This window comes from Chlorocebus sabaeus, chromosome 21, assembly GCF_047675955.1.
Source record: "Chlorocebus sabaeus isolate Y175 chromosome 21, mChlSab1.0.hap1, whole genome shotgun sequence".
NCBI lineage: Eukaryota > Metazoa > Chordata > Mammalia > Primates > Cercopithecidae > Chlorocebus > Chlorocebus sabaeus.
Genome location: NC_132924.1, coordinates 42,365,127 through 42,437,215, shown reverse-complemented (window position 1 = coordinate 42,437,215; position 72,089 = coordinate 42,365,127). Strand labels below are relative to the sequence as shown.

The following is a 72,089-nucleotide window of genomic DNA, read 5'->3' as shown; positions in this document are numbered from 1 at the left end:
GCCACAGCTCATATCTGATTGCTTATGTGCTAGCAATTTCAGTATAGCATGACATATTTTCTGTGTGTTGAACTGCTTAATTTCCTCACAGTGTATTTTGAGGTGGCTAGACTTCAAATTGTTCTACAAGTGCTTTATAAATTGTACTTTGAATATTTGTCAAAAAGGTCTTTGAATGTTATTTTCCCACTGACATTTAAAAATCTATCTTGGCTCGCTCCTATAATCCCAGAACTTTGGGAGGCCGAGGCGGGTGGATCACAAGGTCGGGAGATCAAGACCATCCTGGCTAACACGGTGAAAACCCGTCTCTACTAAAAAAAAAATACAAAAGATTAGCTGGGCGTGGTGGTGGGCACCTGTAGTCCCAGCTACTCAGGAGGTTGAGGCAGGAGAATGGCGTGAACCTGGAAAGCAGAGCATGCAGTGAGCCAAGATCGAGCCACTGCACTCCAGCCTGGGTGACAGAGCAAGACTCTGTCTCAAAAAAAAAAAAAAAAAAAAAAAACTATCTTAACCAAGGGATAACTATCCATATTCATCTTTCCAATAACAAATTTGTTGGCTACTGTTACATTACATTTATCTTCATTCTTCTCTTAGATTCTAAAGTCACTGCATGGGAATTGAATCCACTAACTCAATCTAATTAGCAAGATTCCCACTTTTGTCTTATTTCCTTCATGGTTACTATGGGACACAGAAAGGCACATTGTAGATTATAAGTTATACAGGACATGCTTGAGGTAATCTATTCCATGCCTCTTCAAAAACTTGCTACCCAAAATAGGTTTTTACTATGGAGAGCATTATGTTAGACGATATTGTACCTGGAAAAATCTTGACACTTGTGAGACAGAAACAGTAATAATATGTCATAAAATAAACATTATCATGTTACTTTAAAATTTAATGATACACATTAGTGACCTTGATTGACTAGAAATTAATTCAAAATTATATAAATAGAGGAAAAAACCCACTACTGTTATCAAATTTCAGCTTAGGTCCAAGAATGACCTGTCCAATATAATAAAGTTCTCACTGTCTTCAGAACATCAGAGAACTTACTATCCATGGTCCGGTCTTTGAAGTCACCATGACACCATCGCCTCTGATAAAAGAGTTTATTTATAACTTGCTCAGTTTATGTCCTTTCCCACTGAATCAGCAGGCTCTCTAAGGTTTGGGGATATAATTTCAAGGACTGTTAAACCTCTGTCAAAGTTTCCTTGGCCCCCTGAGGGGCCCTGTTTTTCAACATTCTCTTTGCTAAGACAAGACTTCTCAAGAAAGTGCTCAGAAAACTGACAGCTTCAAGTACCAGAGGTTTTGTAATTTGAAGTGGCATTTAATCTGAAAAATAACATTAGCAAATCAGCATATAATTGGCTTTCTATTTCCTTTTTCCCACCCCTTGTTTCTCTCTCTCTCTCTTTGGTCAGGACAAGACAGAAGTCAAATTTTCAAAAGTTTACTTGATACAGCAATTTCTTCATCTCTTCAGAAGGATGTGCCTATCCACACAGTTAAGTAGATGGAATATCATTCTGTCAGAAAAGTAGAAACATGTACCTTTTAATAGGAATTATTTCTATTTCTAGTGTTCTTTTTACATTCTCTCCTTTGTTATTCATATATACACTGACATTTAAAGAAGTCTTTGCAAACAACTGAACTTTGTGAAAAATTTAACAAAATATGTTAACAAAGAAAATATCACACAACAACTTTATTTCTGTATTTAATTGTTCTTGGGTCCCCTTATCACAGTTCAAGTTTTCTTGCTTTTTGGCTCTTGTACTCCACGTTATACTATCTTCACATTTAAGACTTGTCAAGCTAAAACGTGAGAAATGCCCAAGGGGCTTCTGTGAGATCTAGACCCTCTTAGTATCTTCCTAAATTATTCTTCTTCAGAATTCAGCTTTCAACAGTTCATTTGTTAATATCCTTTCTCTCTTTTTTTAAGCAAAGCAAGGTTTTATAAATATAAATCTAAATGTCTTTTAATGAGTTATTCTTTAATTTAAATTTGTATCACAATGATTTGACTGACATTCACTACTCTGTATGAAATATACATAAACTGTATCATTTTCATCATATGCATCTCCACATGACTGTGCCATTCTACTGCTCCTCTAACTGCTGAGATCAAGGAGGGCTATGAGGATGCTGGCTTTGCTTGAGGTCACTGTTCCTGATGACAGAATAGGAGTTGGAAATCTGGACTCCGGTTTTATTCTACTAGTTTTGAGAGTCTTACTGCTGCTTCTTTAACAACCAATTGTTTTTTATTTTATCTTCAACAGAAGAGGTCACATTTTGTTGGTTCACATTGTTTTGATCAGGTTCTCAAGGATCTACTGAATGTCTACCTCCATAGACAACTAAGGTTAGGTTCTGCTGCTTGTTTTAAGTTTTGCTATTAGTTGCACAGGCTTTAGAGTTTATTCTGTATTCCCAGTTCCCTTTTTTTTTTTTTTTTTTTTGAGATGGAGTCTCACTCTGTCATCCAGGCTGGAGTGCAGTGGCGTGACCTCAACTCACTGCAACCTCTGCCTCCCAGGTTGAAGCGATTCTCCTGCTTCAGCCTCCCGAGTAGCTGAGACTACAGGTGCATGCCACCACACCCAGCTAATTTTGTATTTTTAGTAGAGACAGGGTTTCGCCATTTTGGTCAGGCTGGTCTTGAACTCCTGACCTCAGGTGATCCACCTTCCTCAGCCTCCCAAAGTGCTGGGATTACAGGCATGAGCCAGTGTGCCCAGTCCAGTTCCTCTTTAATAACTTGTCACCTTGAGCAAATTCCTCAATCTTTCGAAGTCACATTTTCTTTTTCATCTGTTCGCTGGGTTCACAACACCTTCATCATAGGATTGTTACTAATTTTAATGAGACAGTTCATATAAAGTGGTCAGTAGTCAATAAGTGATGACTATTATCGTTAATAATAAGTAGGAGATATAAACTTTATTCTTAATTACATTGAAATCCAATTGGGGAAGTAACAACAGTATATTGAACTTATTTAAGAAATAGTAATAGTTACCAATTATTAAATATTAAATGTGTAAATATAGTAAATATTTAAGTAGTAATATTTAATAATGTATGCTAGATATTGGGATAGCATTACACAAACATCTCATTTAATTCTAACAATAAACCTATAAGAAGACATTATTTATCCTAATTTCTTTGGACAATGAAACTGAAGCTGGAAGAGGGTAAATTCCTTGTTCAAGATGTCTTACTAATGAGACAGCCAGGTGGAAGGGGGTCCTTGGAGAAACTCCAACCAGCCTGTCCACTGAGGTGGAGCCTCAGGTTTGCAGCAGGGAGAAGGCTGGCCCCTCCTCTTCCTGCGTGGAACCTGGGACTCAAGCTATGGTGGGTAAGAGCTCTAGCAGGGACTCTGGCCTAGTGAGACTCCCTGTTTCTCCTTTTCTTTCTTTTCACCCAATCAAATCCTGTCTTACTCACCATTCAAATTGTCTGCGAGCCAAAATTTTCATGGACATGAGACAAAGAACCCTATGTTTAACTGAACTAAGGAAAAGTCCTGCAACGTTTTTGGCGCACAACATGGGGCTGGAGAAGCGGTGAGTGAAATGGGGACTTAAAACTTCTCACTGTTGCTTCTAAGCCTTTTCATCCTCGGACTTCCCAGGGTACAGGAAACTGTGACCCCAACCCCCGTAGCTCCTAGGCTTTTTCATGGCCTTTTCCTCCTTTTTGGGGACCCACCTGTGAGCAGCAGCTCCCGCCGTTCCCCACTCGCTGCTCGGGCTGGGACGCATAACCCAAGGGTCCTGCACAGCCGGCTGGCTGGTTCCCAGGTATTGGAGGCTGCCGCAGCCTTTCCCTTCCGTGGCCAAGGGGTTTAACTCTATTGGACAGTAAACTTAAGCTTAAACTCATCTCCCTGGAGGAACCATTTGCGTAAGAATAAGAGGTTCTTCCCCATGCACTTTTAAACTGTTTTTCTTTCCCCTTCTGAACCCTGTCAGCAAGTTAACTTTTAAAGTTTTTTTTTTTTTTTCTTTCTAGAAGATTTCGTTTTGTTTTGTTTTGTTTTGAGACGGAGTCTCGCTCTGTCTCCAGGCTGGAGTGCAGTGGCGCCATTTCAGCTCACTGCAACATCTACCTCCTGGGTTCAAGCGATTCTCCTGCCTCAGCCTCCTGAGTAGCTGGGACTACAGGCGCGTGCCACCAGCCCTGGCTAATTTTTTTGTATTTTTACAAAAACCCAGTAGACACTGGGTTTCACTGCGTTAGCCAGGATGGTCTCCGTTTCCGGACCTCGTGATCTGCCCGCCTCAGCCTCCCAAAGTGCTGGGATTACAGGCGTGAGCCAACACGCACTGCCTAGAAGGTGTTTTACTAGGGCAGGACCACCTCACCCCCCACCCAACTAGCACTGTTTATATTTTCTGCAAAGTTTTGGTTGTGAAATCAAGCCTCCATCTTGTTTTACACCCTCAGGGTATGGCTTGTAACTCCAGTGGTAAGGCTTTGTTTAGCAATCCTGCTGGAGGGGATGAGCCCTCCCAGGTTCAATGTCTGCATGTTTTCCTAGCCCTGTCTCTTAAAGGGCCCCACCCAGTAATTGGGTTTTCTTCTGCCTGTACGTGTGTGTACTGTGTGTGATGTCTCTAAAAACAGCGCTAAATAATTTGGCCAGAAGAAAAGCTCTGGGATCAAGTATTTTGTTAAGGGAAGTTAAAAGCTATGCTACCTTTCATTTCACATGACTGTGACTTTAATCTTTGAGAAATAAAAACAGCCCTGAAGACTTGGTAAAATGCAGGTCAGATGCTAGGTTGCCTAATTGTTTTGAGGCTACAAACTGCTCTTCAGGTTTTGAGAACTATTTGACTTTCTGGCTTCACTATTGGTAAAGTCCGGGGGCATATGAATTAACCACACCCTTAACTAAGAAGGCAAACCTTGGCTCCACTTAGCACACAATTAAAGCAATTTGCCAAGTTTTACCTACCTTAAAGTTAAAACTTGCGAAAATTACCATTATAACTCCTAGTTATAATTGAAACTACTGAAAATAGATTTACATGCAAGGGGTATAAGAACAGTAAAATGTGTTTTATAGTAAAAGGTTATGAGGAGGCATGGAAATGTAAACGTTGGCCTAGGGTTAAAGGATTGTTTTGAGTTAGACAGGAAAAGCTGAAGGTTCAAAGAAGTGGTAGAAAAATTGTGGAAATTAGTCTTGCAAAAGAGGTTGTGTGTGTGTACATATTGACTAAATTTGAAGGGGATTTAAAAGATTTTTGCTTCTTTAAAATTTCTGAGTAATTGTTTTGGCAAAATAAGTAATGTATGGTGATCTGGAATTCTGTTTCATAATATCAAGTGTTTTGAACCTCGAACATATTTGGCAGCTTTCCCAAAATCAAACTTCGGTTTCAAAATGGTCTTCCCTGGAACCTGGCTTTTTTGCATACTTCAGAGAGCCCGTGAAGTGTCCAGAAAAGAGAAGTAAACAGGATTGACATGTTTAGATACATGGGATTGCTAAAATGATGTTCAATCTTCTTTAGGTATTTTTTTGTGAATAATGCTAATGTATGTTCCAAAATTATATGGAATTTATAAAATTCTAATGGCTAAGTATATGCCATCAATAATAATTAGGGTTGTTAAGTTATTGTAAACCACAGAGATAACCAAACTTCTTTGTCAATTGTGTTTCTAACTGTAACTACCCTGGACAGTATGCTGTTCACAGACAGTTGTTATCTTGTTTTAATCCTTTTCAAAGATGTTTTATAACGAGCTATAGAACTTTTAACAGGTGCTCTCAAATACAGGCTTCTGATAACTTTAGCGACTGTAACATTGGAATAAAGGAAAATATATAGGACACAAAGAGCTGAAAAGCTCATGAGTATCAAGCAAAACAAGAATTAACTAAATGGACTGAACTCAGAAAGCTGAAGCAGTATTTCTGAGTTTTGCTTGGAATATTGCTGATCCGTGTTTTGTTTTTCAGAGTCAAGGAAACTGATTTTTGAACTGAGTACTGCCTTAATAATTAAGTAAAGTATATACTAATGTGATCAAAATTTGGAGCATGTTTGTTTCTCTCTGCCTGGTTCCTCTAAAATATCTGTGAGTAGTTTTTTTTTTTTTTTTTTTTGAGATGGAATCTTGTTCTGTCGCCCAGGCTGGAGTACAGTGGCGCTATCTGGGCTCACTGTAGCCTCTGCCTTCTGGGTTCCAGTGATTCACCTACCTCAGCCTCCTGGGTAGGTGGGATTACAGGCACATGCCACCATGCCCAGCTAATTTTTGTATTTTTAGTAGAGACAGGATTTTGCCATGTTGGCTAGGTTGGTCTCGAACTCCTGACCTCAGGTGATCTGGCCTCCTCAGCCTCCCAAAGTGCTGGGATTATAGGCATGAGCCACCACCCCTAGCCTCTGTGATTATTCTTATGGCAATATAGTTGTTTGCATCAGTGCAGTAAGAATCCATTTTTGTTTTGCAACAGGACACATTGGAGAAAGTGGTTATTTTACCAAGGCTTTGACTGGAAGGGTATGCTTCCCTTAAAGGAGTCAAGCTCGACTCACAGAGGCGATAAAAGCTCATAGGACTGAGTTGTTTAAATAGACTTTAGTCTATTTCACTAAAGTTAATGGGGAAACTGGCCTCATACCCTTGTCTACACAGTCCTGAACACAGTTCCTGACTATGGTCTGTAAAGAATGTCACTTTCTAACAGGTGTAGGAGCTCCAGTTTATCTTGGGGCCTTAGGAGGAGAGGATCACCCAACTCACTGGTATTCAAGGATGCAAACCCTTGGCTGGGCTGGGCTTTCAAAGGTCTTATCAGTGATTCCTTGTGGAACACATTTCCATCAAAGCCAATCCAAAAGGCTTATGTAGAAATAATTATTCTTGCTGTGCTTTATGCAAATAATCAGGTCAAATATAAAGTCTATTAAATAACTCAATCCTAGGATCATTTGGTTCTTAACAAAAATGAGGACTGGAGAGAGATAAATCGTGTTTAAAAACGTATCATATAGTAGTCATTAAATTCTAAACCCACTAGTTTTTAAGTTTTTTTCCTGCATTTTAGACTAACCCTGCTTGTTCCTATGAACCTACCAAGAATCTCTGGCTGCAACTCAGAAAGAACAAAAGGGATGGATAATGTAGAAATCTGGATCAATATTTTAGGATCAATATTTTAGTTCTGAACAGTTATCCTGCAAAGCCTGCCATGTGATGGAATAAATAGGGAATAAATAGGATGCCCATCGTGCGAAGGTTTCCTTTCTGGGAAAGTAAGACCAAAGGAGCTAACCAAAGCCAAGCACCACACACCCAAATCCTAGCAGGCATAATTGTAGCTACCGGTTAGCTGGTGTGTCATAAGACATCCTTTCCTCTCCCTTTTGGAGGAGGACTCAGTTCTATGATTTCACCTTAGCATTTGGCTAATGAGGAGTTTATGCCACCCCCGCCCAGAGACACATTTTTGTCTCAGAGTCAATTCCAAGCTTCGGGTCAAAGCCCTAGAAAGAAAACTGGATCTTAGGAATCCACAGGAAGATGGCAACAGAGGTTAAAAGGCACAGCACAGGTGAGCATGGTTGAAAGAATTTCGAAAAAAATAATTGACCGCTATTGGTTTAGAAAACCCTCCTCCTTAGAGGAGTTTTTGCAAAGTAACTTTCGGAGAAGTAGTTATTCCAGAATGTGGGGAAAGATTCTTCCATTTTGGTGCACACTTTGTTAACACTTAGACATTTTATCCTAAATGTATTAACTTAGAGATTCCATTTACAAAAGAAATCACATATTTTTGGATCTGATAATCAAGGAGAAATCAACTTGATCATGCTAATAATGACAAAAAATCTGGCAATTACAACTTTTTGTTTATTATGTACAATATTATCACATATGTGAAAGTCTTAGGAATTAGTTCAACTAGAAAAAAATCATATGAGGCAAATGAAGAATATAGTCATTTAATATTAATTATGAATATTAAATGTAATATTAAACAGGAAATATTGGTGAAAAGTTTTGATTCTCCTGTGCCAATCCTTCTTTCTCCCATTAAGCGTATGTATCCCCTGGTGCATGGTACTGTGCCTCTCTATTAACTCCCATACTTATATCCCTGAGGAAGTCATCTGTCCATACGGTTTACATTTTGTCAATATCCACAAAATCATTTGTTGAGATTTTTATTATGATTGTGTTGAATCTGTAGATTAAGCTGGGAAGAACTGACATCTTGACAATATTGAGTCTTCCTGTCTATGAACATGAAGTATCTCTTTATTTCTTCTTTGATGTCTTTTATCACTGTTTTATAGTTTTTCTCATAGATGTTGAACATACTTTGTTATATTTATACCTGAATATTTCATTTTTTAGCTGCTAATGTAAATGGTAATGTATATTTAATTTTAAAGTTCGCTTTTTCATTGCTGGTATATAGGAGTGTGATTGACTTTGGTATATTAACTTTGTATCCTGCAACCTTCTATCATCGTTTATTAACTCCAGGAGGGTTTTTTTTTCTTTTCGTCAGTTATCTCAGGTTTCCTAAATAATCATGTCATCTGCAAAAACAGTGTTATTTCCTCCTCGATATGTAATACTTTTTCTGAGTGGTTTATCTACAATTTGCAATATACATTTAAAACTAATCAAAGATAACTTTCAAATAACACTATATTGCTTCACAGGTAGTGGAAGTATCTTATAACAAAACATTCCTAATTCTTCCCTGTCATCCTGTGTATCGTTGCTGTCATTCCTCTCACAATACGTAAGATAAAAGTATTTATATCTATATGCATACGTAATCTAATATACTGTGGCAATTATTTTGAATCAAGTGTTACCTGTTAATTAATAAGAAAAATATAAATTTTAATTTTACCCTTACATATTACTTCTCTTATGTTCTTCCTTTCTGTAAATCCACATTTCTGATCTACGTCAGTCTCCCTTTCTCTGAAGACATTTCTTTTAACATTTCTTTCTGGGCAAGTTACTGGCAACAAATTCAGTCAATTTTTGTTTGCCTGAGAAAGTCTATTTCTCCTTTACTTTTTAATGATAATTTTTCAAAGTACAGAATACATAAGGTTATTTTCTTTCAACATTTCAAATAATTCAGTCTACTTTCTTATTATTGGCACAGTTTCTGAGAAGTTGTAATTCTTATCTTTCCTACTTGATAAATAAGTTGTTTTTTTGTCTTTGATGGTCTGTAGTTTCAGAATGATATGCCTAGGTGCCGTTTTCTTGTCTTTCTTTCCCTTCCTTCCTTCCTTCCTTCACTTAGCCTGCTTGGTGTTCTCTGAGATTTCTGGATTTGTAGTTTGCTGTTTGACCTTAATTTGGGGGACATTCTCACTCATTATTGTTTCACATATATATTCTGTTCATTTCTCTGTTTCTACTTCTGCTTGTATTTTCATTACACATATGTTACACCTTTTGTAATTGTCCCACAGTTCTTAGATATTCTTTTCTTTTTTTTCAGACATTTTCCTTTTGGCTGTTCAGTTTTGGAGTTTTCTTTTTTTCAGAGCTCCTCAAGCCTAGAGATCTTTTCCCACTGTGTGCAGTCTGTAAATAAGCCCATCAAAGGCTGGGCGTGGTGGCTTACACCTGTAATCCCAGCACTTTGGGAGGCTGAGGCTGGTGGAACACGAGGTCAGGAAATCGAGACAATCCTGGCCAGCACAATGACACTCTGCCTGTAATCCCACCTACTCAGGAGGCGGAGGCAGGAGAATCGCTTGTACTGGGAGGCGTGGGTTGCAGTGAGCCAAGATCATGCCACTGCACTCCAGCCTGGGCAACAGAGTGAGACTCTGCCTCAAAATAAATAAACAAACAAATAAGCAAGTCAGCCAGCCAATCAAAGGTATTCTCTATTTCTCTTATAGTATTTTTAATCTCTATAAAGGTATTATGGAGATTATTATGCTTTTTTATTCTTTCTTAGAATGTCCATCTCTTTGCTTACATTATTCATCAGTTCTTGCTTATTGTCTACTTACTTTTTCTATTAAAGCCCTTAGCATATTAATCATAGTTGTTTTAGGTCAGGCACATTGGCTCACATCTGTAAGCTCAGTATTTTGGGAAGCTGAGGTGGATGGATCACTCAAGCCAGGGAGTTCAAAACTAGTCTAGGAAACAAAGTGAGACCCTGCCTCTACTAAAATTTTAAAAATTAGCTGGGTTCGGTGATGTGTACCTGTGGCCCCAGCTACATGGGGAGCTAAGGCAAGGGGATCCCTTGAGTTCAGGAGGTAAAAGCTGCAGTGACCCATAGTCATGCCTCTACACTCCAGTCTAGATGACAGAGTGAGCCCCTGTATCAAAAAAATACATAGATATAGTTGTTTTAAATTCCCAGTCTGATAATTCCAACTTCTCCTACTGTATCTGACTCTGATTCTGATGCTTGTTCAGTCTCTTCAAACTGTGATTGGCTTTTTAGTATGCTTTGTAATATTTGTTGAATGGTGAACAGGATGCAGTGAGTAAAAGGAACTGCAATACACAAGCCTTTAGTACTGTGGTGGTAATGTGTTGGGGCAGGGCAAGTGTTCTATAGTCCTATGATTATGTCATAGTCTTTTGATAAACCTGTGATGCTGGAATATAAACTTCACTGGGGCATCTCAGTCCCCTGGTGGGACAGGATGGCTACAGGGGATTGGAATTGGGTATTTTCCTCACTTACCTAAGGTAGATTAGGCTCTAGTAAAATAGTTTCTCCTAAGAGATGATCTTTTTTTTGAAGAACAGAGTGGTCTGGTGTATTTCAAAATGGTTTCTTTTCCTATATCCCTGCTAGAAGCACAGAGATATTTTCTCCAGTTTTCACTGGAGGACTTGGTAGAGCTCCTGGAGGTAAATCTCACAAAAGCATGAGGTTCTCCATGTCTAGGTTTCCCTGGAATTTTTAACTCAAGAGTTGTTCCCTCTGAGCCTCCAGCAGTTCGTCACAGCGCAGATTTTTCTATCCTGGAACTGATTTCCATGGAGGTTCCTGTTGATGGGTTTCTGTTCTACTTAGTTGTGAGTATCTTTATCTGTCTTTCTGTGTCTTCAATTTTGGGGTCAGTCATTTGCCCTGTGGTCTCACTTCTCTCGTGGGTCTAAGAAGAGTTGTTGATCTTTCAGTTTGTTCACCTTTTTACTTATAGTGGAGCAGTCACTTTGAAGCTCCTTACATGCCAGACTGGCCACGATTCATTTTAAGACTCTTCTCAATTGCTCCCTCACCAGTAGAAATGGAATTTGCTTTCAAATCAGACAGAATTGATATCAGGTCCTACTACTTATTGCTAGCATAAGTAACTTAATTGGCTTTTTGAGGATTCAGCAATCTCATTTTAAAATGAAGGATAACAATACTCACCTGAGAAGTATTTCTGGGACGTAACAGACTTTCAGTAAGTATTATCATTTAGTGTTAATTCAACTAACAGTTTGGCCCAGTGTGAATACATTTTCTTGCTTATCACATGTCCTTCGCTCTATGCTGAAAAAAAATTCAAATCACTGTATTACTTTTTTCTCACACTGGTATAGGAATGCCTAAAATATTTATTTTGTAGAAATAATACTCTATAACCATCATAGTCTTGCTTAATTTTTACAGTGGAAAATAAAACACCCTGCTCTCAATATATGCTTACAGGAATTACGTATTTAGGTAATGATGGCTTTGTAAGTCAATTTATTTTATAATCAGGAACAGAATGAAAAGTTTTGAAGTCTAACTTCAAACCTCATTCCTTTATAGTTTGATAAAAATGATATCATATCTTCAGAATGTTAAATGGAACAATTCTATTGAGGCCTTGGTTGGTTTCTGATTGTACCCAGGGTCTGTCAGTTTTGAAGCTGATATTTTTTGTCATCTAATTGACATGTCTCAGATGGTATTTAAGGAATGCCTGAAAGCAATACATAGATAAATCTGCCAGATTCTCAGTTCTGAAAGACCTTTTGTAATAAGGCAAGCCATATTATTTTTTTACAGTACGTAATTTGCCTGTTACGTTTCAAAATTAGAGAGCTTAAATTTTATGACTCTCTTGATACTCTTATTATGTCAGCTGAAACAAAAATCCTTTCAAACAACAGTAGTAATAAAAAGATGCTGTCCAATTATTATCATTTCTGCCAATGGTCAAATGACAATTACTAGAAAGGAAAATAATTTAACCAAGTAAAATGATACAGACAAGAACCAGTGGGGATTTAATTCTAGCTGTAAACTATCCAAAACCTTTTATTATTTTTTTCCTTTGCGAATGCTATTGCTTGCACTCATTCCTATATAGCAATTCCATGTTTTCTCAAAAAAAAAAAAAAAACTTCAAAAAGGAGTTTATTTGTTCATGAATTATGTCATTAATATGGACCAGTCACTTTGTAAGGCACCACACTTATGTAAGTGAATAAATCAAACATGGTAACCTTCAAGATGTGCCAGGTTAGAGTCAATAAAGACAGAGAAAAAACTCAGTGTAAAGAACTTAAATTTTGATTTTGCAGAAAAACAACATGCGTGATATTTTAGCATCTTCTTTTAAGATTAAAAATAATATTGCATATTAAAACATATCCAGATAATAAGTAGTACGTTTTATATTTCCCTGCCTTGGCCTCCCATTTTCTCATTCTCTCTCAGCTCATCTTCTATCCCTACTTCTAGATCTCATTTGCCTGTTCATTTATCCACAGATAACATATTTTTACTAAATTTTAAGGAGGTGACAGTACTTCTTATAATAAGTGCAGATCTTAATAGAAAAGAATACTAATAGCTACCAGATTATAACCTCTGTTAAGAGGCTATACCTTCTGTATATAAAACTTGTCTGCCTTTAATAATTAGGATTCATGATCCTTTTGAGTTAGGACTCCAAATTTCTAATTGCTGGAATGTGCATGTTTAACATTCTCTGGTATTTCTTTTTCCTTTCTTTCTTTCCTTTTTTTTTTTTTTTTTTTTTTTTGAGACGGAGTTTCGCTCTTGTTGCCCAGGCTGGAGTGCAATGTTGTGAGGTGCGATCACTGCAACCTCGGCTCAATGCAACCTCTGCCTCCCGCGTTCAAGCGATTCTCCTGCCTCAGCCGAGTAGTTGGGGTTACAGGCATGCGCTACCACGCCCAGTTAATTTTTGTATTTTTAGTAGAGACAGGGTTTCTCCATGTTGGTCAGGCTGGTCTCAAACTCCCGACCTCAGGTGATCCGTCGGCATTGGCCTCCCAAAGTTCTGGGATTACAGGCATGAGCCACCACAACCGGCCCCATAGTCTGGTATTTCAATGGCTTTGTTGCTTTATGCTACTTTGTAAAGTGTCAACTGGGCTATGCTGAAGTGTACTTTCCCAGAACACCACTTTCTGTATATGCCTGGTTAACACAGGTCACACGAGTTGTACTTGCCACTTTTACTCTGGCTGACAGGTTGCCAATCTCCAGACTGCCAAGTGAGGCCTTCCTTGACCATCCAGTCTTCAGCCAACAACTTGAGTAGATCTCTAGCAAACAACAGAGGCAGGTTGGACAACCCACAGTATTATGATTGAAGTAAGTGTTTTTGATGTAAGTCACTAAGTTTGAAGTAGCTTTTTATGCAGATGTATATAATTAAGGGGAGAGGAAAAGCCATAAATTGGGATAATACTAGTTGCAATTATTCTAGCAAAAATAGATGAAATCCTTTAGGTCCAGTGTATAAAAATTTTATTTTGCAGGCCAAAATGTAGAGTACTAGATGAAATTTCAAGTGTGATGAAAGTAATTAGTTGAAGGAAATATGGTGGAAAATAGTGTTTTTATAATGTTTCTAAGTTGGCTTAAATATGATATACTTCTAACTGAAATTTTATTTCAGAGGTGAAGAGTCATACAATCACTATTTTAAAAATGTTAAGGCCAGGTATGGTGGCTCATTCCTGTAATCCCACCACTTTGGGAGGCCGAGGAGGGCAAATCACTTGAAGTCAGGAGTTCAACACCAGCCTGGCCAACATGGTGAAACCCCGTCTCTACTAAAAATACAAAAATTAGCCAGGTGTGGTGGCATGTGCCTATAGTCCCAGCTACTCTGGAGGCTGAGGCAGGAGAATCTCTTGAATCCAGGAGGCTGAGGTAGCAGTAAGCCGAGATCGAGCCACTGCACTCCAGCCTAGGTGTCAGAGTAAGACTTCATCTCAAAATAAATAAATAAATAAATAAATAAATAAATAAATAATAAAAAATAAAAACGTTAAAAGATGTTATACATGGAGGATTGGTTCCTCATCCCCCAATGTATACCAAAATCCACACATACTCAGGCTCTCCAGTCAGCCCTGCATAGCACATGAATAGGAAAGGTCAGTCCTCCATGTAGGCAGGCTATATCCCTCAAATGTTATATGTTCATATGTAACATTTGGTTGAAAAAAAATCTGTGTATAAGTGGACACATGTAGTACAAACCCCTGTTGTTCAGGGGTCAACTGTAATTCAGTTTTAAAGGTCTTTAGATATTTATTCATCATAATAAATACTTATTAACTTATTTGTTTTATATAACATGGAATTGGATAGAATCTATTCAATTAGAATATCTTGTGAAACATTTTATACCACTTAAATGGCATAGCCCATAGTTCTTTTGTGTTGAACATTTACCTGATTTGTATTTCTTTTGATTTTTTTGTATTTTTAGTTTAAAATTCTTGTCCCATATAGACCTGTGCTTTTCATAGCATGTAACACTGACCATCTGTATCAGAAACAACTAGACTGTTTGAAATGCAGATGTTTGGATCTACCTTAGAGCTTCTGAAACAGAGGCTAGGGATGTGTTTGGAAATTTTCTTCCTTAGGAAGTGTTCATATAAATTCTAGAGTTTAAGAATTTTTACTATAGACCTAGCACAGTAGTAGGTACTAAAAATGTGTTTTTAAAATGAATGATAAACAGGAATATGTATATTTAGCTGAAACTCCCATTTTAATATAACATTTATCTAAAGAATTTATGTAGCAGTAGTTCATGCCAGCATTCCCAAATAAATGAATATCTTAAAGTTTGTTACATTGAATGAATATTTTTTCAAGTAAATAGTTGAACACAGTGAAACAATTATGTTTGTATTTGTATAGCTAATTTAAAAAAATACTGGATAATTTTCCTCTAACTGGTATAACACTGCATAGATAAAGTGTGGTTTAATATGTAGTTACCATTGCAATACCACAAGTTACTCACCAAGCTGAGTCTATGATAACTAGGAAACTGCCTCTGTCAAGTAAGAATTAAAATGAGGAAAGCAGAAGGTCCTGGCCAAATGAAAAGGATTTTGGAGATTAATATTGAAGTTCTTAAACTTGTATCTGTGTGGCAGATGTGTGTACAGACTCCGTATAAAACTGAAATTCATAAAAACTTAAACCTAAGTACTTAGCAATTTTGCATAAGTCCATCTCTATTTTTAAAACAAAATGATGAAACAAGTTTTAAGGCAGACGTCATCATTATGTTAATACCTTGGAGTAACTGGAAACAGCAATAAATAAACTCTGCATAGATGTTAGTTTAAAATTGCAGTGGTAGAAATGATCTAAAGAACATCTGAGGAGCATGATTAAAATGGAGTCTTGTGTGGTCTGGAAGAAATAAAATGCTCAACAGAGCTTAGCCATTCCTCAAGGGTGAGTCCTTGACTTTATAAATATTTCATTAATTCAGCCCCAACATAGTAGCAAACTATGGTGTGAACTGAACTCTAAGACTCAAGAATAGAAGAATGTTACGTGTAGCTTAGAGAAACAGCAATATCCCTTCCTACTGTTTCTGTACTGAGGTTTGCATATTCACAGTTGCTTCTGTTAACCACTCAAGAGAGTAAAATTACCAAGGCTTTCCTTTTATATGTATTTGATCAAAATTCAAAAATTCAAAATGAAAAAAAATCCCTTACACCTTTTCAGATTAACTAAAACAGTATTTTCTAGCAACAAAGACCAGTGACAATCATAATTTCAGTAACAGGTACACAATTGGAAGGAGAGGAGGCTGAAGTTACCTTTCTGTTGCTTTAAATATCTATAGCTGTACCAAAGAGAAATTCCCATATGACATCCAAACTAAGCAGATGTCTTTTTTTCTGTTGAGAATATGTTTCTTAGTCATGAAGCTTCCATTGAGTGTGTGTCATCCAGAGTAGAAACATGTTTTCCAGTCTGGTTTGTAGATTTCTCAGAACCCCTTTTGATCCTTTTAATTTTATTAACTGAAGTGGAAACCTCTTGACATCAGAATTTTTGCAAAGTTTATTCCATATTATAGCTCTTGAAAACCTTTAACTGCTTAGCAGTTGATCCAGATTGTCACCTAATGAGTAAGAAAATCTTCCAAAGTTCCTAGCATTTGAACCCATTAGTTGCCATAAACTCAGAAATGATTATATTATTCTTGCAAAAACAAATTAAAACCTTAGGTTTATTCTACTATTTTTCCATTATAAATAGGGGCTTTCCAGCATCACTAAAGCAGTACACGTGCCAAAAATGTTAAATCCGTCATTTCTCTGTACCAGTGTACAGAAAATACAAGGTATAGAGGAACAAATGAAACAACAGAATAAGCAACCAATTAAAAAAGAAAAAAAATAACAAAACAGAAAACGAGACCATCTACAAGTCCCAGTCTTTTCAATAAGCTGATGTATTGAATAAAAGACAAGTTGAGGAAGGGAAACATTAGCAAATTAAAAAAGATTTTAGAGTGAAAACAACCCGATGAAATATATCATCCTTGAATGAATCCTGGTTTGAATAAGCTAGCTCTAAGACATCACTCTGGAGCCATTGCAGAAACTGAAATATGTACTGGGTATTAGACAATAAAGATGTTCCCCTTTATCCTTGGTTTTGCTTTCTGAAGTTTCAGTTACTAGCCATCAACTATTGTCCAAAAACGTTAAATGAAAAATTACAGAAATAATTCATGTTTTAAGTTGCATGCTATTGTGAGTAGCTTGATGAAATCTTGTGGTGTCTCACTTTGTCCTACTCTGGACATGAATCACCCCTTCCTCCAGAAAATCCATGCAGTCTATGCCACATGTCCCTGAGTCACTTACAAGTCCTCTCAGTTATTGATCGACTGTCGCGGTATCTCAGTGCTTGTGTTCATTAATGCTTATGTTACTTCATAATGGCTCCAAAGTATAAGAGTAGTGATGCTGGCAATTTGGATATGCCAAAGAGAAGCCATGAAATGCTTCATTTAAGTGAAAATGTGAAAGTTTTGCACTTCTTAAGAAGAGAAAATAACATCATATGCTGAGGATGCTAGGTTCTAAGGTAAGAACTAACTTTCTACCTGTGAAATTGTGCTAAAGGAGAAAGAAATTCATGCTAGTTTTGCTGTTGTACCTCAGACTCCAAAAGGCGAAGCCACAGTGCTTATCAGTGCTTAGTTAAGATGGAAAAGGTATTACATTTGTGGGTAGAAGACATGAATAGAAATGATGTTTGACTGATGGCAGTGTGTTGAGCCAGAAAGCATTGATCCTATACAAAGGAAGACTTTAGCAAGGGGATCTCGTGAAACAAGTGACACGGAGCCATTTATTTCACATAAGGGGTGGTTACTAAGATTCAGGAGCACAGAAGGTCAAAAGTAGCCTAATACTACATCACTACATCACTTACCTCACTTCATATCATCAGATAGGCATTCTCTCATCTCACATCATCACGAGAAGCAGTGGGAGTACAGTACAATAAGATATTGTGAGAGAAAGGGCACATTCACATGACTTTTATTACAATATATTCGAATTCTGTTTTATTAGTTATTGTTAATCCTTACTGTGTCTAATTTGTAAAATAAACATCATAAGTATGTATATACTTATAGGAAGGCACATAGTATATGTGGGGTTTGCTACCTTCTTTGGTTTCAGACATCCACTGGGTGTCTTAGAATGTATCTCCTGTGGGTAAGGGAGGACTACTATATTTACAAATTATTATTTTTGTCACATTTGATAAAGATGTTGTGATAATTAAGTTTATGTCTCAACTCTACTGGGCTAAGGGATAGCTGATAAAATGTTCTGGGTGTTTCTGTGAGGGTGCTTCCAGAAGGTATTAGCATTTGAATGTGTAGACTAAGTGAGGAAGATCACCCTTACCAATGGAGGTGGCCATCACTCAATCCCTTGAGGGCCTGAATAGAACAAAAAGGTGGAGAAAGGTCAAAGTTGCTCTATCTGCTTGAGCTGTGCCATCGGTCTTCTCCTCTCCTTGTATATTAGTTCTCTTGGTTTTCAGGCCCCTTTGAACTCCATTTCTCAGGCCTTTGGACTCTGCCTGGGTGCATTAGTCTGTTCTCATGTTGCTATAAAGAATTACCTGAGACTGAGTAATTTATAAAGAAAAGAGGCCTAATTGGCTCTTGGTTCCACAGGCTATATGGGAACCATGGCTGGGAGGCCTCAGGAAACTTATAATCATGGTGGAAGGTGAAGAGGAAGGAGACGTGCCTTCCAAGGCCACAGCAGGAGGAAGACAGTGAAGGTGGTGGTGCTACACACTTTTAAACAACCAGTTCTTATAAGAACTCACTCACTGTCACGACAACAGCAAAGTGGAATTCTGCCCCCATGATCCAATCACCTCCCACCAGGCCCCTCCTCCAACACTGGGGATTACAATTCAACATGAGATTTGGGTGGGACACCAAACTATATCACTGGGACATACACTATTGGCTCACCTGGTTCTCAGGCCTTGGGGATTGAATGGAATTTCACCACTGACTTTCCTGGGCCTCCAGCTTGTAGATATCAGATTGTGGAACTTCTCAGCCTCATAATCATGTGAGCCAATTTCTCATAATCAGTCTTTTTCTATGTATGTATATATATCCCACTGTCCTGGTTTCTCTGGAGAATTCCAATCTATACAAGTGTCACAGTCATATAGAAACATAGCTTACTTTCTAAATATATGTACCTTAATATTTAAAGATAAAATGTCATGATAAATGTAATTAAAACATGTAAGCAAAAAATATGAATTAGATTGATGAAGCAAATGTGGCATAGTATTTATTATTACATCTCAGTTTTAATTATATGGTTTCATTGTACTATTTCTTACCTAATTTATTGAAAATATTCATAGTAAACTTTAAAAGGACCTACATAGCCTTTCATAGTGCATTAATTATTTAGAATTTTTTGAATGAGAATGGGCTTTATATATAATCTAGAAAGTATGAGTTTTAGTAGCAGAGGATGTTTACCTTAATATTTAGAGATCTGCATTCAGGTAAAATCATGGATAAAAGTCTAGTCCAGTTGTTTTCACTCTCAAACCAGGATTTAGTCAAGGACTTCTCAATCCTATTTAAAATAAGAACAATAATCCTTGTCACCCTCCCATGTCAAAGGGGTGTTATAATGATGAATGAGCTCCAGGAATAGATTTAGCCTGCTGATATATTTGTAACCCATATGGCTGCATCACCCTTTGACTTTTCTAAGAGGAATGGAAAATCGCTACATTTGGTATGCCACAAATTAAATTTCTGTCAAGTTTGGCTTTAAAAACCACTCTTCTAGCAACTCAGGTTTTCATGAGCTGGCAAAGAATCTTCATAGGATCCCAAGGAGGTAACTAATGTTGTAACACTAGTAGTGAATGATTTTGTGTAAAACTGAAAAACATGGTTGCCATTTGAAAAATAACTACTTTTTGTTTTTAAAATTAGCTTCATTAAAGTATAATTGACATAAAATCCTACATATGTTTAATGTATGAAATTTGATAAGTTTGAGCACATGCATACACCCGTGAAACCATCACCACAATCAAGCTAATAAACAGTTCCATCACCTCCAAAAGTATGCTTATCCCCCATTTCAGAAAAACTTTTTTTTTTTTTGAGACGGAGTTTCACTCTTGTTGCCCGGGTTGGAGTACAATGGCGTGATCTCGTCTCACCGCAACCTCTGCCTCCCGGGTTCAAGCGATTCTCCTGCCTTGGCCTCCCGAGTAGCTGGGATTAGAAGCCTCTGTGACCACGCCCGGCTAATTTTGTATTTTTAGTAGAGACAAGGATTCTCCATGTTGGTCAGGCTGGTCTCGAACTCCTGACCTCAGGTAATCCACCCACTTTGGCCTTCCAGGGTGCTGGGATTAGAGGCATGAGCCACTGCTCCCAGCCACGATTTTTTTTTTTAATTGAAAAGCTTTAAGAATTATTTGGCAGTGCTGTGCACCCTGTGTAAGTACTGAAACAACCAGAGATATTTAGAGGGTCAATATTTTTAGTGCTGATTACATCAGAGCAGTAATAAGTTAATAAATAAATTTGTACAGAAAAGTATTACTTCACTGTAAAATTCCTGAACTCCTATATCAAAAGGTATTTATTAAGTACTTTTTATGTGTATAAATGTAGTAAAGATTAATCCAGTACATTTGCATTAGAAACATATTACACTGTAATCTACTAGAGGATTTTTTTTAAGTTGTTGAATCCAGTTTAGCAAACATTTATCATAAATCTTTATCCCCCATGTCAGGTGGCATTTTCATAATAGCCTGTTTAGGAAAATTCAGCTATTTTTTTTTTTTTTTTTTGGAATTAATGTCTGTGGCTAATCTTAGAGAAAATTTTTGGCTTTCTTTTCATTCAGAGAGAAAAATAGCCTGGGTATTTATTTATACTTGATTCCATGAGCTGAGATTATATGGAGTGTACCATAGGTACAGGGTTTAAAAATTAAAGGTAGAGATGATATCCTAAGTAGAAATGAACTTGGAACTGAAGAGTATCCTAGACATCCAAACAAAATGGTAGAGTAAGATAAATTAAATTTTATTCTACTCAAAAATGAGAAGTTTTCAGCAGAGGTCACATTGAGACCAATGATTAAGAAACAAAAGCAGAAGAGACAAGGGCTTTGTAAACTCCTCAGTCAGGGAGGGTGCTGTTTTGGGACTAAGGCTGTTCAGACATCACTAGAGCTAAGCGCTGTGTGTTAGCTGAGCTGAAATACAGTGTAATGGATAAATTTCTTCTACTTAGAATGTCCTGAGAGCAACCCACTTGTAAAAGAGGTCGTCACATAAGGAGTGTCCACCCAGGGAAACAATAGGTACCAATCAGGAGGCCTTTGGATTCTGTGAAGAAAATATTTGGTAATTAATCATGCCTTGCAACACGGTGAGAAGTTTTATTGAACAGTGGATCTCTGAATTGATAAAATCTCAATGCTTACAGTCTTATTTTAGAAACTGAAGAAGTTTAAAAGGCCAAATTGAATAGTATCTGGGTACATAACGAAATGAAGGCAGAAATAAAGATGTTCTTTGAAACCAATGAGAACAAAGATACAACATACCAGAATCTCTGGGACACATTTAAAGCAGTGTGTAGAGGGAAATTTATAGCACTAAATGCCCACAAGAGAAAGCAGGAAAGATCTAAAATTGACACTCTAACATCGCAGTTAAAAGAACTAGAGAAGCAAGAGCAAACACATTCAAAAGCTAGCAGAAGGCAAGAAATAACTAAGATCAGAGCAGAACTGAAGGAGATAGAAACACAAAAAACCCTCCAAAAAATCAATGAATCCAGGAGTTGGTTTTTTGAAAAGATCAACAAAATTGACAAACCGCTAGCAAGACTAATAAAGAAGAAAAGAGAGAAGAATCAAATTGACGCAATAAAAAATGATAAAGGGGATATCACCACCAACCCCACAGAAATACAAACTACCATCAGAGAATACTATAAACACCTCTATGCAAATAAACTGGAAAATCTAGAAGAAATGGATAATTTCCTGGACACTTATACTCTTCCAAGACTAAACCAGGAAGAAGTTGAATCCCTGAATAGACCAATAGCAGGCTCTGAAATTGAGGCAATAATTAATAGCCTACCAACCAAAAAAAGTCCAGGACCAGATGGATTCACAGCTGAATTCCACCAGAGGTACAAGGAGGAGTTGGTACCATTCCTTCTGAAACTATTCCAATCAATAGAAAAAGAGGGAATCCTCCCTAACTCATTTTATGAGGCCAACATCATCCTGATACCAAAGCCTGGCAGAGACACAACAAAAAAAGAGAATTTTAGACCAATATCCCTGATGAACATCGATGCAAAAATCCTCAATAAAATACTGACAAACTGGATTCAGCAACACATCAAAAAGCTTATCCACCATGATCAAGTGGGCTTCATCCCTGGGATGCAAGGCTGGTTCAACATTCGCAAATCAATAAACATAACCAGCATATAAACAGAACCAAAGACAAGAACCACATGATTATCTCAATAGATGCAGAAAAGGCTTTTGACAAAATTCAACAGTCCTTCATGCTAAAAACACTCAATAAATTCGGTATTGATGGAACGTACCTCAAAATAATAAGAGCTATTTATGACAAACCCACAGCCAATATCATACTGAATGGGCAAAAACTGGAAGCATTCCCTTTGAAAACTGGCACAAGACAAGGATGCCCTCTCTCACCACTCCTATTCAACATAGTGTTGGAAGTTCTGGCTAGGGCAATCAGGCAAGAGAAAGAAATCAAGGGGATTCAGTTAGGAAAAGAAGAAGTCAAATTGTCCCTGTTTGCAGATGACATGATTGTTTATTTAGAAAACCCCATTGTCTCAGCCCAAAATCTCCTTAAGCTGATAAGCAACTTCAGCAAAGTCTCAGGATACAAAACTAATGTGCAAAAATCACAAGCATTCTTATACACCAGTAACAGACAAACAGAGAGCCAAATCATGAATGAACTTCCATTCACAATTGCTTCAAAGAGAATAAAATACCTAGGAATCCAACTTACAAGGGATGTAAAGGACCTCTTCAAGGAGAACTACAAACCACTGCTCAGTAAAATAAAAGAGGACACAAACAAATGGAAGAACATACCATGCTCATGGATAGGAAGAATCAATATTGTGAAAATGGCCATACTGCCCTAGGTTATTTATAGATTCAATGCCATCCCCATGAAGCTACCAACGAGTTTCTTCACAGAATTGGAAAAAACTGCTTTAAAGTTCATATGGAACCAAAAAAGAGCCCGCATCTCCAAGACAATCCTAAGTCAAAAGAGCAAAGCTGGAGGCAGCACGCTACCTGACTTCAAACTATACTACAAGGCTACAGTAACCAAAACAGCATGGTACTGGTACCAAAACAGAGATATAGACCAATGGAACAGAACAGAGTCCTCAGAAATAATACCACACATCTACAGCCATCTGATCTTTGACAAACCTGAGAGAAACAAGAAATGGGGAAAGGATTCCCTATTTAATAAATGGTGCTGGGAAAATTGGCTAGCCATAAGTAGAAAGCTGAAACTGGATCCTTTCCTTACTCCTTATACGAAAATTAATTCAAGATGGATTAGAGACTTAAATGTTAGACCTAATACCATAAAAATCCTAGAGGAAAACCTAGGTAGTACCATTCAGGACATAGGCATGGGCAAAGACTTCATGTCTAAAACACCAAAAGCAACGGCAGCAAAAGCCAAAATTGACAAATGGGATCTCATTAAACTAAAGAGCTTCTGCACAGCAAAAGAAACTACCATCAGAGTGAACAGGCAACCTACAGAATGGGAGAAAATTTTTGCAATCTACTCATCTGACAAAGGGCTAATATCCAGAAACTACAAAGAACTCAAACAAATTTACAAGAAAAAAACAACCAACCCCATCAAAAAGTGGGCAAAGGATATGAACAGACATTTCTCAAAAGAGGACATTCATACAGCCAACAGACACATGAAAAAATGCTCATCATCACTGGCCATCAGAGAAATGCAAATCAAAACCACAATGAGATACCATCTCACACCAGTTAGAATGGCGATCATTCAAAAGTCAGGAAACAACAGGTGCTGGAGAGGTATGGAGAAATAGGAACACTTTTACACTGTTGGTGGGATTGTAAACTAGTTCAACCATTATGGAAAACAGTATGGCAATTCCTCAAGGACCTAGAACTAGATGTACCATATGACCCAGCCATCCCATTACTGGGTATATACACAAAGGACTCTAAATCATGCTGCTATAAAGACACATGCACACGTATGTTTATTGCGGCACTATTCACAATAGCAAAGACTTGGAATCAACCCAAATGTCCATCAGTGACAGACTGGATTAAGAAAATGTGGCACATATACACCATGGAATACTATGCAGCCATAAAAAAGGATGAGTTTGTGTCCTTTGTAGGGACATGGATGCAGCTGGAAACCATCATTCTTAGCAAACTATCACAAGAACAGAAAACCAAACACCGCATGTTCTCACTCATAGGTGGGAACTGAATAATGAGATCACTTGGACTTGGGAAGGGGAACATCACACACCGGGGCCTATCATGGGGATGGGGGAGGGGGGAGGGATTGCACTGGGAGTTATACCTGATGTAAATGACGAGTTGATGGGTGCTGACGAGTTGATGGGTGCAGCACACCAACATGGCACAAGTATACATATGTAACAAACCTGCACGTTATGCACATGTACCCTAGAACTCAAAGTATTAAAAAAAAAAAAAAAAAAAGAAACATCAGAAAAAAACAAAAAACAAAAAAAACCAAATTGAATAGTATTTGGCATGCATTAACAAAGTCAGCGATTGCTAAGTAGTGTGATCAATGCTTCCACTCCACAATTTCAGAAAAAGAATAATCATTATAGCATACACAGAATTGACAACAATTATAACCATAATAACTTCTATTTGGTTTATCTGTCTGATATAAGGAAAGTAGAGATTTGGTTATGTTATAGTGCTTATAGTTGTGACAGCGTAATACAGATCAAAGAAATTTTTTATAAAATTCACTGAATATTAAGTATTATTAGGGTTTGATAGTGTTCACCAATTTCATGTGTTGAAAACGTAATCCCCAATGTGGCAGTATCGAAAGTGGGGCCTTTACGAAGTGATTGGATTATAAAGTCTCCACTCTCGTGAATGGATTCATCCATTCGTGGATTAATGGAAGAGTGGGTGTTCATGGGAGTGAAACTGGTGTCTTTATAAACAGAGAAGGAAAGACCTAATCATGCATTCTGGCATACTCAGACCCCTTGCCATGCAGTACTCTGTGCCACTTCAGGACTCTGCAGAGAGTCCTTACCAGCCAGAAGTCTCTCACTAGATGTAATCCGTCCACCTTGGACTTCTCAGCCTTTATGACTCTAAGAAATAAATTTATTTTCTTTACAAATTATCCAAGTTCAGGTATTCTGTTATAAACAGAAAACAGACTAAAACAAACATTTACTAGTGGGTGGAAACAACATATCAGTAAACATCCCTAAATGATAATAATATTTGCATTGCATCTACAACAATGCTTACATTTGCATGTATAACTGTTAGGAATACATTCAGATGAAAGTCACAGAAATCCTGACTTAAGGTGACTTAAACAAAAGAGAATTTATGCTTACATTTTTTTCATGTAGCAATTACATCTGAAAATAAGAGCTGTGATAAATGAAAAAAATGCTCATCATCACTGGCTGGCCATCAGAGAAATGAAAATCAAAACCACAATGAGATACCATGTCACACCAGTTAGAATGGCGATAATCAAAAAGTCAGGAAACAACAGGTGCTGGAGAGGATGTGGAGAAATAGGAACAGTTTTACACTGTTGGTGGGACTGTAAACTAGCTCAATCATTGTGGAAGACAGTGTGGCAATTCCTCAAGGATCTAGAACTAGAAATACCATTTGACCCAGCCATCCCATTACTGGGTATATACCCAAAGGATTATAAATCATGCTGCTATAAAGACATGCACATGTATGTTTATTGCAGCACTATTCACAGTAGCAAAGACTTGGAACCAACCCAAATGTCCATCAATGATACACTGCATTAAGAAAATGTGTTACATATATACCATGGAATACTATGTAGCCATAAAAAAGGAGGAGCTCATGTCCTTTGTAGGGACATGGATGAAGCTGGAAACCATCATTCTGAGCAAACTATCACAAGGACAGAAAACCAACATGTTCTCACTCACGGGTGGGAATTGAACAATGAGAACACTTGGACACAGGAAGGGGAACATCACACACTGGGGCCTGTCATGGGGTCGGGGGAGGCGGGAGGGATAGCATTAGGAAATATACCTAATGTAAATGACGAGCCAATGGGTGCGGCATACCCACATGGCACATGTATACCTCTGTAACAAACCTGCATGTTGTGCACATGTACCCTAGAGTTTAAAGTATACTACTACTAATAAAAAAAAAAGAATTCTGGTAAAAAAAAAAAAAATAAGAGCTGTGATAATGGTTACTATGTGCAATGATATCAGGAGAGGTACCTCCACAATTTTCTTGGTCTTTTCCTTATGATGGCAAAATGGTTGCTCCAGCTCTAGAAATCATGACCATATTTAGAATATAAAAAAGGAGGGACACGTTGCCCCAGACATATCCATCTCCTTTAGTAGGCAAGCTAAAGATTTCCTTTTCCTTATCAAACTTTTCCTTATGTCAGTGAGCTAGAACTGAGTCAAATGATCAGTTGTAGCTGTAAGAAAAGAAATATATCTAACAATGGGAAGCAGTATTATCATGCTTAGTTTGGATTAATCATAATTCATTGCTAGGGGCTTCATGTATTACTGCTCTGAATATAAGCAAATTTCTGGTATCAAGGAAGGGCAGAGAAAACAGAGATGTTGCTGAATAGGTAAGAGAATGCCATGGTTTCCTCAAATAACCGCTATATGTAGAAGGTCATTTTATGCTTATTCAACACAAAATCTGAGGCATATATGCCAATCTTGGTAGTATATAATCTGTTAGGTAGCTAAAATATATGCAAAATGTTAAAGATAAAATTCATTTTGAGAGTACTGGTTTACATATTCTAGAGAATTAAAACATGGAGTTTATTTGAATATTTTTAAATTTTGTTTTACTGTAAGTTCTGGGATACAAGTGCAGAACATGTAGGTTTGTTACATAGGTATATGTGTGCCATGGTGATTTGCTGCACCCATCAACCTGTCATCTGGGTTTTAAGCCCGGCATGCATCAGTTATTTGTCCTAATGCTCTCCCTCCCCTCACCCCCACCCGCCTTCCCCACCCCGACTGTCCATGGTGTGTGATGTTCCCCTCCCTGTGTCCACGTGTTCTCATTGTTCAACTCCCTGAGTGAGAACATGCAGTGTTTGGTTTTCTATTTGAACATTTTTATGTTTGTGTTTATATCACTGCTGTGCTATGTAAAGGCAAATACCTAAAAACTGTAAAACAACCATCAAAATAATATGATCAGAAAACCAGTATACTATAATAAAAACAACAATAGCATAGTAGTGAAAATATACAAAATTCTGTCTAATATCCACGACTAGTGAGTGGTATGACTTTGGATAACTTCTGTTTCCTGCCTGGTGTTTGGTTTCTCATTGGTAAGTTGTATCTCTGGAGTTCTTTAACTCACTCTAAAACTCATGATGCTAATTAAATAGATAAAAAGCCTGACCTAGATTTGATTATCATATATGACTCTGCTGTTTAAAATTAAAAGATTAAACATATTCTTTTATAGCTTAAATAAATTGTATGTTAGTTACTATTGCACTTAATTCAATAAATTATAATTGAACTTACCAATAAGTCACATTAAACTTACTTTGTATTTCAAAAATATTTTTAGCATAGCTAATTAGGAACACTCAACTCTATAGAAGAAATTCTCTATATATTAAAGCGAGGCTTGCCAAATATTTAGTTGTTTTCATGTCTTAAAATATACCTGCTGTGAAAATATAAAACAAGAACAAGATAAATATTATAAATTTAATTTATTTAACATATCATACAATTATAAAATGATTATAGTTTTCCAAAACCAGACATATTACACCAAATTTTAATAATTTTCTTGTATTTGTACTGTTTTCAAAAAATATAGCAGATTTTGTGAAATTATCCATTAGTATTTTTTATACTTTTGTTACACTCAGGATTCAAAAATGTAGTTATATGAGTCACTCTACATTTGCTGCATTAATTAATTATGGCTAAGAAATATTTTGTTGCATTTCTAGAAGATATTTCTTCCCCCTGCACTCTGCCTGTTATCTGCATTGTGTATAATAGTAGTTACATTTGAAAACCCGTTTATAGTACAGGTTATAGTTGAAAATGTTCTTGTAGTTTAGCAACATTGGAATTATTTTCTAATGTCAACAATAAAAATAAAAATGAATACGGTGGAGGGAGTTGAATGAGAAGGCAACTTTAAAGTTCAGGGGTAAAAAAAATTATGTCCCATTTTATAAGTACCACCATTGTGGCTTGTTCAATCGGTGCATTCAAATATATTTCCTGAAATTTTTAAGTTGTGCTTAATCAAATGGCTGTGCAAATAGCCCTTGAGCAAAACTATATGCAGCTTTAAAAATTAAGTCCTTATAGCTATAGGGTGTAACAAGTAACCTTTAGAGTCTTTAAAATACATCAGCACAGTTAGGAAATATTTGACACCTGGGAATTTTCTTTTGGCGTTATTAGGGTTACAGGTATAGTCAAAATATTCATGTCAGAAAGATTTTTCAATGAAAATTCCAGATGTTTGACAAATGTGTTGCCTTATAATCCTCTTTAAACATATGCTATATGTCCATTCTTCCCAAGACTTTCTCTTTAAAAAAATACGTTAGCATCAGTAACTATCTTGACCTAACGAGTGATGGATAGAGATCATTTAGAATTTTCAGAAATAAAGAAATATTGAACGGTATACATATAATTGGCAATTTTGGAAATACTATTTTCATCTCTTCTTAGTGGCATATTGCGGTGGATATTTGTCGTTATTTTGTCTGCCTGGCACCTATCTTTCAAATATTTCTCATCTTTGAGTTTTGGTAAGAAGCAGTGCTTCTCACCAAATCTCTCACCAAATGTCTGATACTTGATTTCCCAGATTTCATGGTAGGTAGGGTGTGAATCAATGACTTAGACTTCAACTTTCTGACTCACTTGACCCAGACATCAAATCAGGAGTTGGTGATGCAAGGACCGCCAGAACTCTTTTCTGTTGGAGGTTGCAGAAAGATTCAGTTCCTGTAGAGTCAATATCTGTGCCGAATGGTGGCATCTTAAATCTAGTACTTTCCATATTAGTAATGCAAGCTGCCTTGTGCCATCCTAAGAGGTGACTCGGTCGGGTCTTCACTAGACAGTTTTGAAATATAATTGTTAGACTTATTCCTGGTTTTATAACTTGACACTTGTTTGTTAGTCCACTTGGTGCTTGTAGTGGCCATGAGAATGTTTCTCACAGACCTCCAACTATTAAAAGCTTAACTGAGCAAGGGTATAGCTGGTATGCTCTGAATTCATCACTGAATTTGTCCTTGCTTTCCAAAAAGGCTGCACAGAACCACTGACTGAACTCAGCAACAATGTTAAGACAGGCCATCTGTTGGCTCAAGCTTTCTTTAGCCCGTATTCAGAATCCCCCGTTTGATCTTCCCCTTCTCTCCTTCACAGGCATGGAATTGCTGCAAGGTCTGATGGCTCTCCAAGCTGACCCAGATCCCTTCCCATTTTATTTAAAGGGATATTTTCCCTAATGAAATACCTGAACTTTTAATTCTGTCCTGGTGTCTCCTTCTTGGAGGACAGAAACTAGCACAGAGATACTGTGATTGAACACACATTTTTAAACACATTTCTTTTCTGCTTAAGTAAGCTGGTGTTGGGTTTCGTTACTTTCAGCGCATTGAAGGATACATATGTATTGTAGGACCCTTAAAAAAATGGTGTTAATTACTTCTGAGCATGACTGTAGTCACCCCTCCTTGCCCTGATATTTTATTTTAATCAGGCATATATTAACATATCAGTGAAATAATATTCACTTAAAAGTATCCAAATAAAGACCAAAAATGATACAAATGTTCTGGTCTGTTTTAAATGTAAAATACAATGTACAAAAATTTACCAAATCCCTTTCTGGGAAAAGGGTTTCTTGCATGAGAACCCATTACTTACTTATTGAACAATTAAAGTTCTTCTTTAAGGATGACTTATCATGGAACAATATGTAATGTAGACAGTGTATGTAAATGGAATATTTAAATAGAAAAAGCCAAAACAGTAAGGTACAGTATGCTTTTGTTTTTTATTGAGGTGTTACTGTACATAACAAAATGAGCAGACTTTGTATAAAGTTTGAAGAGTTTTGACAAATGAATGCACCTTTATGACCAAATTGTATACAAATGAAAATTTTATACAAATCGAAAAATTTATACAAATGAAATCAAACAGCAAATCTTTTGTGTCTGACTGCTTGGAGTCAACACAATGTCATTGATAGTCAGCCATGGTGTTGCATATATCAGCAGTTTAATATTTTTATTCCTGAGTAGTAGTGAATTTTATGAATACATCAATTTGTTTAGCTACTTTCCTTTTACAGAAATTTGGATAGTTTGCAGTTTTTGTAGATTATGATTAAAACTACTGTGAACATTCTTGTAGAAGCAATTTTGTGGACATGTTTTCATTTTTCTTGGGTAATTACATAGGGATATGTTTTATGCTGGATTAATTACTGTGATGGGATAAATGTGGGCTCACCTTTGTATTAGAAATGTATGAATTATTTTCCAATGTGATTGGACAATTTTCTGTCTGCACCAGTAATGTATAAGAATTGTAGTTGCCCCACATCTGTTTTTTCCCTTTGTGCCTCCGTTCTGTCTTTTAAATTTCTGTGTATTCTTTGTATTCCATCCTATCTCTTTTATTATCTTTTTAGCTATCTTTCTTTATATTGTTTTATAGTGGTTATTGCAGGAGTGGCAATATACATTCCTATCTTATTACAGCCTGTCTTATATTACCCCTTTGTGTACAAGGTAAGAATCTTACATCAGTGTAATAATTACGTATTTTACTGTCTCGCTATTATTTTTATATATGTTATTTCTTCATGTGTTATAAACTCATAACATATGGCTATTATTTTTGCATCTTAATATTAATCTGATTTCAGATTGCCTTAATCTTTAGGCAAAAATGCTCTTGGGTTATATAATACAAATGTTTTTGCCTCTCCTTTATTAAAAAAAAAAAGAGAAATGTATGTAGAAAAATATGTACATATCTAAAGTGTTCAATTTGATGAGCTTCACAAATGTAGACATTCATGTAACCAATGATCAACTCAAAATATAGAACATTTCCAAATCCCCAGAAATTCACTTTATGCCTCCATTTAGTCAATCTGTATACCTCATCAGGTTTCTCAGACTCAAGAGACTGTCGCTTTCTTTTTGAGTTCTATTCAACCTGTGCCACAGGACTAGAGTTTTCCCTCAAGGGAAAGATCATAAATATGTGGATCTCATCCGAGGAGATTCTTTACTTTTAAGGGTGAATCCTCTCTGATCGCTACCTGATTTTCACTATACACCAGAGACTTCAAAATGTTTTATTTTCATTAGTCCGTGTATGGTTTCTCATTGTCAGCTGTTAAAGAGTTAGTCTGTTGCATTACCAGAACTACAGATCCTGAGGGGTAGTTTTTATTTATCCTGCTGAAAGATAAAACAAATATACTGTAATTAGAGATATTTGATTGTGTGTAATCAGAAATGACATTTAAGAGTGGTGTTTCGAGGAAAAAAAGCATGCTTTCAAATAACAAGAGAAGAGATGACAGAAGAGAAGTAAACAATACAGGTCAGGCAAATATTTCCCTAGCTAGCCCTAAACAAATATTTCTTCAATCTCCTCAGTCCTTCATTTACTAAATATCTCCTGAGTGACTCCTCACTCATTTGTGTATACAAAACTCTCAAAATTTGAAGACAATTTAGAATGTCATTAGCACAAGAATAGCTATGGTAATATGCTCTTCCCCTTCTATTTACTGCACCCAGTGGTTTCTAGAGTATTTGGAGGGAAGTCTAATAAAACAATCTTGGGTAGAGTTAAAAAGAAGTCAACACAAAATGGTTGTGTTAAAGCAGAGATATGCCAAAAAAAAAAAAGAAAAAAAAAGTATTATTTCTAACCAGATCATCCTCCTCGGCACCCAGTTAGAGATTTTACTATGTAATATGTATCTTTAAAATGTTCTTCCCCCATTGTCTTACTCTGGCATTTTTTGCTGCTTAGATTTTATTTTCTCCCAAAACACTTGGAGAATGCTTTCTTTGTTCTTGATATGTAAAAATTCTAAGGTATATCCATAAATGGATTTTGTTATATATTTGTTTGGGAGATAGTGAAACTTTTCCCTCTTATGCTTAAATTTGGTTTAAGTTCAAAAATGTTTTCTTATCTAAAATAATTTTTATATGTGTGATTATAATTTCTCCAATAAAAATATCTGTATCTATAATTCTAAAGTTTGGTGTCCAATCCCTGTACTTCTAAATCCCCAATCCCCTCTAAATAGCATCCTGTCTTTCTGTTCTTGCTTTCTGAGAGAATTTTTTATTTGTTCTACACAACGTAAGTTTAATGTTTTGCCATTTGTTTAGGCAGTTTTTGGCTATTTTCAATTCAGATTTCAGTTCTTCTCTTCAACTTTAAATTTCTGCTATCATAAATGTCCTTTTCCAGCACATGCTATTTTTTTCCTTCAGGACTTTTGGCTCCTGTCTTATGAAGGTCAACTCTTGTATGCTAGTGATGACTGATAAAAATGAACAAATACTTAGGAACTGGTATTACTTACTAGATGCTGTGTTTTCCACTGAGTATAAAATAGTGAATTTGCAGTCTACTAGGGAGAAAGAGACATCAATAAAACAGAGACAAAAGCATGATTTTGAATACTAAGTGCAAGCTCTTGGGAGAAGCTGCAATGTGAGAGTGCAATTATTAATGAGTCTAACAAATACAATTTATCTCGGAAATTTAAAAATGAGTTAATAGCAGAAAATGTATCAAAGTAGATCTGACCTTAACAGCATAAAAGCCTAGAATGACCAAGAAACACCTAGAAAGTCAGGTAGTGGTATAGTATAGAGGAAAGGAGTAGAAGAAAAGATGAGAGGTCAAGGGAAGGAGAGCAGATCAGGAGAGGGCTTGTAGGAAATTGTAAAAACAATTTTTTACTCCAAGGGACATGTTAAACCTTTGGAGTATTTTGAAGAGGGAAAGTAACATGATCTGACTTCTGTTTTTAAAAGGTCACTCTGCTCTTTAGGAATGGAGGAGTAGGAGTGGAAGATGATCATTATGATTTTTTAATGTTGCTGAGATCTTTTGCTGAATTCACTTTTAGCAGTAAGATTAGTTTCATATTGTTGTCCAGTGCTGCCTTTGTCTAGTCTGGTCTCATCCTAGATTTGGTGAGTAGGAGTCACTGTAAGCTGGCTCCTATGTCCTTTTGACGTGTCCCCCTCACTCCTAGAACACTCTTATTCTGTGGCACTTCAAGATGTGCTAGGATTGTCCTGTACTTTTCTAAAAACATCCCTGGAAACAGCAATTATTCCCTAAAACCATAGTTCTTAGTAGTTGAGATAGTACTTAGAAACCAAGGTTTTGACATGAGGTAGTTCATATTTTTGAGTCTTTTTTTGTTATTTTTTTTTCCAAAAAAACCTTGTTTTTATAACTAAATGTTCAAATTTATTGACAAATTTGTTCATTTTGATGATTCATTTATGTTTCTTAAAAATATTTATCTTGCCGGGCGCGGTGGCTCAAGCCTGTAATCCCAGCACTTTGGGAGGCCGAGACGGGCGGATCACGACGTCAGGAGATCGAGACCATCCTGGCGAACACGGTGAAACCCCGTCTCTACTAAAAATACAAAAAATTAGCCGGGCGAGGTGGCGGGCGCCTGTAGTCCCAGCTACTCGGGAGGCTGAGGCAGGAGAATGGCGTGAACCCGGGAGGCGGAGCTTGCAGTGAGCTGAGATCCGGCCACTGCACTCCAGCCTGGGAGACAGCGAGACTCCGTCTCAAAAAAAAAAAAAAAAAAAAAAAAAAATTTATCTTACCTTTATTTCTTAAAGAATTTTCACTAGGCCTTTAACACTCTAAAAGAAACAGGTTTGAGTTTTGATCAACTCTTCTTTTTGAGGTCTTCATTTGTTTTTTATTTCAGTAATTTCTGCTTTCATCTTAATTTTCTTGAATTTGTTTTGTGTTGATCATATTTATCTTCGATTTTTATTTTTAATTTTTTTTAGAAATGCATTCTTACTCTGTAACCCAGGTTGGAGTGCAGTGATACAATCATAGCTCACTGCAGCCTCAAACTCCTGGGTTTATGCTATCCTCCTGCCTCAGATCCCCAAGTACCTAGGACAACGGGGGCACAGCACCACCTTTAGCTAATTTTTTTTCTTTTTCTCACTGTCTTGCCCAGGCTGGTCTCAAACTCCTGGGCTTAAGCAATCCTCTCACTTCCGCCTCCCAACATGCTGGGATTATAGGCATGAGCCATCGTGCCTGGGCTGGTGTTCAATATTCTTGAGTTGAGTGCTTAGAATATATTTTCAAATTTTCTTTATATAAATTAATTCCATTATGAAATAAAAGAATACTTATGGCATGTATGGAATATTAAATATAATGAAATTGACAACCTTTTCTCCAGCAAATAAAGATTATTGTTGCTATTACTGTCTTATTGATAAACATCAATCTTGGTTGCGCATCCCAATCTCCTAGGGAGCTTTTAAAAATCCTGATGTCGAGTTCAAGCCCATAATGATTAAATCAGAATATTAGAAATTTTCTAATCACCAGATAATTCCCATGTGCAGCAAAGTTTGGAAACCATTGGGAAAGATCAGTCATTTGTTAGCTCATTCGTCCTGTTTCTTGCTGATTACAAGAAGAAAACAATGTTTTTGTTTTGTTTTCAAAAGTATTATTTCCTGTAATGTATGTTAAAATCTACTGTTTCTTAAAAATACTGTGCCATAATGCCTTTTGGGAAACTCACAAATTGTGCATTTCACCTATACTTGGTACATGAAAGCAACAGAATACTGTAGAAACAAGTTCTCTGTGAAATCAGGGGTCCTTTGTTTAATAAATAATCAGAATAAGGGAGAAAATTATAAACCCAAATTTATAATTGATAAATCAATAATTAGTTTTTAGACAATTCATTTAAATAGCAACAAGTTTCTGCTTTTTTGAAGGAGACTTGTTTTGGCAGGGGGAAGAAAAAGAATTCATCCATTATAAAATTGATCCCAGATACATGAATATTCACCAGTAAAATAAATTCATTGCAGTCCCTTGCCAAGTTCTTCCTTTCCTAATCGGTCCTACTTCTAGAGTCTTCTCCTCTCTCCCGATCTTTCCCTTCCCCCTCCTTACTTAATTTTATTTGCGAATTCTTGCCATTTGGAACAGTTTTTGGAGAACAGAAAAGTGATGCTTGAGAGGTGAAAGGCAATCACAAACTGGCCTGGAATCAATTGATAGGGGGAATTCTTGACAGCACTCGCCAGCTGATTCCCAGCTGTACTTGGGATGCGGCTGCTCGGCAGCAGTCTTAGCAATTTGGGTCCACTCATGGTAATTGGTTTCAGATGAAACCAGAACAACTCATTTCACACTGTCCTCATCCCACTGCCCGAGGAACAGAAGGACGTAATATAACATATTCAGGGCAGAATCCCAGCTTCATGGAAATCCCGTCACTAAAATTCTGGTCTGAATTGGATGTGATTGTGTCCTGTTAGTCCCTGTGTGGTAAGAAGGATTAGTCTAATGTTATTGCAGTGGTTAGCTGTGCTCACCCTGCAGCTCTGCTATCCCTCTTATATTTCCCTCAGAACATCTTGTTTTAAAAAAACTAAATGTATCCCTGATCATGTAATTAAGGAAAATGTTAGTGATCATATTCCTAACTTAGAAAAGAAATAGTGGGTGCAGTTTTACTATTGTTTTCACTTAATGCCCCCACCCCTTTTAAATTTAAAGCTTCAAATGAAAATACTTTGCAATAAATACTCTCTTTGCTCATCTCTTTTAATAAAATGAAACATAATTTCAGAGTTTCTTTAGTAGAGAAATTGAGTCCATTCTATGTCTGTTTTCACAGACTATACATGCTATTTTCAGCTTCAAGTCAAGTAACAAGATATTTAGCAGTAGATATTTAAACAATGTAGATCTATTAGTTAACGTAAGAAGGGATCTGAAGGTGAGGTGCTTCCAGGGCTGGTTAAGCAGCTGAAGAATGCTCTAAAGAACTCAGGGTTTCTCATCAGTATCACACTCGCACCTTCACCATCTGCACTCTCAGTGTGCCACTAATATCTATATTCCTGGTAACAAGATGGTGTCACTAGAACCAAATATCACACTTCCAGAGACTATTCAGTGATGGTCTGGTAAATGTTTAATCACCTTTTATCTGGAAAATAAAAATGAACAAAAAGCATTTTAATTTGCAGCGTTTGCTGATTTTCTTGTTGTAAATTTTCTCACCAGGGTCAAATGATTCCCAGGTCTAACATGATGTCTATGAACACGGAGCTGGGAAGAGATGTGCATCATCATGAGTCAGTATAAGTTGGTTCTAACATACCACTGGGTGCCATCCAGTCAGGAGCAAGCTATATTTTACAATTTGTATTTCGGAAGGAAAAGCTTCCCCAGAAATCCATAAATTCTCTTATGCTTCATTGGTCTGGCTTACATCTCATGCCTACCCCTAAACTAATTACCATGAAGGGGACTGGAATGACCATGATTGCTTACAAAGAATAATCTGCATTCACTCTCCGGGGCAGGGTAACTTCCTGTAAGCTTATGGGAGAGGACATACCTGAAAAAATTTGGAGCAGTTCAACAAATAGTGAGGAGATGAAATGTACCTGCTGGGTGAGTAAACAATAGCGTCTGCCAGAGGTACAAAACCAGACATAATTATGTTCTTATGCACAAGTGCACATGAGAAGGAATATAGAAATGTAAGCACATATATTTTTACTCTACCTTCAGCATCTCTCTATGAGTCTATCGTTAAGAAAAACACACAGGTCATTAGGATATGTCATCTTTTTGTTTGGCCAACTCCTGGAGCCTGGTCGTGGTGAAACATCAAAGTAGAAGGAGATTACGAGCTGAGTTGGGTTGATGGTTCTCAGCACTTCAAACGGTGTGAATGGTTGGGAACAGCTAAAATTCCAAAAGGAAAACATTATCTTTTATATAAAACATGGCCTTGAAACAACGTTAATATGTTTTTGACTATGAGTACTTTATTATCTGCTGTTCAACAGCACCTTTCTAAAGCATGCTCATCATTTCCATCAATCCAGATGTTTCCTTTTTATTTAAAACAGGAAAGTCTTACCCATGTTGCATTAAGGAGAGTAGCTAAAGATGATTAAGAAGGGCCTGAGCAGACAAAAAGAAGTACTGTGTTTTCTTGAGATTGAAAGAAAATAAGTGTGTTTGATTCTTGATGAATGGATAGTTTTTTACTTTCCATCCTGATACTTTGTAGTTAGTTCTTACTGTATTTTAAAATAATCCAGTTTTCTTTTTCAAAATGCTCACCTCTGTCATTCATCCTCTTTGCTCCTCCTTTGTCAGTACTCCAACCTCAAACACACACATACTACTATTATCTATGAATGGACTTTTTTTCTCTTTCAAGGAGACCAAGATCTTAGATGTCTTTTTAGCTCCGTCTGCCATTGCTCACTATTATTCTGCTTATTGACAATGCAGAGGTGACATGAGTAGTTTGAGACTCTTCACTCATTATGAGGAGAGGTTAGTAACTCTGCTGCTTTAGTCTAGGCTAGTCAGGTCAAGATTTAGAACTTTCACCAAATTGATGAGTTAAGTCCCTAAGGTGGGGAAATGCATGATCTTCTAATACAGGAAGATCTCTGTTAATAATGCCACCATAATAGTAATGATGTATCTGCTGCCATACAGGTTAATTGTGTTACATTGTTCTGTGCTACCTTTACATGGTCTAATCTATGCTGTAATTAGCAACTGAACATTAACAAGTGTTATCTACATGCTAAGGCCTAAAATAAGTTTTTCTGTCTTATTTTGTGAGATAGAGGAGTGGTAATCACTTTGCTGTCTGTCAGTAAAGAACTATAAGAGGTGAAGCAGGCTTGACTTAAAAGAGATGTTAGTTAGATATAAGAAAGCAATGCTTTGAGGTTGATAAATCCTCCAAGAAAGGGTGAGTTGTCAATCATAGAAATCTTTAGAGAGTAAGTTTCTGTAACCTTGATATTTTAGAAGTAACTTACATGAAGACTAGAGGATGACTCAAAAGAGATGTGATATCTTCTAGGTTTGAGTCTGTTCAGTGACATAATTTAGTTTCAGATCTAAAGCAAATTTACAAAGCAACCTTCCCACTATGGGTACTGAATAGATAAACTTCATCTCTCAGGTCCAAGAAAAAAATGGTTGCTTCTATAGAGGCATTTTATGAATATTTAGATTCCCCCCATCCATTTCTGGTGCCAGATAGCCATTTTAAAGGATGTGTGAGCTGTGCTGTACAATTGTGTGAGCAGTCCATAAATATGTGTGATAAGAAAATAATTTACTGTTTATACTTTAGGTAAAGATAATGATATTATTTCCCTCATATCAACTTCAGAAGGCACATATTAGGAAAACATATTTTATTTGTATATAACAGCTTCTCCTTTGCACCACTAAAACTTTGGACTGTTATATTTTGATTTCTTGTTCCACTACTTTTCTATAAAGAAATGTCGATTTTGAGGAATACTTTTTTAAGTTGGTGCTTCTCAGTGGCAAAATGTGTTTTAATAAAATGCAGGTAATTTACTCCATCCATTAATTAATTTACAAATTTAAACTTGTAATATCTCCTTTGCTCCTATGTTAACACAGGTGAAATGAAGCATCAGCAAAAGATTCAGAAACAAAATGTAATTTACAGTTAATCTCTTTTAAGCCTAAACATTTCTCCTTCTCCTTTATGAAGACTCTACATAGCTACTACTGCCTCCGGATTAGTCAAAATTTTGAAAATACATGTTTTTCACCAAGCACACTTTTTACATTTTAAAAATTTTATATTCTAGAATAGTTGTGGATTTATGAAACAATTGCAAAGATAGTAAAGGTACCATCCCACACAATTTACCCTATTATTAATATATTCTGTAGTATATTGTGACATTTGTCACAATTAATAAATCAGTATGGATATATTTTTATGAACTGAAATCTATAATTATTAAGAATTCCTTAGTTTGTACCTGTTGTTCTTTTACTGTCCAAGAGTCCCACCCAAGATACCATCTTACAATTACTTGTCCTGTTTCCTTAGGCTCCATTTGGCTGTGACAGTTTCTCACACTTTCCTCACTTTTGATGACCTTACTAGTTTTGAGGAGTTCTGGTTAGATACTTTGTAAAATGTTCCTCAATTTGTGTTTGTCTCATGTTTTCTTAGGATTAGACTGGAGTTGCAGATTCAGGGGAGGAAGCCAAGTACATTTGTAAAGGAAATTGTTTTATTCTGCCTTCCCATTTTCACACTGCAGATATTGTTTATGTTCACAGAAGTACAGGTTAAAGGGTCTCCTGGAAACATGGATATGAACTGCATTGCTTACCATAAAGTTACATGTAGATCACATCACAAAGTTAAATTCTCAAAATTAAGGGTACATAACTTCAGCAATAATTTGCTTCCTTCTGAAAATAGTCAGGTGGCTATTATGAATTTCTAGTGGTGATTTCCTGACTTCTCAATTATAAATCTATGGGATTGGAAAGGGCTAATCCCACATGCTTGGGAGTCTCTGTAGTACAAAACAGTAATTTTCTAACTCTTGCTAGCCACGAAAAATATCTGTTGAAATGAAATCTTGCATGGCCACATAAACAAATAAATAAAAGCAAAGTTGGTCTAGTTACAGCAGGGCCCCAGAAGGACATGCTTAGCATAAATGCACATCCACTAGTTTGGTAGACTGGTAGAAGAACAGGGAGTAAGTATACTACTTCACGTGATTGGAGGATAATTCAGTGATGTGTGAGGTGTCTAGTGTTGCAACTTTATGGCACATAGTCACTCAATAAATATCAGATTCCCTCTTCTTAAACTATAACTTAGCACATGTATCTTTACTTGCCATTTGAATATCTGTGTGTGTGTATATGTGTGTGTATGGAGGTGTACACTCCAAAGGAAATACATATAATGATGAGAATATGAGATAATTATGATGAATAATTAATCTTATATTGTGAAATTATGAGAATTACTGTGGGTTAATATCAAAACTCAGAATAACCAAATGAAAATATTTCCTGACATCTGAAATATCTTACATTTTGAAATGCTTTATGAAGACATAAATATTGGTTGGTCAGCAGTTTTAAAAACTGTTGCCTATATATCATCTTGCATTGAAAATGTTTTCATTGGTGTTATGGAGTGTCTTGTCAGTTGTTGTATTCAGATAATAATATCTACTCTCTAATATTTAAAAAAATCCAAAACAACATCATTTATTAAGTTTATATAACAGGAAGATGGAAGCTTAGAATTCAGTGGAAAATTTGTCTTGTGTCCAGCGTATTAGTTGAGAAAAATAAGGAAAATAAATATGTTAAGGTCATTAAATAATAATTCTAATACACTTTACTGTGTTAATATTTTACTAAAAAGTTGCAAAAATAATAAAAATGAGTATGAGAAAAATTTTGCAATAATTATAATTTGTCTTTGGTATTTGGCATATTTGGTGAATCTCAATAATACATTTTGTAACATTTTAAAAATATTACATTTGATCATGAATGGATGACTAATAACTTTTTAATTTGCTCTATCATTTTATATTATTGTTTTAGTTATTGTGTTAAGGCATTTTGTTAATAATTATACTGCAATTGGTTTAAAAATATTTTCAAATTCATATGAGGTAGGGAGGGAAAACAATTTTTTTTTTTTCAGTTTACAAATGAACAAAGCAAAGCAAATAGCAATTGAGTAACTTCTGTGTATTACAGAGGGACTCAGTGGAACAACTGAATGTCCTAAATCTCAGGTCAATACATTTTCCACTGAAGATCATGGTTAATTTAGCTACATCTATTCTGTTTTAAATCTAGTTCCTTCCTTCTTTCTGTTTAACTAAGCATGTTCCTTTTCCTTTATATTTGAATTGCCAAGTGGCTGAAGTCAGATAAAATTCTGTATGTGATATACTTGGTTTTGAAGTGGCAAACTTTTAGGTGCGCTGAAGGATGACAGAGTGAGGTGATGTACTATTATGTGCACAGCTAAAGTTCAGAGTCACTGTAATAGCAGTCAGAGCTTTACTGTCTGTGACTTTGTGCCATGATTTTTTTTTTTCTAAATTTACCTTGGTCCTGGTCAGTTTTATTACCTATGTCTTTCTTAGTTCACAGAAATAAGGCAAGAAGCAATAGTAACTGTGGTCAGGCCACAATCACCACGAATAGTGATCCCTAACACCATCTGCATTTATGAATGTGATCATTGCTATATACATTATTTATTATTAGAGCCTCCATATATTGGGGTTTGTCCTTTCCTAGAATATTGGAGATATCAAGAGAACACTTGAAAAACTGGCCTTCAGAACTCGGGAGAAATGATGGTGAGATAAATTGTATTATTTTGTATCAATTTAATTCGATAAAGCACACAATGCTGACATTACTAGACTTTTCTGGGTTCCAAGAGATTATACAAAACTGTATTCTCTGAATCTATATCAGAGAGATGAACAGATACTGCCTTCTGAATGGAAGTCAGGGACCAGGAATCTACTTCTTTTTCGGTTATCCTAGCTGAGCTATCTTTTTCAATAGGAAGTCACTTATTCTAGCCTCTAACTTGCTAAAGTGTGTTCCTGGTCAGCAGACAAAATGGACTTCCCCATGCCTAACAGAAGTACTTCAAGTTAAAATAGAACTATGCAGCCATAGCTGGGTAAGGGAGGCATCAATAACTCTATGTTCTCAGAAAGATATTGTGAAAGTATTACAGGATCTTCTTTTCTACAATCAAGCAAAACCAGTTCCTGTTGTCAGGCCTGGACCAGAAAGCCAGAACCTCATCCAGCTTCATGCCAAATGCCGTCGTACACACCCACCACTGCCCTTTGAAAGAAACATAGAAACATAAGACAGAGACTTCTGGTTTGGTGCTTTGAAACCAGTCAGCTCTTACTTGCCCCAACCAATCAAGGCTCAGCTGCACTGACCAATCAGAACTAAGGAAGATTCAATCCTTCATTTGCATAAACAGATCTGACTGGGAACCCAGGCAGGAATTTTTTGCTATAAAACTAGAACCCTCTCTTTGTTTTCTAGAATGTGCACCTTCATTTTTACACTAGAGGCTGCATCTCCCAGGATTTGGTTCACTGAAATAAAATCTCTTTCCTTCAAATTCCGTGTCAGAGAATGTTTACAAACTCTTTTGCCACAAGTCATCCCTATTTCTTTATCATTATTTTAATGTGATGGAAGTTATCCGTCCTTCATATATGATATATATGATATATATATATATACACACATATATATATGAATGATATATTTTGAGAAGATGAAAAGGTCCAAGGCATAATTTTTATTGACTTCCTCTTTCTGGAAGTCCTTCCTGCCACTTCTGAATGTCCATAGTTCTGCGTTTTTACTTTTCTGGTGTACTTCTCTCTTTTAGTTGTGTGGTGTAGTTATGGGTGTGCTTGTTTTATCTTCTTTCCCTGAGTGCACATTCTGATAAGATAGCAAGAGCAGTGATTCATCACTTACCGCCCTTTTTAGTCCCAGTCTGCTGCTCAGTGTATTGTGGAAATTCAGTGACTATTACTGAAGTAAATCTTTAGACTAACATGGAATATTATTTCAGTGTAATGCAACTTTTGCTTAATGTCTCTCAATATTTAATATTGTTTGAAAGCTACCCAAATCACATAACTATAAGTTATCAGAACAGAAGTTGCATAGAATAAACATCTCTCTGTGGATACATACCTTTTGTTTTTCATGTGGATTATATTTTTTCCTCAGGATTTTGGAAAGCCCAAAGTGGCTTCTAAGTATTTTAAACATAGAGACATCTCTAGCTTTCTTAATGATTACAAAAGCCATTTCTCCTTAAATTAAGCCTGCTTCACTTGTTATTGTTTTATGTAATTTCTTCAGCTTTTTAATAGTCTATACAGTTTAGTAACTGCACCATGTTTAAGGTGTTTGGATGCCATTTGGAAACTTCATAAAAGGAGGTCACTTAGAGTTCAGAAATGTTTAGAAAAGAGAAAAAAATCTTAGGAAGGTTCTCTTTGGAGTTAGCAATTCAGAACCTCTGCTTTGTTTGCATTCAAGATACAATATGCCAGGCTAAGATTATCTGTTGTGAATCAGGAAAAAAGCAAAGTTAAAAACAGAGTAAAGTAAGTTGTGTCATATATAAGGGGATATCTCAAGTCTCTTGTGCCTGGGTTGTTTAAAAAATTGTATTTGTAAATTCATGGTATTTTAAAGTGATGCGCTTACTGAGTTTGAAAAAGAAATTTATAAAAATAATAACAAAGTTTCATTGCTCTGCCTAAAGTTATGGCTCATAATTTTGGAACATATGCTCTAAGCTGTGTCATGAAGTAGGGGGAGGGGGGCTTCTGAGTCATCCCCTTTCTTGTTTAGCCTAGAGAGAAGTAGAATTTAAGATAACCATTTATGCATCTCAACATACTTAAAATGTAGCCCTGCCAGAGCAGAGGATCCATTGAGAGAAAAAGAGAGGGGAGACGGAAGTGACCAAAAGCTAGCTTCTGGCTGGATAATAAATTTACATATAACTTCTGGCTTCCCCTCAAGTAGAGCTTTTGCAAGGGATTTATAGGTCAGATAGCTCAGCAGTTTGAGCTTGTTGCCCACCGTACCTTAACAAAGCTTGTGCGTGTTTGTACAGCTGGACTGGTAGCTGTGGGAGTCCCGAGAATCCCACAGCCCTCCCGTCCCTGTACCTCCCCTTCGCCATTTACCAGCACACAAATACACACAGAATGAAACTGTCTGACTAGCAGGTTAAAGGCCCACAATTCAAGCCCTGTTTATTTTCTTTCCTTGATTTCCTGCTGCTACAGTGAGTAAATGATATTTTTCCCCCTTGCTTTTTTTTTTAACCTGTTTGTCTATCAATGTCTGCTAGGGAATGGAAGAAATTCTAATATTTTAACATAGTGTATGTGACACACGCTTTGGTGTACTATTTTAAACTTCTCTCCCTCTCTCCCCATCTTCTTTCTCTTAAGCTCTCTCCACTCTCATTTTTTTCTTATATTTTTGGGAGAAGGAATTTACCCAAAGGAAGGAAAGAAAAACATCCCCGCACTCTTCAAGTGTAACTTCACCCTGAGGAAGGGTGTTATTTTAATTACTGCTGAACCCATTCTGTAGGGAGGCCTGTAAATGCTTGATGCAGCTAGTAGAGTGGCAGTTAATATGCCTTTTGAATCAGTGCCACAAACTACAAAGACTACCATCTGGGGAGGTATTACATTTTTAAGAAAAAAATAGCTGAGACTTTTCTTTAAATGGGCTTGTAAATTCCAGTCAATCTTAGGTTCATTTCATTTTTTTCCAAAAAATTCTTTCATATGAAATATTTAAAAGTATATTAATTAACCAGACAAGAAACAGCGATTCTGAATTTCAATGACTATGACTATACTTACAGGTGTGATTGGTGTGTTTGTATTTTGAGTTGTTTTCTGTCATCTCCAACAGCAAGTTCACTAAATCTCTTTAATTTGAAAAGAACCAAACTGATGAAGAAAGTTTTTTTGCATGCTTAATATTCCCGAGTTATCTTTTTCTTTTCCTACCAGGAAAAAAGTTTTACTTAGAAAGCAAAGGTAGTGTATTTATTAATTTCTGATATTTTAAATAACTGGTCACCCTTCATCTCCCGTGTGTAGCTGTTCTGGCAGATGAGGTAGGAAAGGAAGATTATTGGAGCTGGGCAAAGCTGGTTAGAATTCAAGTCTCGCAGCTTAATTAGCACATTGTTCTAAGGCAAGACATGAAAACATTTGGAGCCTCAGCCTCTTCATCTGGGAAATGGGAAAAATACCATTTCCTTGCCAACCTTACAGAGTTGTTGAGAGAACGGAATGATATAATGGCTGTCAAAGTGCTTTATACATGGAGACATTTTATATAAATCTAAAATAGCCTTATTTTTCCAAAGTTTTAAATTATCCTTGATATATGAGCTTTTCCTTTCCTTCTTGAGGGCATACTTTCATGGCAAATCCATAACTGCTAGAAGTTACAAATTCTAAATTTTGAAGAAACTCCAAGTCAGACATCAGAAATTCATTTTTGTAAAAGTTACATTTACATTGTGCCTCTTAGTAAAATCTAGAAGTACCTGAAATATAATGAAAAAATAAGCAATTAATTGGATTTAGTGGTCAATCCAATTAATCTAACTATAACTATTCAGACAGAGTGCTCAGGATCTTATTTCAAAATTCTCCAAGATGCCTTAACATCACACTCTGTTGACATTTTAAATGTACTTAGCAGGAAACCTTCTGATATTTATCCTTTCATTTGCTAACATTCCTTAGATTACTAAGTCCCATGGAATTTCAAACTTACAGGTACTTGTTTAGTAAGGAAAATACACATATAGCTTCACAAGTAACAGACTGAGCTACGTTGAACTTCCTGTAACACCTTTGCTATTAAAAAATCATTAGGGAGACTTTCTTTTTAAGTTATATTGTGCATTAAAAAGCAATTCAGAATATTCTGAGGGAACAATGGTTGAACAATTATTCATACAGGAACTTTCTTTGTCAAGTATTTGAACTCACATGTGGAAAATATTTTCCAGTTTCCTCTCTCATCTCCTTCCTCCTTCCATCTCCCTATAATCCTGGCCTATGGCAGTCTACTTTCAAGAAGGAGGCATCTCTGTAACAATGTTCTTGTCCATGTCTGTATTCAAGTTCATATATCGTATGGCTATAGACATATATATTTATTCTTTAATAAGAGTAAGAGGTGTTCCCCGAATACCTGCTCTCATCATTTGGATTATAATAGTGACACTTTCTTCACCTGATAGTTTTTGCACAAAAGTAAATATTTTATTTGAGAATAGTTAATAATGTTCTTCAATTAGAAAAGCTTAATGAAAAAAACTAAGTATATTTTTTGTCTGCTTTTAAAAGTATACCTGTATTTTTTCTCCTTTTCTGCCTGCCATCTTTTTAGTCTTCATAGTAAGTCTTCACTTGAAAAAATAAAGCATTGGCCAGGCACGGTGGCTCATTCCAGTAATCCCAGCACTTTGTGAGGCCAAAGCGGGCGGATCACTTGAGGAGTCTGAGACCAGCCTGGCCAACATGGTGAAACTCTGTCTCCATTAAAAATACAAGAAATTGGCTGGGCGCAGTGACTCACACCTGTAATACCTGCACTTTGGGAGGCCGAGGCGGGTGGATCACCTGAAGTCAGGAGTTCGAGACCAGCCTGGCTAACATGATGAAACCCCGTCTCTACTAAAAATACAAAAAATTAGCTGGGTGTAGTGGCACGCATCTGTAATCTCAGCTACTCAGGAGGCTGAGGCAGGAGAATCACTTTAACCTGGCAGGTGGAGGTTGCAATGAGCCAAAATTGCGCCACTGCACTCCAGCCTGGGCAACAAGAGCAAAACTCCATCTCAAAAAAAACACAAAAACTGAAAAACAACACACACACACACACACACACACACACACAAGAAATTAGCTAGGCCTGGTAGCAGTGCCTGTAATCCCAGCTACTTGGGAGGCTGAGACACAAGAATCACTTGAATTGGGAGGTGGAAGTTGCAGTGAACCGAGATTGAACCATTGCACTCCAGCCTGGGTGACAGAGCAAGACTCTGTCTCAATAAATAAATAAATCAATACAATCAAAATAAATAAATAAATAAAGCATTTAGATTCTATGTGATGGGTCAACTTAGAGTTTTATATTCCCTGTGTTCTAATTATTCTTTAAGATAGAATGGCTGTGACGGTTAGTTTGTTCTCCCCATACAATTGTACTACTGTTCTTAAGGCCCTTACGTGGTGGAACAGGCAGTAAAGACCAGCAATATCTGTTGCTCCCATAACATTTCTGTGTAGCCAACTTTGCTAATTGCATGAAACAAATTTACATGGTTAGGCTATTTCTCATAAATGCTCAACATATACTTGTTCCTCAGCTGTCCTCTTACATTGATAGTGTCTTACTCTAAATATTCTAAAATATCCCCAGTCTGCTTAATAACTACAAGGAGGTTGTTGAAACTTACACACAACTTCTAGGTTTACACCAGCAGCTGAATACATTTATTGCATGTCCAGCTTAAGCAAGCATTTATACATTCAAAATATGAGTTTCCTAACTTAGGCGGGAGAAGAAGATGCAATCAAGATGTATTTTTCCTGTGAAAAGTAGGAGATAGTTGAACGCTATTAGAAGTTGAACAGCTGGTCACTGTTTATGAAAACAGCTAGGCTCTTATCCATAAGACAGGAAGGAGAGTCAAAAGCCAAAGTCTCCTTTTAAGATACAGCTGGAAGGTTTTCAGAGTTCAGGGAAAATTTTAAACCTAGGGTAGATATGCCTTTTTTCCCCCTCTCGTAGTTATAGTAAAAAGAAGAGTGAACAAAAAAACTCAAGAGTAAAAATACCTTTATCAGTTCAACAATTTATATTCTACCAAACACATGTATTACTTTTGGGAAAAAAAATTGCAAACTTTTACCACAAGTAAGAACAGGTGAGTGATGCAGACACTATATAAAAATAAGAGGAAAATGCATTAAACGTAAAGTGGATAATGAAGTATAAAACAAGAAATATAGCTAAGGATTACTTTTAATTTCTCTTAAGGTCTCCTTAATGACTGAAAATAAATTAGCAACTTTAGCAAGAAGTACTTTATTCAAAGTATAATGAACAGCTTTCTAGATCAACTCTCTGTTATCTAGTAGATTCATTGAGTTTTATGGCCAAAGGGACTTAGAAAAGGAGCTCTGGATAGGAAAATTAGGAGGAAGTAGATTGAATGATTTATTTCTATATTATTTTATTGATAAGTGTAATCGTGATTCTTTCTGTGGAAAACATTTGTCCAGAGAAGAATTAACCTATGTAAAACAGTTGAAGTCAGATTTAGAGGCCATTTTGAGTAAGAAAAAAAATAAGGAATTAAATACAACTTCATCCTACAGATAAACTTCACTCTACTAGGCAGTTGTATTCTGGAAGTATCAAATGACTCTATTTTAACAGGTGACATGAGACTTGCAAAAAAATACCTGGTCCCCCAACAGATAAATATGAATTTGTTCAGAGCTATCTCCATACATAATAACTGGAAGTGCTCCATTTGATGCTTTTGTTTTTCTTTAGGTTGCTACTAAGTTCTGATAAAACAATTGATTATTATTTTGGGCAAGGGAATTTAAATTATGCATGGAAACATAAATATGTGTAAGTTTTATAAAGCAAATACATTGAATTTAGTGCATTTGAATTCAAAAGAAAAGATATCAAATTAAAACGCAGCATGAGTTAAACTATGGTTTTAAAAACTTGCACACACATCTAGGTTTTCAAATAAATCAGTTTAAATTAACTGTTATTTTATTCTCTTCTTAAGCTGCTTTTGAAATATGTGGCAGGATTTGTCATTTGACTTAAAAAATGAGTGTAGTTGCTTATTTCCTTTTCAGCTTTTTTTCATTACTGTAAAAACAAAGTTTTAGCAGTCCATGTCTGCTCTCATTTCATCAAGAACCAGTAAAAATTAAATTTAAAAAACACTTTGAGAGCTTGCCCTAAAGTTAGCAGCAATAAAGCATATGCTGGTCTGCATATAGTTTTCGTTTTCATTCCCTTCAAACTCTTGTACTCTTCTCAAAGCTTTCACTGATATTTTCTTTCCATGGTTTGATTGTTATGGCACACCATCTACCTGAAGAGAATTATGATACTGGTTTGGAACAAAACTCTCCTTTTTTTGGAAAGTGCAGATAAACAGTGTGGCCTTTGCATTCTCTACTATTGATGAAAACCTGCATCTCTCTCTTTTCTTCCTACCATTATCAACCGTCCCTCTACAAAAAAGGATGTAGATTTTCCTTATCTTTCCAATCTAATGCTTCTAAATAATGTCAGTCTTGGTTTGCCCATGATGTAAACCACTCTAATTTCCTTTATAGACTTCAAATATAAAGTTAATTTGATTTATTAGTAACTTATGTGCTACTCCTTTCACAAATATTGCACAGCCTTTGCCAGAGGCTGCTTCCTGACATAAACCCCAAATGGTGCAAAAGTGAAAACTGACCCTAAAATCTCTTAAAGCAGTGCATGGATGAAATATGCTAGATAATCTTTTTTTTTTTTTTTCTTGGTCAAGTGTAAATGAAGCAAAGCCTCCCTTCACTTATATACATGTGTGCACGTGTGCATGTGTGCATGCACACGTGCACACATACTACTTAAAAGTTTGTATATGTAACTTTTGTTGCAACCTAAGTCTCTGCAAACCGTTTTTTTATATCTTGTCAATAATGCCATGAACCAACTAATTAAAATCTTAGACTTTGAGAGTCACGAACTTGCTTTTGACTGAGTGGGTAGACATAGAGTTACAGAATGCCTGGAAAGGCCATATGAAAGAAAAATCATAGGGAGGTACAAAAGTGTATAACCTCAAAATAGAAAATAGTTGTGAAAAGAAGATAATAGAAAAAAATAATACTTTTCCGTATAGTATTGAGAAATTTTAAAAAGTTGCAAAATGCTTATCACATGTATATGTAGAATAGCTGATAGAAAGTACAATCCTGAGGTCCTAAAGAGCCTTCCATAAAGCACAATACTTGTAAGCTATAGGTAATTGGTATTATCTAGAAAAGGCGCATAGCTCGTCTTCCAACTTATGATGACACCAAGCAAAAGTTACCTACTGATGGTTGAAAATTAATGTCTAATACTTACTATAAGTAAAAGTTTTTGGGAAAAAAATTCTAAGTCATATTACAAATCTCCTAAGAGGGTAGTTAATAAGACTAAAGATTTAAAATTTTCTCTTGAGTAAAAACTAAATAAAAAATCTCACATAAAATCCTTAGGTCTTATAAAATATGAAACATTTATTACTTTTTATCTATATTATATATCATTCACCATAACAAGAATTTGTTGAGTTAAAATTAACATGCAATGAATCTTAGTTTCCTAACACCTTGGGCATTTGAGATGCAGAATAAATGTTTATTTATTAATTTATTATTACTATTTTTTAAAAATTTGAGCCAGTTTGGCAGAAGGCTGGATGTATTGCCAGGGTACATGTGCTCTGCTGAGAAGCCAAGTACATGTCAGAGAGAGTAAGAGGAACAATGGCTTGTAAGGTGGTCACATGCGTGGCTTTAGCCTCTTAGTCAGTAGAGTAAATATGGCACCACCATGTCTCATATCAGAGAGGTCCATCGTTCCTTCTGTTTTAGCCTTGGATCCAACCTCACTGAGCCATCCTCAAGGTTAAATGGGCTTTCTGATGCCCTTATAATCTGTGTTCTGAGCTACTAACATTGTCAAAAGCCAGTGAAAAAGTAGCACTAACATTCACCAGAATTCAATTCTATTGCAAAGACATAATATAGGCTATTTCTATCATGTAACATACATTTTTGGTGAAAATATTTGCTAAAATGAATATTAAACAGCTTCCTTTCAAGATGATCAATATTATATTTCTTCAAACCTCACATATTCTGTGTAGGTGAGTTTTGAGCAATATTTTAAAGAGAAAATATCTAATATAGATACTGAATTACCTACAGTGATATAGAACAGCAGTAACTGCCTTGAACAAAAGACAGTTAACAAAATATATGTTTCATCTTAATGCTACTTCGTGATAGGTAGGGAGTGAATTTGTCAACCTACATGAGTATAATACTAGCAAGTCAGTTTTAAAGACCATTGATTTGTATAAAGACTTTCAATTAAAAATGTAAAATAAACACATATCAATCCACAAAATCAATGACTTATTAATATATTTAGAACAATATTAAAAGTTCTTATATATAATTCTTTCCTATGTTATTAGAAATGCATGTTATTAATTTGTATGTGCTTTACTTAGCTCTTTAAATGTAAAATGTTTCTTCTAAATTTGTGGACAAATCAGCTTTTGCTTTACCTAAAAGAATCTGACACTGGAACAAATGAGTTCTTTCTTTTAAAGTAGTATAACATAATGTTTTAATATACATACACATTGTTCAGTAATTTCTGCAATTAGGAATTGTGGCCTTTTTTTTCTTTCAGTACTTCAAAAATATTATTACACCCTCTAAGGGTGTAATATTTTTTAACCTTTGACCCAAATCTCCCCATTTCCTCAACCTCCAACCTCTGGTAGCCATCATTCTCTCTCTTTCTGAGTTCAACGTCTCTAGATTCTACCCATCAGTGAGATTATGTAGTATTTGTCTTTCTGTGTCTGGCTTATTTCACTTAGTATAGTGTCTTCCAGGTTCATTCATGTTGTTGGAAATGTGAGGATCTTCTTTTTTTTTTTTAAGGCTTATAATATTCCATTGTGTACACACACACACACACACACACACACACACACACAGACACACATGATATATACATCCATTTATCCATCAAGAGACAGTTTGTTTCTATTATCTTGGTTATAGTGAATAATGCTGCCATGAACTTTTGATAATACTTTAAAATTTTTTTTAAAATTTTTCCATAGATTGTTGGGTTACAGGTTGTATTTGGTTACATGAGTACATTCTTTAGTAGTGCTTTGTGAGATTTTGGTGTACCCATCACTTGAGAAGTATACACTGCTCCCTATTTGTAGTCTTTTATCCCTTGCCCCACTCCCAGCCTTCCCCCCAAGTCCCCAAAGTCCATTGTATCATTCTTAGGCCTTTGTGTCCTCATGGCTTAGTTCCCACATATCAGTGAGAACATACTGTGTTTGCTTTTCCACTCCTGAGTTACTTCACTTAGAATAATGGTCTCCAATCTCATTCAGGTCACTGCAAATGCCATTAATTCATTCCTTTTTATGGGTGATATTCCATTGTGTGTATATATATATATATATATATACACACACCAATTTCTTTATTCACTCCTTGATTGATGGGCATTTGGGTTGGTTCCATGATTTTGGAAAATAAAGTGATAACATCTTTTACCAAAAAAAATGAGCAAAGGAACTGAATAGGTATTTTTCCAAGGAGAACACACAAATGGCCAATAGGTATATAAAAAGGTACTCAGCATCGCCAATCATCAGAGAAATGCAAATCAAAACCACCATGAGATAGCACTTCACATCAATTAAGATAACTTTTATCCAAAAGCTATTATCTTTGGATAACAGACTATTATCTTTGGGTAAAAGAACATGTTTCATTTCCACATATTTGTCAATTTTCCAATATTTCTCCTGTTGTTGATTTACATTTTTGTACTATCACAGTTGGAGAAAAACAATATACTTTCACTCTGCTTAAATTTGTTAAGACTTGTTTTGTGGCCTAATATAGAATCCATTGTAGATAATATTCTGTTTTATGCTTGAGGAGTATGTGTATTCTGAGGTTGTGGAATGGAATGTTCTGTATATATTTGTTGAGATAGTTCAAGTCTAATGTCTCCTCATTGATTTTCTGTCTGGATAATCTATCCATTGATCAAAGTAGGGTATCGGCCGGGCGTGGTGGTTCACGCCTGTAATCTCAGCACTTTGGGAGGCTGAGGGTGGCGGATCATGAGGTCAGAAGATCGAGACCATCCTGGCTAACATAGTGAAACCCCGTCTCTACTAAAAAATATAAAAAATTAGCCGGGCGTTGTCGCGGGCACCTGTAATCCCAGCTACTCGGGAGGCTGAGGCAGGAGAATGGTGTGAACCCAGGAAGCGGAGCTTGCAGTGAGCCGAGATTGTGCCACTGCACTCCAGCCTGAGCAACAGAGCAAGATTCCGTCTCAAACACACACACACACACACACACACACACACAAACACCAAAGTAGGGTATTGAAGCCCCTTACTGTTATTGTATTGCTGTTTATCTCTCCATTTAGATCGGTTAGTACTAGCTTTACATATTTGGGTGCTCTGCTATTAGGGGCATAAATAATATATAATTGTTATATATGTGATGAATTAACCCCTTTGTCATTATATAATTACCTTCTTTTTCTCTTTTTACAGTTTTGACTTACAGTCTTCTTTGTCTGATGTAAGTATGGCTACCTCTGCTTTCTTTTGGTTTCCATATGCATGGAACATCATTTTTCATCCTTTGCTTTCAGTCTATGTATATCCCTAAAGCTGAAGTAAGTCTGACAGGCAGCATATAGCTGGGTCTTGTATATTTTTTCTTTAATCCATTCAGCCACTCTATGTTTTGTTAACTGGATAATTTAATCCATTTACATTCAAGGTAATTATTTTTAGGTAAATACTATTGTCATTTTGTTAATTACTTTCTGGTTTTATAGATCCTTTGTTCCTTTCTCCTCTTAGTTTCTTCTTTTGTGATTTGATAATTTTATTTAATGATATGGTTTGATTTCTTTATCTTTGCTTTATCTACTGTAGCTTTTTGCTTTGTGACTACTATGAGGCTTACATAAACATCTTATAATTTTGACAATCTGTCTTAAGCTAATATCTTAACTTCGATTGCATATAAAAACTCTACACACTTACTCTCTTCCCAAATTTTTACATTTCTAGTGACATAATCTGCATAGTTTTATACTGTGTATTGATTAACAAATTATTGTAGCTATATTTGTTTCTAATAGTTTTGTCTTTTAACCTTTATGCTAGAGCTATAAGTGATACACACACCACCATTATAGTATTACATATTCTGAATTTGACTCTTTACTTACTTTTATCAGTAAGTTTTATACTTTCATATTACTTTATTTTACTAATTAGAATCCATCTCTTCAGCTTCAAGTATTCCCGTCAGCATTTCTTATAAGGCAAGTCTAGTAATAATGAACCCTCTCAGCTTTTGCTTGTCTGGAAAAGTCTTGATCTCTCCATTATTGAACAACTTTACCAGGCAAAGTATTTTTGATTGGCAGGTTTTTCTTTTCTTTTCTTTTCTTTTTTCTTTTTTTTTTTTTTTAAGACAGAATCTCTCTCTGTCACCCAAACTGGAGTGCAATGGGACCATCTCAGCTCACTGCACCTTCCACCTCCCAGGTTCAAGTGATTCTCCTGCCTCAGCCCCCGAGTAGCTGGGACTACAGGCGCATGCCACCATGCCCAGCTAATTTTTTGTATTTTTAGTAGAGGCGGGGTTTCACTGTGTTAGGATGGTCTCCATCTCCTGACCTGGTGATCTGCCCGCCTCAGCCTCCCAAAGTGCTGGGATTACAGGCGTGAGTCACCACGCTTGGCCTTTTTTTTTTTTTCTTTCAGTACTTCAAAAATATTATTACACCTTCTCCTGTCCTGCAAAGTTTTTGCGGAGAAATCTGGTAGCTAATATGGTGTTTCCATCGTATGTGACAAACCACTTTTCTCTTGCTGGATTTAAAATTCTCTTTGTCATTGATTTTTGGCAGTTTGGTTATAAAATGTCTTGGTGAAGTCTTCTTTGGGCTGAACCTGATTGAAGAGTTTTGATCTTCATGTACCTAGATGGTTGAATCTTTCAGTAGATTTGGGGAGTTTTTAGCCATTATTTTGCTAAATAGACTTTTGTCCTTTTATCTTCTGAACTTCCTGTAGTGCAAAAGTTAGCTCTCTTTACCGTGTCCCATGAATCCCACAGGCTTTTTTACATCCCTTTTCACTGTTCATTTTCTCTCTTCTGACTAGATATTTTCAAATGTCTCTCTTGAGTTCACAGATTCTTTCTTTCATTTGATCAAGTCTGCTGTTGTCACTCTCTATTGCCTTTTACATTTCATTCATTTGTGTTGTTCAGTTCCAGTGTTTCTGCTTGTCGTATTTTCCTCATATCTACATTGAATTTTTCATTTTGTTTCTGTATTATTTTTCTTGATGTTATTAAGGTGTATAACAGTACTCTCTAATAGCTTGATAAGCTACTTTAAAATAATTATTTTGAATTCTTTGTCAGGCACTTAAACTGACAAATTAGTTCTTGCTTTACCTAAAAAACACCCCAGAGCACAACAAATAATATATTTGCTGTATTAGAGTAGGCATAAGTTTCCAACTACTTTTTATTTCATTATATTTGTGAGTTTGACTTCTAATATTTACATATTTGTCTTCCTTCCATTTATATCTTGTTGCTGACATTATTAGACCTGTGTTGAAGAAATTAATTGTATATGAAATATATGAATTTGGTTTTTACTCTTATGTAAGAACAATACTTCTGTTTAACTTCAGCTGAATAACTTTGAAAAGCACTCAGTAACCAACAGAGAGCAAGATTAATTTCAATATGACACTGCAGAGAGTTCTACCCTGTTGCAGGAAGTGTTGTTTTTGGAACAATGGTAGATGCCCTTTACTATTTTTGTCTCCTGACAGAAATTAATAGTGAAGGTCTTACAAAGTAATTTATCAAATACTTTTTAAATTCACACTCTTAAAACCTATATGTCCTCAGTTGAGGGACTATGTTGTGTATGATTTTGCATCAAACTATTAGTGAAAGGCAGATTCTGACCAGAGTAAGCTCTTGGGAGTAACTGATCTGGGTGACTTTGACTTTGGTTAGACTCACTGCGGCCTGGTCTTGAAAGAAGCTAACGGGACCTGCAGCAGGACTCTGAGAGATCCCACAAGTTATGTAAACACAGATGTAGCAGGCAGAGGTGTGCAGCTCAGCAAAGAGCCTGGGCCAAAGTCAGAGCAGTTAGCACATTTTAAGTAAAGTGCCCATGCAGGCCTCAGAAAATAAGCAGTTTTGTGTGTGTGTGTGTGTGTGTGTGTGTGTGTGTTTATTTCAAAAAAGTATCAAGGTAGGCTTAAAATTTTATTAAGTATCATAAAAATGGGATGGATTATGTACTATTTATATTTCATAAATATATATAGTTATAGCTCTGTATAGATCTTTATTGTTTATCTTTAACATAAAGGTAAAATATCCATTTAAAAATGTACTTTCAGCTGCTGTTAAGCATAGATTATTATTAATATAAATGCTACCAAAGACATATATTAAAATAATATTATAAATGTACCACACTAACGCAAATTGTTAATAACACAGGAAATTATAAGTGGGGAGGGTTGGATAATAATGTTTAGAAACTGTATGTTTTACCCAGTTTTTCTGGGAATGTAAAATTACTCAACCCAAAGTATATTAATTTTAAAAATATTTTTTAAAAACAAAGTAAATTTAAAGCCTTAATTCGTGATGGGATAAAATAACTCCCCCCAATGTCTACTTTCAAAAAGAAGATTAGAAGTGCTTTGTATGTATTCATAATAGAAACAAATTGATATAGAATTGCTTCCCTTAAAAAATGAGGCTGAAGTGTATGTAAAACACTGTCTTAAAAATTTAATAATTTATTCTTCCAGCGGTTTTGTGTAGAAAAAGGCAAACAGAATTAATATGTGTGTATTGGTGTGTATATATCTTTTCTCCATGTGGAGAGGGCAGAGGAGAGTTTCATAGCAGTATTTTCTAGTGATAGATAAATAATATCCCTTTTCTTAAAAAGCTTTGGAAATGATAAACATATTTAAATTTGACTTAGAAATTCTTTGACTTAGTAATGTAAGTAAGTATTAATATATACAGAATCGGGCTTCATTTGATGTTGGTGTGGTATGGATAATGTGTATTTTCCAGTCTAGTGCTAGAGAGAGAGAGAGTAAACAAAAGTGTGATATCTAAGTGAAAATTATTAGAGTATTTAGTAGTAAGCTTTATTTCCCATCATTTATCTTGTGCCACATCCTTCCTTAGAATATGACTTCTGATTCTGCTTTGTCTGAAAAACAATAGCAAGTTGATTAGAAAGATCTGATGTTTAAACAAAAAGAAGTTGAAGCCTTAACAAAGAAAAATATTCTTTCGAATTCTGTCATTAGATTTACAGGATCAGAATTTATGGAGGCGTGAAGTTCCTCGCTCTCCCTGACATAACTTGCATTATTTGATCTAACCACAGTACCCCAAAGCTGAAAAAAAATCAGTCAGGTAGAATTCACATGTATTTTTTCCTTCAATGAAATTCATTGTATAGCATATGTTTAAGAAAACGTGTGAGTTTTATTGCAGGTCAGAAAGGCTAGACTACTAATCCGTGATTCACAAAGAAAACAGAACACAGAAAGACCAGTGCAAGACTGCTGGGTTGGAGGTTGGAAGGTTCTAGTATGTAAACCATATTCCAGTCTGATACATGTGCAACAATAGGGTAATAAAAATGAAAACACTCCATGTGGCTAAAAGACAGTCTTCATTTTAGAAACCTTAGTGTTTTATTTAGAGGTTGTTGGTCAGATTCAAGCAAGGCCAGAATGATTCTAAGTAATGGTGCTTTGTGAAGTGCATAAACCATTTGTGAACTCAAGGGGAATATTAAAGAAATTTCACTTGCCAAGAAGTTAATCAGTCAACCATAGATCCTTATGCAATGCAATTTATTGAACACCTGCCATATTAGAAGAGCTATAACCAGCCAGGTGGTAAGCAGAAATGGTAACACTGCCCTCAAGGTGCTTATAATCAGAAAAAAGTAAAAGGATGGAAACTAAAATTTACAAAGGCCTCCAATTTTACAGTATTTTACGTGCACTTACAAAGGGTGCTTGAAGCATAACTTACATGCAACACAGTCACCACCAACCAAAAAACAGATATATATATACACACACACACACACATACATGATCAGTCATAGGCATTTGTGTGTGCACATGAGAGAGTGTGTGAACATGGAGAAGTGGGGCACTTGCCTTTAGTTGGACTAGCTTTAGAAAGGAGTTGAACTTGAGACAAATTTCTGAAGAATTGTTAGGAAACAAGGAAGACACTTTGTAATTAGAAGACAGAATTCTGAATGATGTGTTTGGAAAATAAGTACTCTGTCAAATTGTAGTAATCAAGTAATTAACTGTTAGCTTCTCAATTCAGAGTAGCAACTTGATTTTAAAATAATTGGGAATAGTTAGAAGGATTTGAGCAGGGAAGTGATATAAATAAAAATTTGCTTGAAGAAGTCTCTTCTGTCTTCTATTTGTAGGACAAATGAATTAAAAGAAGCAAGCCAGCCTCACAGCTTGAAGGTATGAGGAAGACTGATCTTTCTAACCACACTGTAAATTTCTGGACATTTCCCAAGAAGCAGGTTCAGTTTTTCTTAAAATCAACTTTATTAAGGTATAATCTATATGTAATAAAGTGCTTGTGTTTTAGATACAGTGTGATTGGTTTACGTTTTGTTTTTTTTCAGCATTATTGAGGTATAATTGTCAAAATCATATGTATTTAATGTGTACAGTGCTATAATTGGTTTTGTAGATATATATGTTATGAAATGATTACCTTCAAGTTAATTAGAACATTCATCACCTCGCACAGTTACCGTTTTTTGAGAACACTTAAGATCTACTCTCTTAGCAAATTTCAAATATGTAATACAGCTTCAGTTATTCACAACCTCTCTGCCTATTACCTCATTAAGAAAAATGGGACTACAACAAATGATTATTATAAAAATTATGAAATAATTGGAACAAATATGGCATATAGTAGATACTCAAATGACTAAGCTTAATCTGAATCTAAAATACAAATCCAATTATAATTACTACAGTAGTATATTAATACATGGCCTCAAAAATAAATGAGTCTAAAAATAAATATATTATTTAGTTTTACAGTAAGATTATCCAGAGAAAATTAACATTCAGCAAAAGCCATATATTTATATTATCATCCCACATTCAGGAAAAAAACTTTTATATAGTCCAATGTATGCGTTATTGGAATAAATCTATAGTTAATCAGAGGGATTTTTTAAAATTTGTTTTCTAAAGTAATTTTATTTCTGAGAAAATCCACAAGGCTGTGAACAGAATGATTTTGAACAAAGTGTTCAATGTTTCTCTTCAACCAGCTAAATGGACATTTTAATGCAATCTCAGTCTTCTAGTCTAATTTGTCTTTCCTTATCGAATGGAATCTCAAGGAAGTACCAGTCTCTCTTTATTGTTGAGTATACAAAACAACAACACAATTGAAACGGCAAGATTAAAAAGAAAAAAATACTGAGTGGTTCTAATGTAGAACATTGTTTTAACTAACTTTAATCTGATGGTTCTTTGGGTTTAAGGATTTGGGTTATTTTACACATATATTTATGTTTGTGATATATAAATAAACAAGGAAAGTTATTTGTATGGCCATTGCATTGTAGTACCAACTTCAAAGCCAGGCAGTTTTTTCTTGAAAATTTAGCTTCCCTTCTTACCTGTTCTAGAACTCCGGCAGAGTTAACCTACCTTCAGGAGTTGCTCTACTAATTGAGGTTAAGAAAGCAGCCTACGCAGAGCAAATACTTACAAATAACTTACCCCTTTCTCTTCTTTCCTTTCTTGATTTGTCGTTACATCAGTTCAAGTGCAGGTGGACTCAAATCTGAAAGAACTAACAGTGATAAAAATAGTCACTTGCATTTACTCAGCACTCCACAGTTGGCAGATGCTTCTGGGTTTATTATGCTATGTGGTGTGGACAGAGCAACTGTTTCTACTGCCATTACACAATATTATTCTGAATTTACAGTAGTTTGGTTAGATATTATATATAAAAAAATTAATAAATGTTATGGTTAGACTGAACCCCAGATGTCTCCATTCTAAGGGCAGGGCTCTCTACCATTCTGTACTGCTGTTGGCAGAGGTAGGGCCTTGGGGAGGGCAAGACAAGTAGATAAATGAAAGCCAGTTCATGCTAGGAGGTCAGTTTGAAGCCTTGGGATAAGCCAATGCTCATTTTTTATGTGTCAAGGTAAATACTGAGTTTTCAATATACATTTTTTAAAATGCAGGTACTTGAGATAGAATCAGGGGTAGAACCACATGTAGGCAAACAGCAACTATCAAAGGTTTGAGAAAATACTGAATTTAATTTTGATAGAAAATAGCAAAATAGCAGATTTGTAAGTCCTTTTAAGAGGTTAGAACACATTTCTATTAATGCAGAGCTTTCAAAACTTCGTGTTTAGGGTGTACTATCTAAATGTATTTGGTTTATTTGTTGAATTTGTAATATATTCACATTTTTCCAATTTTAAAAATACAAGACTAGATACAGCAAAAAGTTTATCTCCCAGATCTCTCATCCTAAACTAAAATAGTTACCCTCCTGTATCAACCAGGGTTCAACAAAGAAGCAGTAGGAGGTAGTAGTATATGTTTTTCTTTCTATCTTTCTATGTATCTATCTATCTATCTCTCTATCAATCAATCATCTATCTGTCGGCTTACATGATTGTGGGGTCTGGCTAAGCAAGTCCAGAATCTGCAGGGCAGCCAGTCAGAAAGAGTGAGATTATGGGCAGTCTCAAACCCACAGGTGGAGGCTGGAGCTATTAGCCTGTACGGCAAGGTAGTCAGGAAAGGAAGATTCCAAGCAGGAGGGAGCGCCACAGTAACAGCTAGAGGCTGTTGTCCATAGGCAGATGGTCTCTTTTTCTCAGGAAATCTCTCTCCTGCATTTTTGCCTTCTAGTGGATTTAGTCAGGCCCATGCAGAATATCCAGGGTAATCTCTCTTACTTAAAGTTAACTGATTAGGAGTTTTATTTACATTTGCAAAATACCTTACCTGCAACATCTAGATTAGTGCTTGATTGAACAACTGGAGACCTTACATAGCGTAGCCAAGTTGACAGATCAATAAAACCAATACAACTTCCTAAAAATCTAATAATGTTATCAGTGTCTTCCTAGTTTTTTTTGGGTCCAAAAAGGTCTTTTACTGTCAGAGATTATAAAACATGCTAACATTATTTCCTCTAGCATTTATACAGTTTAATTTATCACATTCAAATTTTTGATACATTTGAAATTTACTTTTGTATAAGATTTCAGGTATGTAACCAAAAATATTTTATCCTAAATGGCTATTCGTCTTTCTCAATACAATCTCTTAAGTAATCCATTTTTTTTTTTGTAGTGATTGAATTCCTATCTTTGGAATGCAGCTTCCTAAATGTATGTGGGTTAATTCCTGGACATTCTGTTCTTTTCAAATTATCAGTTTATTTCTTCCTGCACTATTATTTCAGTCTTCTAACTACTACTGCTTTTTTTTTTTTTGAGATGGAGTCTTGCCCTGTCGCCCAGGCTGGAGTGCAGTGGCACGATCTTGGCTCACTGTAAGCTCCACCTCATGGGTTCACGCCATTGTTCTGCCTCAGCCTCCCGAGTAGCTAGGACTACAGGCGCCTGCCACCACACCCGGCTAATTTTTTGTATTTTTTTTTTTTTAGTAGAGATGGGGTTTCACTGTGTTAGCCAGGATGGTCTCGATCTCCTAACCATGTGATCCGCCTGCCTTGGCCTCCCAAAGTGCTGGGATTATGGGCGTGAGCCACTACGCCCAGCCTACTATTACTTTTGAATGTGTTTAAAATGTAGTAGTACTAGGCTCTCCCATCATTTATTTTATTTTAATCCTTTGTTTTTATTTTTCCATATGAATGCAAAAATCAGTTTATCTAGTAAGAAACAGAAACATCTTCCTAATATTTCATAGAAGTAGCATTAAATGTATCAGTTACTTTAAATTTTGGGGGGTTTCCTTTCATAAAAATTTTATTTTTTCCAGTCTCCCTTAATATAATATTGTAGTATTTTAAAGTTTGCCTTCTAAGATCTTGTACATTTCTTGCAAGCTTATCACTAGATAAATTTTAAAATATTTCTATTGTTTCAGTTACTCGTTGTATAAAAGGAATTTTTTCCATTATATCTTCTAGTCTATTGTGTGTCTATATGAAATATATTGATTTCAGATTGTCCTTGCCAATTTACTGAATTCTCTAGAATTTTAATCTCTTAGATTTTCTGTGTATGCAACTATGCCAGTGTAGCTAATTCTATTTTTGATCTTGTATATCTAATTTTTATGCTTCTAATTATTTTCCTAGTTGAACTCTAATGCTAATACTTCCTATATAGTGTTAAATGATGGTGAGATAGTGGGCATATTTGTCTCAATTTTTCCTTTACTGATGATCTTTATGGTATTTCTGCATTAAGCCTGAAATACAGGTGTGTGTGTATATGTGTGTATGTGTATACATATGCACATGTATATATACACACATACATACTTATAGGAAATTATTGAAGATGATTTATTTTATCAAACGTTTTTTACCATTTTCATAATTGTGTGATTTTTCTCTTTGGATCTACTTATATGTTGAATTAATAGATTTTTTTAAATATGGAAACATCCTTGCTTTTTGGAAATAAACATCCTTTACATCTTTTAATATTCTTTTAATATTATGTTGCATTTTGTTTTGTTTTTTCCTGAATTAGTTATTTGCAAGAGAACCAATGGTGTAGTTCCATCCTGAGACTTGGCATTCTTGGAACCCTGGAAGAACTGATGTTTTAGCTCAAGTCTAAAGGCAGGCGAAAAAGCTGATGTCCTAGTTTGAAGGTCATTGGGCAGGAGGAATTCTTTCTTACTCAGGGGAAGTTCAAACTTTTTGTTCTGTTCAGTCCTTCAACTGACTGGACGAAGTTCACTCACATTAGGAAGGGTAACTGCTTTATTAGTTAATTTCATCCAAAAATGCCCTCATAGAAACAACTAAATGGTTGACCAAAGGTCTGAGTACCCCATGACTCAGTCCAGCTGACACATAAAAGTGACCATCACAAGCCCAGAGTTTTTGCTGTTTTCATGTTGATTTTTCATGACAAGAGAAGCTGTGTGAATGCTCCTTTTCTGCTTTTTCTGTTTTTCTTACTGAGTTCCCAGCCTCTTTTCTAAATACATAGTGATCTAACTAGACTTTTGAAAAGTATAGGTTTAAAAGGATGTTAAATTATTAGCTTGTCTTGAGTACCCACGGATCTTGGTCTGGCCGTGTTCCTAAGGTTGGTGCATGAGGCTATCTGCAGCTCGAGGAAGTGAAAGCTGCCTTTCCTTCAAGAGTGAGCCACCCTATGTGGGAACCTGAGGTTTTGTTCACATGACCTCATTGTGGAATTCAGCATGAAAAGAGTGGGTAGAGATCTCTGAGGCTACTTAATAGTATGGTAGTACATGAAGTTTCTCCTTTTGGGGTGTGGTATGTAGAAGTTGTGGCGACATTTTTGCTGATTTTATATGGTGAGCCAACGTGTGAGTCAATAAATGGATTTTTATAATTCACTTATGTATTTTCATAATAATAAGTGCCCAAAGGTCAGAATGAAGACACCACATCCTGCCTTTATAAAAACAAAATATCTGAGGAAGGATGTTGCCAGCTGAAACGTCATCTGTAGAGTATATTAAAGGCAGGATTCTTTGGAACCTGAATGAATAAAATGTCAAAGAAGAATAGGCAAAAGAAGTGTCAGTGCTTGTCCAAAGGAAAATAATCTAAATTTAATGAAGTCTTGAAGACTATATGCCTGTTATTAGTTTTTATTATTCTTTTTTTTCAGATGGAGTCTTGCTCTGTCACCCAGGCTAGAGTGCAGTGGTGTGATCTTGGCTCACTGTGGCTTCCGCATCCCGGGTTCAAGTGATTCTCCTGCCTCAGCCTCCTGAATATCTGGGATTATAGGCATGTGCCACCAAGCCCAGCTATTTTTGTATTTTTGTATTTTTTTTTTTTAGTAGAGAAGGGGTTTTGCCGTGTTGGGCAGGCTGTTCTTGAACTCCTGACCTCAAGTGCTCTGCCCACCTCAGCCTACCAAAGTTCTGGGATTATAGGTATGAGCCACTGCGCTTTTAGGAAGAGCAATGTATAAGATCCTATTGGAAAATTCAAGAGAAAGATTAAAGAAAAAAATCTCTATGCCTGAAGAACTTACGGTTCAGTGTGATTAATGAATAAAGGATGAATGTGTGAGGATAAGACTGAAAAGACAAGCTCTGGCTATTCCACTGAGGGCCTTGTGTGTGAAGCTAAGGCACATGAACCTTCCCTTCTGTCTTTAGGGACCCATCAAGATCATTAAGCAAGTAAGTGATACAATTGGTGAGTTTTGAGAAAAATGTTACTGGTGGTGGTAAGGACAGATAAAGGCTTGAAAAGAAATTTTAAAAGACCTAAACATTGAAAATATTCTAGGGGCACCTTTTATACAATTTAAAATAATACACAACACATACACAAATGTTGACATTAAAATAACACATAATTTATATAATTATAACTGCTTTCCAGAGCTTCAAACTTCAAATTTCTACATCCATTCATTGAACCTCAGCTTTTCTCATATTTTATATTGTGTTTGCTTTACCAACACCAGAAGAACGTGGTTTTCTTGCCCACCAGATAGTTGAGCCCAGCATTCCATGGGAATTTGAATTAAGGCAATGGCAGTGGAGATCCATGGACAGTAGGGAGATTAGGAGGTGGAGTTTAGAGAACGTGGAAACTGAATGGCAGAGGAGGTCAGAGATTTGAAGGTTTCTGGTCAGATTCAAATAAAAACATATAGGAGAAAGCAAGTATTTGGAAGCATATGCTACGTCTAAAATGTTGATTAATTCTTATTGCCTCACATGGAAGTGGTTTGCAAATAAGTTTTCTGTTGGTAGAATAGTGATTTCTCTAAATTTATATGGACTAAAGTTATGTTTTTGAAAAATAGAAATTTAAATAACTTCTAGAACCTAGCACAAACTTGAGATTCAGGATCAAAATTTTATCTTTTTATTATCTAGAAGGTCTTTTGATGACAGAGACCTTGTCTAGTTGTCTGAAAAAAAATCTAGCATTCATTACCAAATTGCTTGCATTACAATTTTAGTCAACTGTCTATTATTGTTCAGGGCTATGAATGACTTTTATTTCTCTAGCCAATGCCGATGATAAATGTGGGTAGATGACTAAAAAGTAATAAAAGGAACTAAACGGTTTCAGGGTCCTAAAGAACCTATGCCTGCTGCAGAATTCTGAAATACTTTTCCTTTTTGACAGTTGTTTCTTTTACGTAAACATACACACAAGATCTTTAAGAAATCCTGTCCTTTGCTATGGTATATGAAAGCATGTAATCCATTCTTTATGTACTAGTACTTTCCATTCTTTATGTACGATCACTTCTTTGGCCTGCAATTATATTGGAAAATGCCAGCATTAAATAAAATAATGAAGTATTAATTATTCTTGCCTTGTTGCTAATCATAGTATCCTTTGGAATGTTGTTAATGAATATCAGCAAAAGTAAAAGAAGATATTCAGACTGATTTAGGATGAGTTCTGACATAGAAACATAGATTTTCTCTTCTCCTCCTCCTTCCCGGCTTTATCATCTCTTTCTCCTCTCCCTTGGGTATTGAATACAAAAATAAAAAGGCAAATGGAGTTTACTTCTTAGGTTCTTATAGTTGGCAATCTGGCTGTCTTCTGACATAGTCTTTCTTTTGGCTTTGGGAAAATATCAGCATGAAGAGGTTGACCCTGTGCACTTGTTTTAGATGAAGGTAAACAGAAGACGATATTACTTGCCTGAATGGAGTAGACTATCCCATGGAGGAGAATAATAGCTGTCTTCTAGTTTTTGTTTTTCTAAAAAGACCAGTGAAGACTTAAAAGGAGAAAGAACTGGAGAGGAGGGTGAAAGATGATTACCTTAAGGATTAGAGCTGTTACCCTGGTGAAGTCTGCAAATACTGTTTCTAAGCAATAGGCTGAATGTCTCTTAAGTGAAATGAATTACGACTAAGGGATTTGCAGTAAATCTTTGCAAGAAAATATCTCTCAGTTATTCATTATGATAGTGTGATTTCAATAAGAATGGATATTGTTTCAGTCATTAACCATGCTCATATAAATATTATTTTAAAAGATCAGTAGAAATACATCACTTTTTGAAAAAGTTCAAATTTCTGGTTTCATCACAAATTCAGCTATGTTAGTTAAAATAAAATAAAACTGATTCTTTTAATGAAAAAAATTGCATTTTCCTGCCCTTTTTAGTGACCTTACAAATAGAAATATTTTAAGCATTTATGTAACATGTACTAGATATAGGAGGTTTTATAGATGCCTTGTACAGTGCTATAATACTCTTGGCATTTTTTATTTTAAAAAAGTAATCAAAAACACATTGGGAGCTCAAGAAGTAGTATATATGCTTCAGGTTAACATGGTAATGGCTCTGGCCTTTAACCCTGATGCAACTGTTCTATCCTAACAGCTCTTTGTGAAAGGACACCAAATACTGAAGAAATTGGAAAGGTTAACAAAGTTAGCGGACAAAATAAACTTGATACTGAGAATGAACTTTCACATGCAGCAAAAAAATAAACAGTATTCTCTTAGGCTGGTCTTCAAAGGATGTTTAAGATGCCTATATGTTTCTCAGTGCTAAGTTCATCCTCTCTTTTGAGGAGAATTATTTATACAAAGGGTTACCAAATTCATAGTGAGTCAATGATTGCAAATTCATAAGAACTAATAATGTATGGGATCATTTGAAAACAATTGATAACTGGCTGCCACTGGGGTGGCAGTAATACCTGAGAACTTGCCATTTTTCAAGTCATTTTCATGACATCCAACTATAAGAGGTATTCTCAAGCTCTGTGTAGAACTGAATGAATTATTTTCCTTCATAATTGACAGAATTTGGGTCCAAAATATAACCTGAATTGTTGGCTGCTATAAAGAAATATAAAGCCTGACTTCTGTTACTGACACATTTTGAAAGTTCACAGTTTAGGCTGACTCTACAATGGGAATTACATCTCAGATTACGTTTCTCTTGTAGAAACAGTAAAGAACACTGTTACTATAAAGCTCTTTGTGTGATCAGCTAAAAACAATGTGGAAAGACCATTAAAAATACACTGAAAAGGTAAAGGTATTTTTTTTACTTGTTTCTGCATGTTATCTAAGTAGTTCCATTGGTATTTTCTGAAAGCCACACATCACCCGGAAGATGTAAAGATGGTTTCTCTCTACTGCACACAAGTGCCACTTAAAAGAAATATCCCAGACCAAAACTCAACAAAGCAGTCTGAATGTTATCATTATTATTATTTTTGTAATGAGAAGTACAGGTTAGGGACTCTCCCCCAATCAAGAACATGTTTACATGTAAGAAAAAGGAAAGGACAGACAAGAATGGCCATATCTGGTTTTGCATTTAAAACTCCAATCCTTGATGGCTTAAAAAATAAAATTTCAGGTGGTCTTATTTTTTAACTCAACAAAGTTCCAGTTGTTATACACTCGTCTTATTAATTTATTGTTGAGTTCTGCAAAAGCTTCTCCATTTTGCCAGTCTTCCAAAGTATTGGTTGATGTGGCTAGTAGTCTTTCAGAAAACACCAGGATTAACAGGGTATTTGCACACCTGCAAAGCTCATTTAATGACTGAAATTGCAAATGCTGCACAAGTAAAACAAAAAAAATGTATATTTTAAGTTATTTTAGTGACCACAGCTATATAACACTATTCATAAAACCAAACATGCATGTCTATATATTATGTATTTCAAGATGTAGTTCTGATTGATTGTTATCCCGTGTCAAATATTTTGATTTGCTGGAAGAAATGACAAAAATCCTTAAGAAAAATGGGCAAATCTATAAGGAAATACCTAAACAGCAAAAGCATTAAGAAAAGACCCTACTAATCTTGGGAGTCCTAAAGTCAAGGAACACATGAAAGGAGACAAAAATAAAGAACAACAAGGCGAGTTATTTTTCCAAGGACTTACATTCTGATGCATTACCATGTGTACTTAGACTAAACAAGTTGACTTCTCTGGGAGGTATTCTCTGGATGCTCACCCACCTTTCAGATGTGTGCATTTGTTTTCAAACCAACATTTGATTGTTAAGTTTTCCTCAAGTGATTCTCATTTTGAGGATTTCTAGTTTTCTTGAAAGTGCTCTTTTTTCGTAAAATCATTTTAACTGAGGGCTGAGCTTTCAGCCTGACTTAGTATGGTGACCTAACTGAGTTGAGAGGGATTATATATTCAGGACTCAAGTTATAACCTGAGCAATAAATATCCTATAGAAATTCTACCCACGTTTCACTTCTAAAGCGCATAGCAGACATATCTAATTGATTAGGGAACTAGATATAGCTTGAGGATCTTCCTCAAGTCCTTGCTCAAGGCAGCCACCATTAAGTTATTGGTTCAAATGAAGAAATCTATTTGGCATTCCACATTACATGTATATTCTAAGCTTTAATATCTACTGTTTCTCTTCTCTTCATTGGAGATGATAACGTTCACTTGCTGCTTCACTGGCATAAGAACCAGCTCTAGAGAGGAGTATACAGAGGTATAGTGCAACTTTTTCTTCTAAAGCTGTTGAACTATGAGAAACACACTATGGCTAAAAGAGACTTTAACAAAATTTCCCTAAAATATTATAATCTTTTATTTATTTATTTTTTGAGATAGGGGCTTGCTGTGTCATCTACGCTAGATTGCAGTGCAGTGGTGCAATCTCAGCTCACTGCAGCTTTGACCTCCCGGGCTCAAGCAATCCTCCCACTTTAGCCTCCCAAGTAGCTAGGGCACACGCTTGCCACCAAGCCTGGCAATTTTTGTATTTTTTGTAGAGACAGGGTTTCCTCATGTTTCCCAGACTGGTCTCAAACCCCTGGGCTCAAGCCTGCCTGCCTCAGCCTCCCAAAATGCTAGAATTACAGGCATGAACCACCATGCCTGACCTATAATCTGTTTTATTTCTAAATCACCATTTCTCATTCTATGTTCATTCTCAAAAAATGAGTTAACTATATTATTGTGTTAATCCAAAATGGAATTTTTTAAGAAGGTAGGTTTCGTTTGTGAAAGTGATTATATGCTGTCCTACCACTATCATTTTACTGTGGGTGCAGGAGAAGAAGAAATAAGATTTGCTCCTAAATAGATAAGCATGATGTTATTGACTTTAAAACGAAAATTATCCTTAAAAACTTTAAAAATCAAAGCTTGCTAAATATTAGTAACTAATGCACTCACTGCTCTCTTTATATATATTTTTCAAAATGTAAAGAATTTGCTACTTAACTTTCAGCTTTATTTGAAAATTAATTTTCAACTCAGAAAACCTGTGGGTTTTGTAAATTTTCAGTTTAAGAGAATGGGTACTAAGTTACAGTTAGAGGCTTTAAATAAGTGGGGATTCCCATTGTGAGTGGGTGTGAGGGCACATCTGCAGATTGTAGTCCAGATTCAACTTCAGTCTGTGTTTTCCTCAGTGTGACTCATTCAGTCATCACCCAGGCTGTGTGATTACTGACTCTGAAGTATGTGAAACACTCAAACAGTTGGGATTCCTTTTGGAGCATATACAAACAACTTAAATCTTCCAATTCAGATTATGTGGTTGGGCTTAAGACCGTTATGAAGGCAGGGAGGAAAAACCTGAAGGCTGTTTGTGGCTACAGGGTGTGGTGTTGTGGGTTTGGTGGCAGAGATCTGTGGTGTTAGTTAATACAGGAAGATACTCAAGTTACATTCCGTGTAACATACCAAACTTGCAGATTCTCTCCCTCTCTCTCTCTTTCAGGAGTAGTTACCAGCAACCTTCCTGCCAACTTAGCCCAAGGTGGGTTACTTTAAGTACACTAGAAAACCAATTTCTCTTCAGTTTTGCATCCTTATCAAACTCACCTAAAGTCTAAAAAAAAATTCCTTCTGATTATAGGTATTTGTTTCAATCAGTTTTATAGGAACAGCAGTCTCTGCTCATCTCTTCTTCCTAAAATTCTTGAACTCTTTAAACACAATTGCCACAAAATTGCTGTGGAAGGAAACCTTTCATCACTTTCTAAATTATTGTCTTCATTTTTCAATTCTTTGGATGTTAAAAATTGGGATATAATTTACATACCATTATATTCACTATTTTAAAGTGTACATGTCAGTGGTTTTTAGCTTTTATTCACAGAGTTGTGCAACCATTACCATTATCTCATTCCAGAACATGTTCGTCACCCAGAAAAGAAACCCCATACCCGTTAGCCATCACTTCCCATTCTTCCCTCTTTTTAGCTCCTGGCAACTACTAATCTATTTTCTGTCTTTATGGATTTGCCTATTCTGGACATTTCATATAATTGGAAATAAAATGTGTGGCCATTTGTGACTGGCTTCTTTCACTAGGCATCATATTTTCAAGATTCATCTATGGGTGAATAATATTCTATTTTATGGATATACCACATTTTATCCATTTATTGTTTGATGAACATCTGATCAAGAAATGATTTCCCTCCTCTTTTCTTCTTTTCTTCTCTCTTATTTTGCTTCATATTATTCCAGTTTTTGTTAACTTTGTGGTATTTGTTATAGGTTCTTTGATTCCACATATGGAAAATCCTAGTCTTGCTTTCTGAACTAAAGCTCTCAAACTTTAATGTGCATACAAACACATAGGGCTGTTTTTAAAACGCAGACTCTAATAAGACAGGATGTGAAGCCTATGATTCTGCATTTCTAACGAGTTCCCAGGTAAAGCTGATCCTGTTGATTTGCATATTACTCCTTGGACATCAGGGATTCCAACCATACATTCCACTGAAGGAAAATGTTCTAATTATCTTTGTTAATGACAGGCACACTTGTAGATGCTTTCACAAATTTTAAGTTTATCTAAATATTTTATTAATAGCTATTGAATACCTGACAGAGACCATATAGTCCACAAAGCCTAATATATGGACTATTGAGCCCTTTATAGAAAAAATTTGCTGACCTATGTTTTAAAGACATACTATGTTGTGAAATAATTTAAATCAGTCTATGTAGGCAAATCTATATACAACATAAAAATTAGGGATTAGAACTGGGTAATTTAGCACTGTTGATGATTAAGAACATTTCATATGTACCACTTTTTAATGATGATACAACTGAAAAATAAAAGTGAAGTCAGTATTTTTAACTACTTGAACATGTGAAGTTTGGTTTGAATCCAACTCTCTGTAAATTCTGTGGATGTATCCAAGCAGCTGATTTTGTTTTGTTTTGTTTTGTTTTTGTTTTGTTTTTTTTGAGACGGAGTCTGGCTCTGTCGCCCAGGCTGGACTGCAGTGGCCGGATCTCAGCTCACTGCAAGCTTCGCCTCCCGGGTTTATGCTATTCTCCTGCCTCAGCCTCCCGAGCTACTGGGACTACAGGCGCCCGCCACCTCGCCCAGCTAGTTTTTTGTATTATTAGTAGAGACGGGGTTTCACCGGGTTAGCCAGGATGGTCTCGATCTCCTGACCTCGTGATCTGCCTGTCTCGGCCTCCCAAAGTACTGGGATTACAGGCTTGAGCCACCGCGCCTGGCCCCAAGCAGCTGATTGAAGGCGCCTGGAAAATAAAGACAAAAATAGTCACACTTTCATTTTATCATTACCAATCTCAGCTGGACTGTTAATGAATTACAGCAATTATTTCCCTAACCCATTTCCATTTCTACCCTTCTAGATGACTATCCATGCTTTTTCTTCTCCATGCAACCCCCAACACCTCATCTCCCATTCTCGATCTTAACTGATGACCCCTTCCTTTCTACTAGTGAAATAACGTCTATCAGAAGAGAATTTCCATTTTTTTCCACCACTACATCCTTCTCCACCTACATCTTGGTCTCTATTCTGGTTTTCCTATTTCACTAGATAAATTGTTTGTGCTCTTAACAAGGGCCAAATCCTTCACTTGTGCACTATATGCCAACCTCTCTG

At 35.9% G+C, this 72,089-nt stretch overlaps 1 long non-coding RNA gene across 1 annotated transcript; it reads left to right on the top strand.

Annotated features, from left to right (window-relative positions):
- Nucleotides 1-17,181: 17,181 nt before the first annotated feature.
- LOC140709565 (uncharacterized) lies at nucleotides 17,182-58,699 on the top strand. The gene is made up of 3 exons (XR_012090063.1): nucleotides 17,182-17,404; nucleotides 53,440-53,467; nucleotides 58,437-58,699. It is a non-coding gene; the product is annotated as an uncharacterized lncRNA (long non-coding RNA).
- Nucleotides 58,700-72,089: the final 13,390 nt, after the last annotated feature.